Source organism: Schistocerca cancellata, chromosome 2, assembly GCF_023864275.1.
Source record: "Schistocerca cancellata isolate TAMUIC-IGC-003103 chromosome 2, iqSchCanc2.1, whole genome shotgun sequence".
In the NCBI taxonomy this organism is placed as follows: domain Eukaryota; kingdom Metazoa; phylum Arthropoda; class Insecta; order Orthoptera; family Acrididae; genus Schistocerca; species Schistocerca cancellata.
Window position 1 is genome coordinate 650101197 of NC_064627.1, and position 72089 is coordinate 650173285.

Below are 72089 nucleotides of genomic sequence, written 5' to 3' on the forward strand. Positions count from 1 at the left end.
AACGGATACGCTCGTCGTTCGTTCCACATTGATTCCTGCGGGTATTTCACGCAGTGTTACTTGTCTGTTAGCACTGACAATTCTACACAAATGCCGCTGCTCTAGGTGGTTAAGTGAAGGTCCTCGGCCTCTGCGTTGTCCGTGGTGAGAGGTTATACCTGAAATTTAGTAGTCTCAGCACACTCTTGAAACTGTGGTTCTCGGAATACTGAATTCTCCAACGATTTTAGATATAGAGTCCCATGCGTCTAGCTCCAACTACCATTCCCCCCTCCAAAGTCTGTTAATTCTCGTCGTGTGGCCATAATCGCGTCGGAAACCTTTTCACACATTAATACACATGACAGCTCCGCCAGAGTGCTGCCCTTCTATACCTTGTGTGCGCAATACTATCGGCATCTGTGCACCATCTGTGTATGTGCCTGTCACTATTGCACGACTTTTGTCACTCCAGTGTAGAATAACGGGTATTCACACCTCCTCTTCCTCACAGAGGAAAGGAATTATCTGTCATTCGTTGCACAACACTTATGTTTTTAAATTACCATTGAATTCCATTACAAAGAACACACTCCTTCTTACTTCTCTCTTTCGCTTCTTAGTTAAACAATTATATCGTTCAGTTTCAACTGTTTTACTATTACAAATTTTGCCAGAAAAGAACAAAACATCAATCCCACTTCTCTTTCCATTTTAAGACATGTGTCTTTTCCTCTCTCTTTGACTGCTCCTATTTAAGCTGGTTCTTTCTCGCTTCTGGACTCATCTGAATGTACAGTAATATATTTAGAAAATTAATTTCCTTTTGGCGAGACCGTTTAACATTTTTGCAAGGAAGTTTCATGTTTCATAGCGCCAATGACCTTGCCACAGTGGGTAACACTGATTGCCGTCGGATAACCGAAGTTAACTGTTGTCCGAAAGAACAGATGGCATCTTCATACATGAAGTTAACTGCTGTCGTGCTTGGCTAGCACTTGAATGAGTGACCATCCAGGTCTGCCGAGCGCTGGTGGCAAGCGGGGTGGGCTCAGCCCTTGTGAGGCCAACGACGAGCTACTTGCCTGAGAAGTAGCGGCTCTGGTCACGGAGAGAGAGGTGTGCTTACAACATGCCCCTCCGTATCCACATCCAGTGATGTCTATCGGCTGACGATGATACAGCTGTCGGTCGGTACCTTTGGACTTTCCGAGGCCTGCTCGGACTGTTTTACATTTCATACAATATAAAAACAATTCACAGAAACGAAAATTACATGAATTCTCTCATAATGTGTTACACAGAAAACTGTCATGAAAATTTCTGCCGTTTTCAGCGATCCTGTCCCTTAAGATAACTCCTGGCGACGAATTAATAATAATAATAATAATAAAACCTATTATTCTAACGCAAGACATCCAAATTGCTCAGAAACAAATAGAAATTCTTAAAGAAACAGCAGAAAGAGTAGGTCTCCAAATCTCATTTGAAAAAACACAGTATATGACTAGCAACAAACTGGCACCCAAACTTTTGGAAACTAAGTATGGAAAAATCAAAAGAGTTTCGCAATTCAAATATTTAGGTGAAACAATCTCAGAGACTGGTCTAGAAAAAATTGGAAATGAAATTCGTTGTCAAAAGATGGAGACAGCTTTTAGACTTACAAAAGACATCTACAACAAAAAATGTCTCTCGAGGTACTCTAAATTGAGACATTACAACACGGTCATAAAACCAGAGTGCCTTTATGGGGCTGAAACGCTAATTTTAAACAGAAAAAAGGACATTCAAGAAATCCAAAAAAGAGAAAGAAAAGTAATCAGAAAAATTCTAGGTCCAAAATATACTGAAGAAGGAACATACAGGCTAAGAGCAAATAGTGAAATTCAACAATACACCAGCATATATTCGGATACGAAAAAACGCAGATTAAAATTTTATGGGCATATTAAAAGAATGGATGCTACCAGACTAACTAAACAAGTAGTGGAATTCTACGAAAATCGAAGTAAAGCTAAATTTGAGACAATAAAATGGATTGCTGCTATAAAAGAGGACATGAAAGAGGCAGATATAAAACAAGATGAAATTCAAGACAGAAAATTATTTAGGCAAAAAATTCATGACTGGGTAGTTGGTCAAGCTGAAAAACCAAAGAAAACTGGAACCACATGGTCTGATGAAAGGAAAAGAGCTCATTCCGAGAGAATGAAAACAATTTGGGCAGAGAGAAAGTCTAAAAGAAAATAACTGAATGCCCCGTGATTGTACTTCGCGTGGTCCAGTAGGGCCCAAACGTGAATAATAATAATAAAAACCTAGGGACGGGCCAGCAGAGAAGAGAAATCGTCAAATCACACCATTTGAGAATTTCGTCAATGCGAATGTTGTTCTCGAAGGCAGCAGCTGAATCAGCATGAATGGCTGGATGCGACGGAGACCGTGTGCAATGAAACAACTCGGTACGTCAGGGTCATATCACAGATGCCACGTCACAGCAGCCAAAAGTGCAGGTTCGGACCACGTACTTGCGACATCTAAAACAGACTGCACATTGAGGTGACTTCGTTTGCACACTGTTACAGCGCTCAAGGACATGCAATTGATCAGTGCCTGGAGCAAAGAATCGTAGCTGAATCTTAACAGGGTGTTTCTAAATGAACCTCGGCGTTTTAACGCTGTATAATATTTATTACATTAAACTTACAGTTATAAATGATATGTCAAATGAAAGAGTAACTCAAACAGTTGTGTTTGGCACCAGTGCGCATGCGCAGCACACAATGTTTCCGCCACAATCCGCTAGACAGCAGTAGTGGCGAAGATGGCGACTAGTGAACAGAAAGCGTTTTTTTTTTTTTGCAATTTGCAAAGACCGAATCTGTAGTTACTGTGCAACATATGTTCCGGCTGAAGTTCGGTTGTGACCCTCCAAGTGATAATAACATTTGTAGATGGTATCATCAATTTGAAGATACTGGATACCTTTGTAAAGGGAAGAGCACAGGACGACCAAGAGTCAGTGAAGAGACTGTTGAACGAGTGAGAGAGTCATTCACTCATAGCCCAAAGAAATCAGTTCAGAAGGGTAGTCGAGAATTACAAGCTCCTGTGTCGACTGTTTGGAAAGTTTTAAGAAAACACGTACAACTAGTCCTTACCATTTACAGTCATTACAGGCTCTAAAGCCAGCAGACCATGAATTACGTGCCAAATCCGCAAACGAAATGTTGTTTCATGACGATGAAGATTTTCTGGATCATGTTGTCTTCAGTGATGAATCGACCTTTCACCTTAGTGACATGTTAACACTCAAAATGCGCGCATCTGGGGCTCAGAAAATTCTCATGAGGTGGTACAAATGCAATGAGATTCCCCTGAAGTGACTGTTTTTTGTGCCGCATCCCAGCGGAAAGTTTATGGGCCTTTCTTTTTTGGTGAACCTACTGTAACTGGAACTTCTTACCTTGATACACTAGAGCAATGGCTCTTCCCTCAGTTGGAAGAAGATGAACCAGAGAACTTCATTTTCCAGGAAGATGATGCTCCACCTCACAGGCATAGCAAAGTATGCAATTGGTCGAACTTCACTGTACCCTGGCGCTGGATAGGCCGCAAGGGACCCAATGACAGGACTTGCTTTGCAAGGCCTCCATGTTCACTCATCCTAACGCCATGCAATTTTTTCCTTTGGGGCTTCACCAAGGATCGTGTGTACGTGCCTCCGCTACCAGCAGACCTCCCTGAATTAAGAAACTGGATTGAAGCAGCTGTTGCTACAATCACTGAAGACACACTTATCAACATTTGGGAAGAACTCGGCTATAGATTTGATGTGTTCCATGTGACAAATGGTGCTCACATTGAACATTTATAAGGTTCTTGGTAAAACTGTTTGAGTTTCTATTTCATTTGACATATTTATAACTGTAAGTTTAACATAATAAATATTATAAAGCGTTAAAACCCCGATATTCATTTATAAATACCCTGTGCAATATCTGATTAAAGGTATCCAGACACCTGTTAGGGGATATTAGTATAAGAATGTGTCCACCCTTCGCCTTTATGACGGCTTGAACTCTGCTGGGGACACTTTCAGTGAGATGTCAGGACTCGCAACCCATTATTCCTCAAGAGTCGAAGCAGAGGAGGTAGTGATGTTGGACGCTGCGATCTGGAGCGAAGTCGATGTTCTAACTCATCCCAAAAGTGTACCACTGGGTTCCAGTAAGGACTCTGGGCACGCTTGTTCATTACAGGAATGTTATTAACCTCAAGCCACTGCCTCAGATGCTGCTTAATGACAGGCTGCATTCTCATGCTGATACAGTCATCGTCTCGAAACTGTCTCATTACTGTAGAGAGTACACAACGCTGTAAAATGTTTTCATGGCCTTCTGCATTTCGCGTTTTCATTGTCGGTAGTTTACGTGATGGGAGATAACGTTCTCCAGGCAATCGCCCAACCCAAACCGTACAATCGGACTGCTACAGGCTGTAGAGTGAATCATCACTCCAGCCATCCATTGTCCAGTGGTGCAGCTCTTTACGCCAACTCAAACATCGATTGGCTGTGAACAGATAAATGTGTGGCTTATGAGGAGCTGCTCGATTATTGTATCCTGTTGTTTTTAACTCCTTACGCACAGTCATTGTGCTAGCTGGACTGCTGGTATAACTCTGGTATTCAGAGGGATTCCTTCCGCTGACTGCATGCGATATTTTACGATCATCCACCTCAATACTCGACGGTATCTGACTGTCAGTAGAAAGGTCTGCCTGGGCTCGGTTTAGCTGTGGTTGTTCCTTCGCGTTTCCACTTCACAATCACATCACCAGCAATTCGTAGGGGCAACTTTAGAAGGGTTCAGAGTACACATAAATTTGTTATTCAGGTGGCAGCCAATGGTTAGACCTCGTTCGAAGTCAATGAGCTCTCCTGACGGACGCATTCTGCTGTTACTATTTCTCTACTGACGACACAGTACTGCCAGCCTCCTCCTGCACTGGCGGGTCTGCCCCTCGTGAGATCTAATAATCAAATCCGCATCACATAGGAGTGTCCCGATATTTTTGATCAGACAGTATAGATGTAGAACGTCCACTGCAGCGTCAAAGAGGATACAAGAAGCAGCTACAGACTGGAGAGCGGCGGAGAGCCTTTGCAAAGTGCAGCACGTGAAAAGTTGGCTACACTTGATTTTAAATAGCGGTACTCCGTTTTATAGTAATAGCAATGGGAAGTATAATTAGCTACGGTAGTGGAGCTAAGGCTACCTCTTCTTCTCACGGCAATACACGCACGTATAGGTCATAACGTTGCAACAAGATTTCGCCATTCTACCCTCTCCATTGCAGTTATATGCCAACCTCTATCTTCAAGAGATTTTGTATCCTCTACCACAGCGTACATCCACTACTTTCATAATCTTCCTCTCTCTCTTCTTATATTTGGTCTCCATTCGTAAGTCCATTTTATTGTTCTTACAGAACCAATTTCAAGAAAAGTCCCTGCCAGACTATTCTCCTACTTTTTGCTGCTCTCAGAACATCTTTCTGTATAAAGAGGTCCAACTCGGTGTTTTCTCTACATTTTAATCTGCGAGTGATATCCTCCACTGCCCCACAGATCTTGTGCAACACCGTACGTTCAGAGAGATACTACTGGAAATAACTAAGATGATGGTAAGTAGTAACTGAAGTAATAGCAAAGAGTACTTCACTGTAAGCAATACGTATCTAGTATCATGAAGGAATGATAATGAATATTTGTTTTTTAGTGTTCAGATTGATCAGTTAGTCGTCGTATATTCGTTGAAAGTCTGTAGACTTTGTGTGCATTGGCTACAAAGAAAATCCATTTCTCAACGATCTCGTTCGGATAACTGAAACAACAGGAAAAAGGTAGTCAAAAAATTCAATAAAAGATGGAGTATTTTACTGCCTTCTTGTTTTCTTGGCAGGCCAGTTCTCAGAAACAACGAAATAACAGCGGTGTATATAAATACCAGCGTACGAATACTACACGCATTCTTATTCTCTGTGTTTGTCAGAATTGTTACCTGGGGCAGGTGGACAGCAACAGCGCAGCACGCATACGCATCACTGAGCGAAAGAACGATCCGCTACCGTTTCCTTGCTGGCGGCGGAATTCGAGTTGCTGTAGCTGTTGTTTGAAGAGTTGGATTACAAGCTACGTGACGGCACAGTCTCAGGTATTGGCACGTTCTACATAGTCTCTATGTCGCTTGGAGCTATTTGTCTGCATTGAATGGAGTAGAATTGTCTACAGTTATGAGTCCTGCTTCTAATTGAGCCCCGATAACTAAAAGGTATCAGATAGATTATATAATGGTAAGACAGAGATTTAGGAACCAGGTTTTAAATTGTAAGACATTTCCAGGGGCAGATGTGGACTCTGACCACAATCTATTGGTTATGACCTGTAGATTAAAACTGAAGAAACTGCAAAAAGGTGGGAATTTAAGGAGATGGGACCTGGATAAACTGAAAGAACCAGAGGTTGTACAGAGTTTCAGGGACAGCATAAGGGAACAATTGACAGGAATGGGGGAAAGAAATACAGTAGAAGAAGAATGGGTAGCTTTGAGGGATGAAGTAGTGAAGGCAGCAGAGGATCAAGTAGGTAAAAAGACGAGGGCTAGTAGAAATCCTTGGGTAAGAGAAGAAATATTGAATTTAATTGATGAAAGGAGAAAATATAAAAATGCAGTAAATGAAGCAGGCAAAAAGGAATACAAACGTCTCAAAAATGAGATCGACAGGAAGTGCAGAATGGCTAAGCAGGGATGGCTAGAGGACAAAGGTAAGGATGTAGAGGCTTATCTCACTAGGGGTAAGATAGATACTGCCTACAGGAAAATTAAAGAGACCTTTGGAGATAAGAGAACCACTTGTATGAACATCAAGAGCTCAGATGGAAACCCAGTTCTAAGCAAAGAAGGGAAAGCAGAAAGGTGGAAGGAGTATATAGAGGGTCTATACAAGGGTGATGTACTTGAGGACAATATTATGGAAATGGAAGAGGATGTAGATGAAGACGAAATGGGAGATACGATACTGCGTGAAGAGTTTGACAGAGCACTGAAAGACCTGAGTCGAAACAAGGCCCCCGGAGTAGACAACATTCCATTGGAACTACTGACGGCCTCGGGAGAGCCAGTCCTGACAAAACTCTACCATCTGGTGAGCAAGATGTATGAAATAGGTGAAATACCCTCAGACTTCAAGAAGAATATAATAATTCCAATCCCAAAGAAAGCAGGTGTTGACAGATGTGAAAATTACCGAACAATCAGTTTAATAAGCCACAGCTGCAAAATGCTAACACGAATTCTTTACAGACGAATGGAAAAACTAGCAGAAGCCGACCTCGGGGAAGATCAGTTTGGATTCCGTAGAAATACTGGAACACGTGAGACAATACTGACCTTACGACTTATCTTAGAAGAAAGATTAAGGAAAGGCAAACCTACGTTTCTTGCATTTGTAGACTTAGAGAAAGCTTTTGACAATGTTGACTGGAATACTCTCTTTCAAATTCTAAAGGTGGCAGGGGTAAAATACAGGGAGCGAAAGGCTATTTACAATTTGTACAGAAACCAGATGGCAGTTATAAGAGTCGAGGGGCATGAGAGGGAAGCAGCGGTTGGGAAGGGAGTGAGACAGGGTTGCAACCTCTCCCCAATGTTATTCAATCTGTATACTGAGCAAGCAGTAAAGGAAACAAAAGAAAAATTCGGAGTAGGTATTAAAATCCATGGAGAAGAAATAAAAACTTTGAGGTTCGCCGATGACATTGTAATTCTGTCAGAGACAACAAAGGACTTGGAAGAGCAGTTGAATGGAATGGATGGTGTCTTGAAGGGAGGATATAAGATGAACATCAACAAAAGCAAAACGAGGATAATGGAATGTAGTCGAATTAAGTCGGGTGATGCTGAGGGTATTAGATTAGGAAATGAGACACTTGAAGTAGTAAAGGGGTTTTGCTATTTGGGGAGCAAAATCACTGATGATGGTCGAAGTAGAGAGGATATAAAATGTAGACTGGCAATGGCAAGGAAAGCGTTTCTGAAGAAGAGAAATTTGTTAACATCGAGTATAGATTTAAGTGTCAGGAAGTCATTTCTGAAAGTATTTGTATGGAGTGTAGCCATGTATGGAAGTGAAACATGGACGGTAAATAGTTTGGACAAGAAGAGAATAGAAGCTTTTGAAATGTGGTGATACAGAAGAATGCTGAAGATAAGGTGGGTAGATCACGTAACTAATGAGGAGGTATTGAATAGGATTGGGGAGAAGAGAAGTTTGTGGCACAACTTGACTAGAAGAAGGGATCGGTTGGTAGGACATGTTTTGAGGCATCAAGGGATCACAAATTTAGCATTGGAGGGCAGTGTGGAGGGTAAAAATCGTAGAGGGAGACCAAGAGATGAATACACTAAGCAGATTCAGAAGGATGTAGGTTGCAGTAGATACTGGGAGATGAAGAAGCTTGCACAGGATAGAGTAGCATGGAGAGCTGCATCAAACCAGTCTCAGGACTGAAGACCACAACAACAACAACAACCAGCGATGACGTGTCTCGAGAGGTACCGACAGCGGCGGGATGCGTACTTGGCTGTCACTCGCCAAATAGCCCGACAGCCAGGAGTCACGGTCTGATGCAAATGGCTCTGAGCACTATGGGGCTTAATATCTGAGGTCATCGTCCCATAGATTTGGAACTACTTAAACCTAACTAACCTAAGGACATCACACACAGCCATACCCGAGGCAGGATTCGAAACTGCGACCGTAGCAGTAGCGCGGTTCCGGACTGAAGCGCCTAGAACCGCTCGGCACTCATTGTCTGAGATGCCATTTCTTTCCATAGCAGGCCCCTTCGGTTGTCATCCGCGACGTCCTTACAGTACATCGGTACGTCGACAATATTCTATGCCCCGTTTTGTTGCCCTTCATGGCAAACCATCCTGAGCTTAAAGCCCGCCTGCACATGGCCGTGAGTTTCTACTACTTGTCTTTGTGCTAGCTAAACCCTACCTTGCCAGCTAGGTCGCCGGATCTTTCCCCAGTTGAGAACATTTGGGGCATTATGGGCAGGTTCCTCAACCCTTCTTGAGATTTTCACGATCCCACGTAGCAGCTGGACACAATTTGAAACCATATCGCTCAGATGGCATCCAACAACTATGTTAATAAATGCCTAGCCGAATAAGTGCTTGCATGAGGTCCAGAGATGGACCAACGCATTGTTGACTTTCTCAATTTGTGAATCTCTCTCCCTTGATTAAATCATCTAATTTTTCTGAAACTGTAATCATTTGTTTGTACATGTATAACACATCTACCGATTACCGTTCCATTCGGATAATTCCTTTTTTTTTGTCTTAGAGTGTATATCAATTTTTATTCTAATTGCTATTCCCTGTTAAAAACTGTCAAACCGCAAAAATATCATAACCCCACAATAAATTTAATTCCTGATTCTGAGGAACTACTAAGAGTGAATAATGGAAAAGTCGGAATGGATGTAGAGTCTTTCGATGAAAGCACTACCTACATTCTAGAACGTTAGTATGTGTTATTCCACTCTGAATCTAAATATCTCAACTCTAAATTTTGACCACAGCGAACGTGAAGTATTTTGCCCACATTCGAAGCAAAAAACCAACGTGTAGACGGGATTGCGTTATTACTGAACAACTGACCCTACTTTGTAGGTTGCTGTCTTCCGAAAAGCAGTTGTTCTTATGGTTTCTTCTAGAACATTCCCCGCTCGCTTCCAGTTCAACACTAGCTCTCCATCTAGGTGTGCCACACCCCAGCTTTGAGACAGCTGATCGCAATGTCGATACTATCTACTTTACATCTACTCCCTGCTTTCCTTCTCTATGTTCTCCCTCTCGTGTCGATACCTATCAAAGCGTTTCAGTATCACTGTTGCAGGCATCGTATGTAGCTGCGCTTTTCATATTACTTTATTAGTCAAATACTCAATAACATGATTAGGAAACGATCTTCAATCACTACATAATTTCTTCTCGTCACTTTTAATGACTACTGTTGTGCAGTATTTCTTTCAGTTAAGCTTCTACTTTCACAAAGTGTTTGGAATGCCTCTTCTTGAGGTAAGTGAGAAAAAGGTGTTAATACTGTACATAAGGCTCCGCAAACTAGTCAATATAAATGAGAGTAAAAAAGGAGCCACTCCCACTGCGTAATACACGACAGAACGTAGAACTACGAAAATTTGTTAGGAGGATGACGCTGATATATTTTTAAGTACTTGATATGTGGATGGACACTTCTTACGTAGTTTATGAGCTCTCTGGCGGTTATGATTTTCCGGACTTTCAATTTGTTAAAATAAAGCAGGACGATTTCGAGGTTGAAATCACAGACCCTTGCGCTTTATATTAGCCGACACCAAATACAGTACAAAAATTGCAGCTTTATAACACAAAAGTATCACATATACAGGGTGTTACAAAAAAGGTACGGCCAAACTTTCAGGAAACATTCCTCACACACAAATAAAGAAAAGATGTTATGTGGACATGTGTCCGGAAACGCTTAATTTCCATGTTAGAGCTCATTTTAGTTTCGTCAGTATGTACTGTACTTCCTCGATTCACCGCCATGATTTCATACGGGATACTCTACCTGTGCTGCTAGAACATGTGCCTTTACAAGTATGACACAACATGTGGTTCATGCACGATGGAGCTCCTGCACATTTCAGTCGAAGTGTTCGTACGTTTCTCAACAACAGATTCGGTGACCGATGGATTGGTAGAGGCGGACCATTTCCATGGCCTCCACGCTCACCTGACCTCAACCCTCTTGACTTTCATTTATGGTGGCATTTGAAAGCTCTTGTCTACGCAACCCCGGTACCAAATGTAGAGACTCTTCGTGCTCGTATTGTGGACGGCTGTGATACAATACACCATTCTCCAGGGCTGCATTAGCGCATCAGGGATTCCATGCGTCGAAGGGTGAATGCACGTATCCTCGATAACGGAGGACATTTTGAACATTTCCTGTAACAAAGAGTTTGAAGTCACGCTGGTACGTTCTGTTGCTGTGTGTTTCCATTCCATGATTAATGTGATTTGAAGAGAAGTAATAAAATGAGTTCTAACATGGAAATTAAGCGTTTCCGGACACATGTCCACATAACATATTTTCTTTCTTTGTGTGTGAGGAATGTTTCCTGAAAGTTTGGTCGTACCTTTTTGTAACACCCTGTATATGATGTTACAATGTATACGATAACTGTCTGTAAAATGTATAGGCCAAACTGTTGTGCGTTAACGAGGTGTGCTTACAGTGAGAAGTTCAAATGCAGAGCTCTGTAGGAACCTAAACAATAAAGACAGAGAGGACTGTAGGTATTGGGACATCGTGCAACTGACCTAAACTAAGGAACAGTCAGCTGATGATAAAGCAAAACATCCGAAACGGGACGTAAGTACAAAAAGAAACTTTAAATTTAGTGATTGATCACTTTGTTTCTATTTATATTTCAAACCGATAGTATGAAAGAAGGGAATGAGAAAGCACTACGGACCTTAGGGGAAGGAAAGTTCCGCCAACTGATCGAATACAGGGAGAACTATTTAGAAAGTTAGGTAATAAAGCGAAGATGACACTATATGACTTGGTATGTGACATTTACAAGTCTGGGGAGTTACCAGAAGACTTTGTTAGATGCATAATAGTGCCATTAGCAAAAAGACCAGATGCGTGTGAACAACATCGAACATTGAGTCTGGTGTGCCACGCATCGAAAATAGTTACCAAAATTATTCTCAAAAGAATGGAAAAACAAATAGAGCGACAATTATCTGAGGGCCAGTACGATTTTAGAAAAGGTGTGGGAACAAGAAAAGCAATATTGGCACTGAAGCAAGTGACGGAGAAACAGCGAAAGAAGGGCAAGAGTACATTCATAACATTTTTAAATCTGGAGAGAGCATTCGACAATGTCAACTGGGATGTGTATTGAGCATCCTTCATCAATGAGGACTCAGCTGTAGAGAGAGACAACGTATATAATGTCTACACACGTGAAATCTGAGTAGTTCGGTATGATAATAAAGAAGAATCAAAAAGACGAATTCAAAAAGGGATACAGCAAAGTTACTCCCTATCCACATACTTATTTAATCAGTTCATACAGAGGGCAATCGACCAGATGAGAGAAGAGGTAAAAATAGATGTAATAATTCATGCAGATGGGTAGCCATGCTGAGATTTGGCAGTGATATGCCACTAACTGCAGGAAGTGACGGAGGTGTTCAAAAAATCCTGAACACGATGGATAGAGTAATGATGGAGGAACTCCATATGACAATAAAAACACGTAAAACCAAAATTCTAGTCTAAAGTAGAGACGAAGAAAGCAAGAATGTGGTTAAATTGAAAAATAAAACAACTGAGGAAGTGAAGGATTTTAATTACCTGGAAAATTAAATCACGAGTGATGGAAAAAGGCCGGCCGGGGTGGCCGAGCAGTTCTAGGCGCTACAGTCTGGAACCGCGCGACCGCTACGGTCGCAGGTTCGAATCCTGCCTCGGGCATGGATGTGTGTGATGTCCTTAGGTTAGTTAGGTTTAAGTAGTTCTAAGTTCTAGGGGACTGACGACCTCGGAAGGTAAGTCCCATAGTGCTCAGAGCCATTTGAACTATTTTTGATGGAGGAAGCTACAAGAAGTTAGTACGGAGAACTGCACAGGCCAAGAATGCTTTTAATAACAGGAAAAACATGTTCAGAAATGGTTCAAATGGCTCTGAGCACTATGGGACTTAACATCTATGGTCATCAGTCCCCTAGAACTTAGAACTACTTAAACATAACTAACCTAAGGACAGCACACAACACCCAGTCATCACGAGGCAGAGAAAATCCCTGACCCCGCCGGGAATCGAACCCGGGAACCCGAGCGTGGGGAGCGAGAACACTACCGCACGACCACGAGCTGCGGAGAAAACACGTTCACTACAATGAATATAAGCCTTGACCTAAGGAAATAAATGTTGAAAACGTGTGTGCGGAGCATTGCAACACACGGCAGCGAAGCTGTTGGAGTGAGAGAGAAAAGGAAACTCGCTGCATTCGAAACATAGTGCTACAGAAGAATCATGAAAAGTAGCTGGAGGGAAATGATCACGAACGAAGAAGTTTTCACAAGTGCAAGAGAAAAAAGATATTTCCTGAAATAACTAAGAGTAAGGACGCAGCTGACAGGTCATATACTCCGAGATGATCGTCTAATGAAAAAAAAAAATGAGGGAAGAATAGCAGGCAGATATTACACAGAAAGACCCAGGCTGGAGTACATTAAATATAATGGAGGACATGAATTGTTCTTCATACTAAAAGCTGACACGCAAGGTGGCTGCTCACGAGAGAGAGAGAGAGAGAGAAAGAGAGAGAGAGAGAGAGAGAGAGAGAGAGAGAGAGAGAGAGAGAGGGAGAGAGAGAGAGAGAGAGAGAGAGAGATAGTCATTGAAAAGAAGTGCAAAACATGCGTACATGTAAATTTGTGTATATGTTGAAACAACAGTCATTGCTGTGCATCCGATGATGATAGACGTCCAGCAGTTAAGAGTAGAACATATTGTGATCACTCGTGTGTCTTAGGCTCTGTGTGGTTATAATACTCGTATAATTTATCTGCAGAGTTGGAGGTACTGACGAGATCGTTGACCACAACGCAGCACCCTCACGACGGAGGGAGGCCTCCGGTCACGTGACTAGGCAGCAAGGCCACGCGTCCTTCAGGCGAGGTCGCCGGCCGAATTTATCGCCGCCCCCATGCACCCGCGAGTAGAAAACACACGCGCGCGCGCTTTTATTCCCCTTTTATTACGCCAAAGTCGTTTCCGATGTGAGCCAAGAGGGGAAACGATGCTAGCTGGAAAGGAAGGAAGAAAAAAGGGCGCGTAGCTGGCTACAGAGACGGCAGCCTACAAGAGGGAGGACAAACTCGGCGTCCGCCGCGCCGCGAGGGCGCTTTGTGTACATTACGCAGCGCCCGCTAACGGCGGTGAGCTACGGCGCTATTGTCACGGCTGGGATTCGCCTCGCCCGCTTGCGGCAGGTCGCGCTCGCCTGCAGCATCCATTCTCACCGGCGCACACAAAGGTTACGCCTGCGTGGGTTCAACGCGGGCGCACTCGCCCCAGGCTCCCACTGAGACTGCGCCTTCGCGCGCTTGTATTCTCCGGGCTTTACCTCAGTACTCGGTAAATCGCCAGGCCTGTTCTACTGCGGCCTGTTGATGGGCGTTGTTAAATGTCTATCGTTACTTCTACACTGCTGGCCATTAAAGTTCAAGCACCTGGCAGGATAGCAGACAATGTAATTCTACTTATTGTGCTAATAAGTATGGTGGAAGAATAGGTGGAGAAATTTGTAGGCGATGTGGTGGTATCCAGGTTGCGAAATGATGTACATCCCCATTGCAGCAGTGCCTCTTACCCGACTGGACTCCGAGTAGAACTGATGTTGGGTGACCGATAGAGGTGTCTATAAGATGCGTCTTCGACTCAATACCGGGGTTCAGTATCGTGTGGCTGACGAGCGGTAGGGTACTAGTGTCGCAGCAAACCATATCCAGATTGTTTCCTGGATAACGTGCTTGCCAGGGCAACAGTTGAACCGCTTCTGCATCCAAGTAGGTCAGGACAGCAAGGGCAAAATATTCTCTCGACTTATCTTGCTAACAGATAACGCTTAGGAGATACTGAGCGTGGGACATATATCTTGTAGTGGCAACTTCTGACACCGAATGTAGCAGCAACACCAAATGTAGCGGGAAGAGGTACAAGGCACCGTATTAAGACTCGTAGGATTGCTATCCAAATTGCCAACTACATTATGTGATCAAAAGTATCCAGACACCCCCAAAAACATAGTTTCTCATATTAAGTGCATTGTGCTGCCACCTAATCCCAGGTGCTCCGAATCAGCGACCTCAGTAGTCATTAGATAGCGTGAGAGAGCAGAACGGGGCTCTCTGCTGAACACACGGACTTCGAACGTGGTCAGGTGATTGTGTGTCACTTGTGTCATACGCCTGTACGCGAGATTTCCACACTCCTAAACATCCCTATGTCCATTGTTTCCGATGTGATAGTGAATCGGAAACGTGAAGGGACAGGTAAAGCACAAAAGCGTACAGGCCGACCTCGTCTGTTGACTGACAGAGACGGCCGATAGACAGTTGAAGAGGGTCGTAATGTGTAATAGGCAGACATCTATCCAGACAATCAAACAGGAATTCCAAACTGCATCAGGATCCACTGCAACTACTATGACAGTTCGGCGGGACGTTAGAAAACTTGGATTTCATGGTCGAGCGTCTGCTCATAAGCCACAAATCTCGCCGGTAAATGCCAAACGACGCCTCTCTAGGTGTAAGGAGCGTAAACATTAGACGATTGAACAGTGGAAAACCGTTTCATGGAGTGACGAATCACGGTACACATAATGGCGATCCGATGGCAGGGTGTGGGTATGGCGAATGCCTGGTGAATGTCATATGCCAGTGTGTACCAACAGTAAAATTCGGAAGCGGTGGTGTTATGGTGTGGTCGTGTTTTTCATGAAGGGGGCTTGCACCCCTTGTTGTCTTGCGTGGCACTATCATATCACAGGCCCACATTGATGTTTTAAGCACATTCTTACTTCCCACTGCTGAAGAGCAATTCGGGGATGGCGATTGCATGTTTCAATACAATCGAGCACCTGTCCATAATGCACGGTCTGTGGCGGACTGGTTGTTTACAGTAACATCTCTGTAATGGACAGCCCTGCACAGAGTCCTGACCTGAATCCTATAGAACACCTCTGGGGTGTTTTGGAACGCCAGCTTCGTGCAAGGGCTTACCTACCGACATCGATACCTCTCCTCAGTGCAGCACTCCGTAAAGAATGGGCTGTCATTCCCCAAGAAACCTTCCAGCACCTGACTGAACGTATGCCTCTGAGGGTGGAAGCTGTCATCAAGGCTAAGGGTGGGCCAACACCATATTGAATTCCAGCGCCACAAACTTGAAAGTCATTTTCAGCCAGATGTCCGGAGAGTTTTGATCACGTAGTGTATCTGGCCCAGGCAGTCGAGCTGTGTACCTGTTGTACCATCATGCCTTGTGCCAGGTCCTAATGGTAACAGTGAATACAATCTGGCAATGCTCTTTCCCCACAGATCCTCCCATGTACGGATGCGACCATCGTGATGTTGCACACACGAAAAAAAAAAAAAAAAAAAAAAAAAAAAAAAAAAAAATTAAATTTCATCAACTAAGTTAAGTAAAAATATTTTCCGTCAGCGTGCTCTCTTGATGTACACTACGTAATATATACGAGCTACAGGAAATTACGTAGTGCCAAACTGTAGCGCTCAAAAAGATCTAAATAAAAGTTCGAGAGAACGTATGTTTATCTTTTACGTTAGGTCAACAATGATGAGTTTTCTGTTTTGGAGTCGCATGTTTTAGCACATGCAAAGCAGAAAAATAGTGATAGCGACTGCAGTGTAAAAGATAAACATATGTTTTTGCAGACATTTTTGTAGTTTATTTTCAGTTCTACAATTCAGTACTAAACCAAACGTTTTTGCCCAAATAGTTTTGGTAGCCTATGCAAAAGAGCGTAATGGCAACTCATTTATCTTCCAACTTGATGTAGAATTATCGCCACTGCTTACTGCTTATGTTACCTTACTTGGCTAAATACATACCAAAACATAGTCAATGAACATGTGTGTGAATTAAAAAAAGAAACCAGGAAAAGCAAAAAGTCGGACTAATAATTTCAAGTTGAAACTGAAAACCACATTCGTGCCAAAGATATAATCTTGTGAGATTGGCTGAATTTTTTTAAAACACATATTTTGACCAGTCTTTTTCTTGTAGAGGTGTAGTGTGTGTGTGTGTGTGTGTGTGTGTGTGTGTGTGTATTGTTTATTGAACCGGGGACCTAGAAACGACGGACTGGCTTCGTCAAGCCGTAGTCAGTGGTTCACAACCCCACAACAGACCACAGCAGTGCATTCAACCCATAGCCGCCCCACCCCGAACACAGGGTTACTGTGCTTTTCGGCCGCCAGTGGACCCCCACCCCCTCTACCCCTCCGGGAACGTCTCATACCAGACGAGTGTAACCCCAAGTGTTTGCGTGGTAGAATAATTATGGTGTACGCATACGTGGAGACGTTTTTGCGCCGCAATCGCCGACATAGTGTAACTGAGGCGGAATAAAGGGAACCAGCACGCATTCGCCGAGGCAGATGGAAAACTGCCTTAAAATCAATCCACAGGCTGGCCGGCACACCAGACCAGCGATTCCCGCTCGGAAAACAGCGCGTTAGATCGCGCGGCTAGCCGGGCGGGCCTGTAGAGGTGTTAGTTTTCAGGTGATTCATGCTGTATGTGCACATCTCATTTTTCACGTCATTCGCTGTTGGCGTTCTCTAGTGCACATAGGAATCGATTTATTAAATCAATTTGTTGTTCAGAGAATAGTAATGCGACTGTGACTGAGTGCATTAAATTCCGGACAGCCTTAATGGGGCTAGCGAACTGTACTGAATCGAGCCGCAAAATGCTACCCTCGTATAACATGGAGATTTGCTGGATGTGGCCTAATGGGCGAGGTAGTGAAATGTGATACTCGGAGTTGCTATAGCGGTCAGCATCGGTTTTGAGAGTGACACTGAGCAGCAGCTGGAATCCTCTTTTTCGCTGCCAGAATATTGGGCTGCGGCGTTGGCAGGACTGGAGCGTAGCTCCAGGATGGCCGCAGTATCGTAACTCCGTGGTGTGGCCCGCCAGCGGGGTCGTGAGCACGCATAAAGAAGCGGCGAGGGCACGCTGGCAGCCTGCCGCGGCTTCGAGAGCGCTCCACGGCGATTTGCGATACCCCCGTTCCCCTTCCCCGAGAGTCGAAGTCCAACTGGCAGTCGCTCCCAGTCACCAAATTCCTCAAACTGGCGTTCATTCCCAGAGGTGACTCTTCAAGTTATCCCGAGACGTCAACACCTCAACAGAAGGCAATTGATATCAGAGGCCAGCTTGATTCCGTATTCCTTGACTTGTAGTAGGCGTTCGGTACAGTTCCGGTCTGTCCTCTAGTGATCAAAATACGAGCGTACGAAATATCAGACTAGTTAAGTCGTTAGAGAGAAGAGTTGTACCATCCACTGACGGAAACAATTTATAAAAATGTTTTAATGCAATGGTAATAATTTATTGTTTATTAGTTTTAAAATCATAGGCAGCTGTGGCTTGTTAAACGTGGCGGTGACAGCGAGGTATATTTGGCGTGCTGGGGGGGGGGAGGGTCGGGGGGGGGGAGGGAGGGAGAGAGAGAGAAAGAGAGAGAGAGAGAGAGAGAGAGAGAGAGAGAGAGAGAGAGAAACAAACCGCGGCACCTTCCCGTTGTAGTGGTTCTTTATTTACGTGACCATTACGGCACTCCAACCCCAGTTCTCGATACCAGTAATATCGTACTACTTTTCTGCGTAGTAACAGACATATTTTTGTGACAATATTCACATTTGGTTTTATTAATGTATAGGTACTTCGATGTATCGATATATTACAGTGATATGGTTCTTGTGTGTATTCATTTCTGTGAGACTGTCATAATCTTTGACTTACTTGTAACCGTTTTGGCGCGAATGCGCACAGAGCAGTCTTTGTTTCACTTTGCTGAAGTTAAGTTGTTATTACGCTTTGTAAAAGAACAGTCAAGTCTTGTGTTTGGTTAAAGTGGAAATTAAATATATGAAGATTGATACAAAACTGTTTTCTTGATGATGTAACAATTAAGAAGAAACATATGTGAATTTACAGGAAGTTTAATAAAAATGTGGATCTTGATAACCAAGTAAAAAATTATTTCTACCTTACCATTGTTCTGATCTGGGATTGTTTGAGCATTAAGAATTTCCTGAAAAACGCATTTGTTAGGTCTTCAAATATTGCTAAAATACAGACCTGGACCTTCTAGCAGTCAAAGTGGAATCACCCTAGAATCAACAAGATGAGCCATAACAACTTCGACGAAATCTACGTGGGAATCCATTCAAGATAAGTACCGAAATTAATGACTTTTTTACAGTGATTTCATTATTTCCATTCTGACGATACCATCCACAGTCAATAACTTTGTTGTTGCTCGATAAAGCGAACATATGCTGCGTGCGCAACATTATTAATCTGATTTCTAACCTACTTTGCAAGTGGTGGTATTGTTAGAAATGCAAACCCTTATCAGCGCCTGATACCAACCGTCGTCCTCCAGAAAGTGAGTCCATTGACTTACCACTCACTCATTTCACTTGGTTAACTTTTCTTTTCCTTTTTTTTAAAGGCATCAGTCCTTTGACGCGTTTCATGCGGCCCGACACGAATCCTCTCACGTGCCAATCTCTTCATCTCAGAGTAGCGTTTGCAATCCACGTCCTCAATTTTCTTTTACAATTTTTAGCCTTTGCAGCTCCCTCTAGTGCTACGGAAGTTACTCCATGATGCCTTAACCGATGTCCTATCATCCTCTACCTTCCGTTTGTCAGCGTTTATCATCTACTCCTTTCCTCGCCGGTTGTGCGCGGAACATCCTTATTCCTTACCTTATCAGTCTACCTAATTTTCGACAGGCTTCTGTAGCACTGCTTTTCAAATTCTTCGATTCTCTTCTGATCCTGTTTTCCGGCTGTCCATGTTTCACTAACATGGAATGCTATGCTCCAAATGTACATTCTCAGAATTTTTTTTCTCAAATTACGGCCTATGTTCGATACTAAAAGACTTCTTTTGGTCCGGAATACCCTTTTCGCTAAAGCTAGTCTTCACTTTATGTCCTCCTTGCTCCTCCAGTCATGGGTTATCTTGCTGCTAGGTAGCAGAATTTGCTTGACTTGATCTATTTTGTGATCACGAATATTGATGTTAAGGTTCTCTCTGATCGCATTTCCGCTGCTTTTCATTACTTTCGTCTTTCTTCGATTTACTCTCAATCAATATTTCGTACTTATTAGATTGTTCATTCGATTCAACATCTCCTGTAGCTCTTCTTTACTTTCACTGATGATTGCAGTGTTATCAGTGAATCTTGTCATTGATATCCTTACACATTGAATTTTAATTCCACTCTTGAACCATTAATTTATCAGGCGTAAAACTGATTACTGCAATTGCAAGAGGGGAAGGCTGACGTCTGGGAACGACAGCTCTTAATAAGTTTAATAGACCTCTGCGAGCATCCATTGGGGAGTGAATGTTTCTCTGAGCGCCTTCTGTAACCACTATCATATGCTATATGGCAAGACAACACCACAGTTCACAGAAGACCTACAGGAAACAACTGGCAATTTACTCAAGCGTACTCGACTAACGGATAGAATCGGCAACGTCAAGGATACTGAGTATCTTAATGGATTAAAATGTTAAAAAGAAACAAAAAACGAGATCCGTAAAGGCCTACTATTAATATGTTCATGAAATTTATAACTTATTCTGAACCACGCAATGATTTAAAATATAAACGTAACAAAACAGGGTGAAGTTCGACCATTGAGAATATGTTTCTTGGTGGAAGAGACGCGAGAATGACAAATGGTTCAAATGCTTCTGAGGACTATGGGATTTCACTTCTGAGGTCATCAGTCCCCTAGAACGTAGAACTTCTTAAACCTAACTAACCTAAGGACTTCACAAACATCCATGCCCGAGGCAGGATTCGAACCTGCGACCGTAGCGGTCGCGCGGTTCCAAACTGTAGCGAGAACGACACTTTGTGATAGAAGCAGTCAGATGGTTGCCAGAGGCGGTAGCTTGCCACTGTGTGAGGGTGAGATACGGTGTTGCAATAGCAGTCACCAAGCAGTTATAGGCGCGGGCCGGAGAAGGAGGAACGAAGCACCCAAGTCCCACCTGGTGCTGCCACTACAGACGACGTATTCACTGCCGTCTTGGAGAGTGCACCCATAGTTATGGTCTAACTCAGCTAGTAACGTCTAGGCTGCAAGTAGTAGATGGGGCTACTCTCAAAAATAAAGATAGCTGTCGTTTTCTGCGTCACTTAAAGGAAGAGATCGACACCATCTTGTAAAAAGATCTTCGTAATTTCAAAGATTGCTTGCATGGGGGCTTAGTTAAAATAAAGATATAAGAATGCAATGCAAATACTTTTTAATTTTCTGTCGCTGTATGTCCGATTACGCTGTTTCGTAAACGGCTGGCCCTGACTAGTATTAGTACGCAATCTGACTGCATAGAACAACAACAAAGAACGAAATGAAAATTTCAGTTAATACAATTAATTAATTAAGTCCCCAGCAACTATAAAACCTACTAAACCAACGAAGCACAAGTGTAGCTGTTCTGTATGTGGTAGTATGACTCAACGCACATCTGGCACGGTTCTTCTTCAACAAGACAAGAATTTTTAAATACCAATTATACTGACGTGATAAAAGAAAATCAGAAATACTATAATTGTGCAAGAAAACCAAAATTACACTCTAATACAAGAACACAAGCCAGATGCTTTGTTGACTGAACCTGTAATGAGGGAGAAAAATAAAAGTAGTTTGTTACCTTAATTTATATTGACGAAATGCACTCTGATCATTACAATGTATCCATTAGAATAACATCTGCTATCTCTCCCATCAAATAGCTGCATAAAACATGGAACAAACACTCACTACTACCCCATCTCACTCCAACTTCAGCGACAAGCAGTGTCCACCACAACTTCTCGGTAAGAAATGCTTGCCGCTACGTCTCAATAATCACTGCCAGTGGAGGCGGCGGAACAATACTCTCTGGCGCGATTTCTGGCGCTGTGGCTCAGTGTAGCCACCTTTCATGCTGAAAAAATGTTCTATTAATTGATCTCGTCGCTGCAGTGATGGTTCAGAATTTCATTTACATAAGCCTTCATGTTTGCCAATAATACATCATTCATAAAAGTTATTTGAAGCTCTGAGTTATTTTCTCCTTGAATCATTGTAAATTACTGATCCTGCTTCCGTTGTAAATGTTTCTTCCGGAAACTTTAGCGATGAACGATATCAGAATAGGAAGACAGCTGCCCATCATCATCCCGCTGATCTAGTGCTACGAAGACGTCTCAGGTACGTGAACTTTCCGACTACACAGAACTGTAGCATAATTTGAAGTATCAGACGTAACTGCCTCAATTATCTTTTGTTTGATTAACTGTGTCTGTGTTGTAATTTATTGTTGGACTGCAGAGTCTCAATAATTTTTCTCATTAATGTCTCAGCAGCAAAATTAGTAAGAAACTTTTATTTTTCATCTTATTGATGTACATATTGAGCTCGGTCTCTTCAATGAAGCTGCGAATCGCCCTTCAGCGTTGTTGGCCAAAGCATTGTGTTCAGAGCCCAGTTTAAGAGAGACTCCACCCAAAAATTTAACTTCCCCTCTACTTTATATGTTTCAAACAAATCTTAAAATCATGTCTAACATATAAAGATGCAGCAATTGCCGTTTTGAAGTCCAGAAGTTCATTGCTTTTCGAGTTTTGAATTTTTAATATGATTTTAATGGTATTCCTGCAAATCAGCTTCAACATTGACATTCTAAATTTTTTAAGTACATCCACAAGACAGAATTCAAAAGTTATATGCATTTATCTTATAAGAAATGTTATTAAATTACGTTCCGTATTTTTTCAAGTTTCATACTTAAATTTTCTGTGATTCTCAGTACATAAATATGATAATAAAACAGACAACAACGATTTTGATAGTATTAATGCATAGAAGTATGCAAATGCATCAAGACTTCTTCCAGCAAAAATTTCGTTGAGACAGGTTAATATTTAGGATAAAAATTTGACGCCGAACTTAGGAAAACAAACGTATGGGATAAAAGCTTTTAAAATTTTATTGAAAAATGAATGCTAGTACAAGACACATATTCATTTAAAATTCGCTGCAGACCAGGATAAACTTTTTCACGAATTTTTCCTTCTCTAGGCAGCATATTGTGATCCGTTGTTGATCTCTAGAAAAGCTAATTTTCTTGTGGGAGGATGATTAAGGAGTACTGGGACTCCTGCTCTCCTTAGTCTTCATACATCTCATTCTAAACTGAGAAACAGCTTCTACAAGACCGAAAAATATCTTCTTTTTGTTCACAAAAAATTTTTAGAAACACTTGGACCAAATGACACTCTGCAAAGTTTCATTTGCATTTCGTGCCTTGCCGTCAGATCATCTTGCCAGCTGTGCATCAGGTGCAAGTCTCTGACGGAGAAGTACCATCTTGTCCACAACATGTGTACTAAGATGATTGTATTACCTCTGTGAGGTTCTGGCACTTCACCTAGTCCCTGTAATTCGTTTTGGCACCTAAGAGTAAACACTCTAGAGGTGTGAAATAGCCTTTGAAAATTTTTAAAAAGAATTGAAGTTTTTAAGGCGATGCCTCCCCTTAAAGTGGTACGGTGGTATGAACGTAGCAAGTTTTTCTTTGCGACGAGCCAGTTTAATCCGCTACGGCCAAAAGTTGGCTAGAAAAGGAGGGCCGAGAGAGTGAACGTAATGATTTTAACAGCCCGGCCCGTTGCAAGGAGCACAGAGAGTTTCGTACGGGCGTTTACAGTCCCCAGCCTACCGGGAAAAGGGAGTGGAGCTTGAAAGGTCTCTGTTGGATTCCTTTCATGTTTAATTTCTTAAATCCATTGTCATTTACGGCATAAATTCCTCTTCTAAATTTACTGTGGCGTTTCTGACTACCTGGGAGGAGACTGAGTAGTGGAACGTGTTACTTTTACACATAAACAAGAACGATCTGTCACACTACTACACTTTAAAACACAGTTTATATGTAATTCATGTCACACAGTCTCATACGGAACCTACATCCGCTTTCTTTTATACACTGTGTATGATAAGATACTGTCATCCCCCTTCCCTTCTGTGTGAGAGGATGAATGAGCAAATGTATTTGTAGTTGCATGCTTGATGGTAGCAGACAAGCCTGTCTGCTAGAGAACAGTAGGACCAACGTCGGAACAGGTAGCTACGCTTTCTAAAAGCAGAGAGGTTTCTATCTTAGTATGGTCCCGTCCGTCCCTTGTCATGTTGGTATAGGAAGCTGCCACTCTGGTCACTTCCGTTTGTATCTGTTAAGCACGCTCGGTAGTGGCCCAGGTCAGTCTGTACGCAGCGAGCGTCTGAAGTGGTAAGATCTCCGGCTAAGCGCGTGTCTGCTAAGTCCGTAGGACAATGGATTTCTTAAGTTCAGCCTAACTGAAAATTTAATCACCTTTATTTCAGGTTTAGCTCTAAAATATCTAATGTTATCTTAAATTGCAGCGCAGTGTAATTCTCGTGTGAAGTTCAGATTATTTTCTGGTAGTTGCTTTGTCACTACTTTGTGAGTAAAGTGGAACCACGTGTTGATCAGTAACTCTAACTAAGATCAATCTTAAATGCGAATGCTTGTGTGATTATAACGTCTCGTCTTGACAATATTTTTCAAATAGCAACTTTTCTTTATGTTCAACCCACGTGGGGTGTACTTTGCGAGACCAGTACCACGTGCTTATATAACTGTTTGACCCGTCAGGTTAACAGTAAGACGTTAGTAACCAGTTCGAGGTTTTTCTTTTGTAAATTGCTTTTCGATCTAATTTATTTTAATTATCAAAATTATTGTGGAGTTACACTCTTTGTGTAAACCAAGTTGACCACGTGAAGCAAGTGGTGTAATCATCAAAGTAGCCCTCAGCTATTCTTTTCGCGAAGATTTCACAGAGTTAATATGAATTTAGTATACCAGTCTGTGGTAATTACATGACGGACAGGATTGTGCTACGAACGTATCTTCTTTGGGTGAAAATTTGAATATGTTGGTAGTGGTTAACTTTCTCTTGCATACGTTTCAACGTTCTTTGTGTGTTGTTTTATGAATGCAGTGTTGTATGCAGTCTCCCGATCTTGCCTCCATATTTGATGTGTTCTGTAAGATTGCAAACTCACATTTTCACAGTCCTAAATAAGGCACCAGCTCAGTTATAACTCACGTTCAATATGCTGAAATTTCAATGATCAATGTTAAAATAAATTTCCAAATATAAACTGATTTATTTCTTTTTATTTAAATTCACTTTTTTATATATATATCACCGGTTGTCGTATGACTATTAAAAGATTATAATTAATGTTAGTCTGGTTGGGAATTTGGTAAGCTAGACTGGATACCTGGTGAAACAGTTGGGCAGTAATGCAAGGTTAACTTCCCCAGGCAGCTCACAGCTTTTAACCCGCTTTTATTGTCGAGCAGTACCGCTTTCATCATAGCAAATTAAAGTATCAATCTTACAAGCTGTCTGTGTAGAATGTGCATTTTTAACATTAATAACTTCTGGTTTTGATCATGCACATGTTTCATTGTTGAGTCTGACTCAATACTATAACCAAAACGAAGTCCGATGGCAGAAAAATTGTTGCGTTGGTGAACTGAAACGCAACAAACTTGGGAACGGAGTAGAATTTTAGTACCTTTCCCTTCGCAAAGCAAGAGGCGAGCAAAGCAAGTCTATACGCAACCTCCGGCTGGAACGCCAACAAGCAGAGACTGTTGATGTTACTTGTAATACGGCCACAGGACGGAGGTAGTTGCTGAACACATTAAGAGCTGGTAGTTCGGAACGCCCATGCAGCAGAGAGCAGGATTCCGTCATTGTGTTGATCAGGTGGAATGAAGTAACAAGCCATGGTGGTAAGTTCCTATGGGACCAAACTACTGAGGTCATCGGTCTCTAGGTTTACATACTACTTAATCGAACTTCGAACCTCCGACGGGGGAAGCCGCTCGAACCGTGGCAAGGCGCCTCAGCCCGCGCGGCCACCCCGCGTGGAACAAGCCACGAGTCGGACGTAACAACGTGACGTCTGATCTGATCCTGACCTCAAAATGCCAATACCTTCACCTAACATACCGTCATGTTGTCGGGCAGTTACAATATGTTAGGTGATTAGCTTAAATAAGACCGGAAATAATGAACGGAATCGAGGAAGGAGAAACGTCTTAGTAACATCTTATAATATACAGTAAGAAGCGGACCCAATCATAATAAAAGTACAAAAGGAAGAATAAGAGACTATGAAGGCATTATAAAATAAGTGCGTAGCTACTTTCAAAATCGTCATGAACAGGTACATGATGTTACTAATGATGAAGAAGCTCGCTCAATCTTGAGAAACATAAAAAATAAATCCAACGCAGAAGGTAATCGGTTGCTGTGCAGACTGTTTGGGGAATATCGAATGGACAAAACAAGTATAAAAGATGGTGTTGCTGAAACTTAGAGTTTTACACGAAGTTTTGGTGGACGATAAAAAAAAAGCAAAATGTTTCCCAGTTTGTGAAGAAGGATTTTGGGGATTTATGGAATTCTATACTGATCCCGAGCGTCTGTGACAACGAAGACTGTCCAAAGTCTCAACTCTCGCTGTTCGTACAAAATGTTAGGGAAGCCATCTGACAAATAGAAATAATTTGTCTGTTAATCATTTACTCAGTGTAACACGCTCAGTAGTGAAAGAGAAACGCTACCGAGTTTACTTATCGAGAAACAGTTCGTTATCTTTCTCTCCTGAAACTATCGTCACACGAGCTCCTGTAGCTGAATCGCCCATCACACCGACAAACTCACGAAAAACGAGGGCTATTGGCCGTGCATCCTGTCTGGTACGAACCTAAGAGGATGCCTTACGTAATTTTAGTTACAAACGTATTACGGGCTAAATGTTATTTCAGAAAACTTTCTCTCATGTTTCCTGTTATAACTTGCCGAAGTTACCACGGATACCAGGCGGGGAATTTCGTTGGCGAGGTTAGCGTGTACGAGTGACAAGCGTGTCTTCATCATATGGGTACCAAGTGTCTTGACCTGCTACTAAAGAAGCATGGCAGTGTCAGTCAAAATTCTTCTGGGTTTGTGACCGCATTGTCAGCTATAAAAGTTCGACGTTTCGGCGACTATTCCAAGATGCCTTCCTCAGGGTGTATTGCTAACTGCTGAATGGGCGCTAGTTTATTACTTAAATACTATGGAGGAGTGTCGTCATTGTATATGAGGATGAGGAGGAAGGGTATTAGGTGTTCTATTATTGCTCTTTGCATTGCGTGTTGTTATTGACGGAAACAGGCGTTTTCCATTAGAATTTCCTTTACTGCTTACCATTGGTGGAAATCGGCGAATAGGAGACTGAGCGGCGACTGCAGCGTAGCGTTGTTTACTAACTGCTTAGTACCGACTAGGGGGCGCCAGCACTCTGTGTACCCTCCGCCGCTGTGGCCTGCCGCGCGCCTGTTGCTTTGCGAGAGCTGTCCTTCTGCAAAGCTGTCACTGCTGGCAGCCAAGACGCTGGGAGTCGGTACCCGTCTTCTCTATTCACTTTACGGGTCGCTTGGCTATTTTCGTAGCAACAACAAAATAAAAGACGTTCTGGGCTCGACGAAAGATACAATTGGCAAGTTCCATGTTGCCGGAGTTCATGAAATCGGGTGCGAATGTGGACTGGTGTATGTAGGCGAGACTGGGCGTCTAATAAGTACAAGGTTATCTGAACACGTTGAGATATATCCGTCCCAAACAATACAAGAAAATCAGCGGTTGCAGAACACCAGGAACAGTGCAGGATCTTGATTGAATATCGAGAGGCTCGTGTACTGGCGAAACAGTCGTTTAGCTTGAGAAGGAAGATCAGAGTGACCCGACAACATGAATAGAGAAGACGGGTACCGACTTCCAGCGTCTTGGCTGCCAGCAGTGACCGCTTTGCGGAAGGACAGCTCTCGCAAAGCAACAGGCGCGCGGTAGGCCACAGCGGCGGAGGATACACAAAGTGTTGACGGCCCCTGGTCGATACTAGGCAGTTAGTAAACAGCGCTACGCTGCAGTCGCCGCTCAATTTCCTATTCGCCGATTTTCACCAATGGCAAGCAGTAAAGGAAATTCCAATGGAAAACACCTATTTCCGCCAATGACAACGCACAGTGTAAAGAGCAATAAAAGAGCACCCATTACCCTTCGTCCTCACCTTCATATCCAATGACAGCACTTCTCCATAGTATTTAATTAATCAAACTAGCACCCATTCAGCAGTTAGCAATACACCCTGAGGAAGACGTCTTGCAATAGTCACCGAAGCTTCGGAATTTTATAGTTGACAATAGGGTCACAAACCCAGAAGAATTTTATTGACTGTGACAACGGCCGCGCAAGCCTACGTTTACGACCATGGCAGTGCTTTTGACCTCATTTGAAGGTTCGCTTTATCATTAAAACAGTGATTCTATAACTCGTGTGAAAACTGTCAATTTATCCCTCATGAACGCGGGAAAGCTTCATATCACATATCACGTATTTCTCCTCATCACCTCCTCATCAGGAACCCAATTTTTTTTTTTGCGTCATCAGTCACCTCACTGGTTTGATGCCGCCCGCCACGAATTCCTCTCTTGTGTTAACCTCTTCATTTTAGTGTAGCACTTGAAGCCTCAATTCTTTGCTGGATGTATTCCAATCTCTGTTTTTCTCTACAGTTTTTGCCCTCTACAGCCCTATCTAGTACCACGGAAGACCCTGATGTCTTAATAGATGTCGTATCATCTTGTCCCTTCCAGCTGTCAGCGTTTTCCATACATTCCTTTCCTCTCTCATTCTGCGCAGACTCTCCTCATTCCTTATCAGTCCACCGAATTTTTCAACACTAGTCTGTAGCACCATATCTCAAATGCACCGATTCTCTTCTATTCCAGTTTCTCCATTGTTCATATTCCACTACCATACAATTCCGTGCTCCAAACCTACATTCTCAGAAATTTCTTCCTCAATTAAGGCCTATGTTTGACACTAGCAGAGTTAACTTGGCCAGGAATGCTCTATTTGCCAGTGCTAGTCTGATTTTGATATCCTACTTGCTCCGTCCGTCATTGGCTATTGTGCTGTCTAGGTAGCAGATTTTCTTAACTTCGTCTATTTGGTGACACTCAGATTGATGTTAAATTTCTCGCTCTTCTTGCTTTCGTCTTTCTCTGATCTGCTCTCAGTCGATGGTCTGTTCTCATTAAACTGTTCGTTCCTTTCCACATATCCCGTAATTCTCGTTCACTCTCACTGAGGATGTAGACTTCATCAGCGAATATTATTGTGTTCAACTGGATCTGCTATAGTGTAGAAACAGGGCATGCAGTTGGCTATAGTATCATCTATACGTGGAACGTCATCTTATCAGGGGCCCTAAGCATATCCTCACATGTTCTTTGTTGCACTATCGACTGTGAAGTTCATTGCAGTACACCAATCCAAATCAGTGATGTCTTTCCAACTCTTTCATCCCCTGGAGCGCTGTTGATTATCACAGAGTCCTCGACGCTTGTGCTTTATAAAACTTGAGAGAGTCTTTCTAGGATGCAGATCCTTCTGACTGAAAATACTGCAGTCTGTTTTAGGATCTGATTGGCTGGAAGACCTAAATATTAACTAATTTGCTAGAACTGAGGAGAATAGAGACACCTAGGTGTGTGTATGTGGACAGGCCATAATTTTTTTGATACTATACTATATAAATGATAATCGCACTGCTCATCTGAAATGTGTATGTGCTGAGGAGTAAAGTTACTGTGGTCGGTGTTCCTATATGTGCAAAGAAAATGATGTGGGTGGGACCATGCCTGGTCATAAGGGGGGTATAGATTTGATCTTGAAAACTACGATTTCAGTGCATGGATAGGCATAAGGGGTAAGAAAGATTTTGCCTGGAAAATTATGTTCAGTCATAAGGAGGATAGACATTTACGTAGGAAATTGATTATTCCAAAGCCAGAGACATCAGGAGGAGCTGTTTCCCATACTTCACTCATTGTCGACTGTCACCATCCTGGTGCTGCAATCGTAATATTTAACTGCATTAAGGTGATAAATATGTGGCTGGTTTCCCAGGGCGACACCACTTGGTGTCCAGGTGCATGGTGGAGGTAGCTGGTGGCCGGAATGAATGGACATTTCCAGCTTAAGATGCAAGCTGCCACTCAGTCTCCCAAACGACTCAAGCATTTGACCCTGCCATGTCGCCTGTTGGGCGGCTGAATAGCGAACTAATACTCAGTATGTTTTGGGGAGCCTTTGTGGTCATGTGTGTTGCGAGTATTCTGTGATGTTTGTATGGAAATTTAAGAAGATGCAATATGGCAAGTGTTTGTGCTGGATAGCAATCCATCCCTCTTCAATATAAGTTGATCAGTAGACGGCTGGGCAGCCACTGAGGCAGTCTCTTGACCTCTGAGCATCTGGTATGGCCAGCATATGGATGCTGGGAGATGAGTGTGTAGCTCTGGCGTGGCCAACAGGTGGCAGTGACTCTTGGGGGTTTACAAAAATTTCTGTAGTTTCCGATATCTAGCTGTAACAGCTACTATATTATGTATCATGGTTTAAGTGTATGTGTTTACAAAGTGCCATGTCCATGTGGTGACAGCTGCTGTGTGTGTCGTTGAGTGCTTCTCAGTACATCCCAATGGACTCTGCCTTGCAGTGGAAAGATGAATAGTGCTCTGAGAAGTACACTTAGTAGTTCTATATGTGGTCAGGAATTACTCAGCTCTGATGGTATTAATTTCTGTCGAAATATGGAGTTATACTTATCATTTTATATAGCACAGCTTCCAATCGAAAAATGCCAAATTCCCGATTGATCCGTTTACTGTTTCCAATAGTGGTGTTGTGAGCACACTTCAGTCAAAGCTCCGCCCTATCTCCTGCAAATAGTTTGAAGACACAGCGCCACTGCGGCTGAAATTTGAAATTCTTACTACCGTTTTCATCTACCTCCAACATACTCGATTTCCCGCCTGATGACCTAACTGTGCCTGTATCCACGAATGGGAGATAAGGAATATGCAGAAAGGGGAAGAGCAGGATTTGAAAACTGTGCGGCTGTGGGAGCAAATCTTGGATAGCCCTAGAGTTTCCAACCAAATATACTGCTCCTAGTATTCATCAATACGAAGCAAGGAAGTACTGTTCCACAGAGAGGACATCAATTTAATTAATTATCAATCAATTTGATTGAGTGGGGGTTAGTGTGGTTTCTGGTGGCATGCAGCAGACGCTCGCTGGTATTGAGAGAGAGAGAGGTAGACTGAGAGGGAGAGAGAGAGAGAGAGAGAGAGAGAGAGAGAGAGAGAGAGAGGTAGACTGAGAGGGAGAGAGAGAGAGAGAGAGAGAGAGAGAGAGAGAGAGCATGTATTTCGATAGGAATTTCCTAGGCATCAGTACCAAACAGCTGCCATCACCTAATGCCTTGTCCAAGGTGAATGGGTGATGGGAGGAGGGAATTGAAGGGAGGGGGTGGGTAGGTTGCTTCTCCCAGGGTCCTCTGCTGGTGGCATTGAGAACTGACTTAGTCAGTATCTGCGTAGCAGTGGTAGCGCATAGAGCTGCTGATCCAACTGACCTGGTGAGGAAGGTGTGTGTTTGGGAGCAAAAGAGGAAGTGAGTGTGGTATCAAATTTCAAAGAAAGCTGAAATCCAGTATCAAGTATTCCACTGCAGACGGCTTGGCCTCCCAGTCCGGTGTTCGGACTTAAAGGATTGCTGGTAGTCTGGCATGTGTGGTGCTGTTTGGCTCACCCAGAGTCGCGATTGGGAGGAATTTTGTGAGATGTGTTTAGCGCGATTTGTAACAGTGTCATTACATGTGGTGAGTGTTTTGTACTGAGGTCGATTTTGCGATGGTATTCCTTGTGCGATAGGAAAAAACCGATCTATTGGCGTATTTAGTTACTCCTTTCTGATGTATTTTTCAAGAACTGTATTTTTTAAGACCTAAGGATTTCCTAGAGTAGTGGGGGATTTCTCAGAAGGATGGTTGATCCCCAGTGGGTCATAAATCAGTTAACATAATTGTAGGTACCCCCAGGAGTCATAAACCACTTAGCAGAACTACTGGATAAGGGGAGAGAGAGGGGTTATGTAATTGATCAATTTAATTAATTAGTGTATCAATTTGATATCAGACGTGCACCAGAACGGCATTGCAGAACCAGTAGCCAACGGGCAAAGCCAATTATTGTGGTACAAACACCTAAATACCCGTTAGGGTAGAATTAATGTCTAAATCAGCTGACAGCAGATATTTTGCAAAACTGGATTTGATACAGGCCTACTTACAACGACCTGTGGATGAGGAAACAGCGATTCGTAAGTTCTCTGGACTATATCAACACAACATATTACCATTTGGGCTTGCCAATGCACCAAGTTTGTTCCAGCAGTACTCAGAATGATCACGAAGGAGAACTCCTAATGCTACGAACGACCTGGATGATGTCATAGTCTCAAGGGAAACTCTGGAGAACTACTGAGTGATTTGGAAAGTATATTTAAGATTATACGTGGAGCTAATTTGGGTAAAGTGCATATTCTTCCACCGAAAAATTCATTATTTAGGAAACATTTTTTCACAAGAAGGCATCAGACCAACCCTACAACACATTGCAGCAATTAAGAACCTTCCGGCACCCAAAAATCTTAAGCAGTTATGTGCTATTCTTGGCCAAATCAATTACTACCTGAAATTGATTCCATAGCATCCATAAGCTAACCTATTAACGAAAAAGTATAAAATGGATCTAGAAAAATGAATGTAAGGATCATTCTATAAATGAAAACAAAATTTGGTGGACTTCAAAAGTCTCGTCACAAACGATCCAGTTAAACTATTAAGTATTGCAGCAGTGCTTCGGAATACGTAATTGGTGCAGTCTGCTAAAATACGTAACAATATGATTTAGAAAAGCCAACTGCATTCATATCGAAAACACTGAAAGTTGTTCAGATGAATTATAGTTAAATTGAAAGAAAGGAAGGTTTCACTATCGTCTTTGCTCCCAAAAAGTTCCATGAGTACATTTACGGCATACTGATCAGAATCCATTGGCGACTATATTTGACACAATAATACTGTTCAACCTCGAACGGCACAAAACTTACAGCAATGGCCACTGCTTTTATCAAACTATGATTATGGAATAGTTCACAGATCCACAACTCACCGGGCGAATCACAACTGCCAACAGTGAAGGATAAACATTTAGATTCTCCTGCTGACGTACGTTTCGCTTTAACTGTTGAACATTTTCCACTAAATGTCAGCTCCATAGCAAAACTCGTGCCAAATAATCCAGTGTTGTGCAAAATTAAACAATGTAACCATAAAGTAAATCATTTGGGCTCATGATATATGCTCTCACTCTGCTGCATCCAGGATCAAGTCAAGAAGTGTTACAAATGGAAGTGCTCCAAATGCTACGTCAATGCCACTGGGGCGTTGTACGTACCAAAGGCATCGGTAGAGAACATTTCTATTGGAAAAATATGGATAAATACAAAGAAATGATGCTGGCAAAATGCCACTTACGCCGAAAATACCAGACAGCTCCACAACGGCCACATTGTCCTTGGCCACATGCATCAGATCGTTGGTGACTTTTGCACAGGGACAATGCTGGACCATTTCTGGGAAGCTACTGGCTGATTGTCATAGATACATTTTAAAAATTTCCATTTGCGGTGAAAATGTCGTCTTCAACTTTTATAAAAACAAACCAAGCTTTGTCGAGAATTTTCTCCATCGAAGGGCCTCTGAGATCAGTAGATACAGACAGCGACACTCAGTTGTCTTCGCAGGAGTTCAAGCTTTTCTGTAATGGGACAACAAATTTCAAGACTGCACCATTTCACCATGAAGCAAACGGACTGGCTGAAAGATCTGTAACCACAGTGAAATCTCATATGAAAAAGTTGCCACAGCAGTACAACAAGGGTAATGCTTCATTAACTTTTCTTTCACTCCAAAAGATAAAATATCTGCAGCAGAAATAGCGCATATAGAGTGCACCATATACTAATGTCAATCGTAAAGCCTCCTGTACATCCACAGATAGAGCAGACACGAAAGTCGAGAAAAAGTTTTTCGAATTCAGTGATCAAGCACGCATTACCATATTCAAAAATGGGAGGTAACCATGGGTACCTGCCAAAGTGATAAAACAGCTGCAGAGTCCCCGGGTTTTGGGTACTGCGGTAAATGCCAGGGAGAGCAACAAAAGTGCACTTATCATAATCAGAGAAATGGCAGAAGCTAATGAAGGAAGTTTCCTCCAACGCCCACCCCAATCCCAAGGGGGAATACAGCCATACGTAGAACATCGCAGAGATGCCTATGATGCAGGCACAACTGGGAGAAGGCTAGCCTCCCCAGAGGCTGTACTCGAGAGAGGAATACACTACTCTTCCTCCTTCAACATACAAATAGTTCCCAAATGGACAGTCATCCACCAAATGCGGATGTAAGCAAGTGCATGGCTACACTCCATACAGTATCAGCATAGTACCTCAAGTTAGCATCAGGACAGCGTTCTAGCAAGTAACATATGACTTATCTACAGTTGCCACCAAGAAGAGTCAACTGGACATTCTACAACTGATCGTAATAATCGTTACTGGATTCAGGACTACACCACTGTTCAAAGATGGACTAGTACAAGTGAATGTTGAACTGTTGTCACACACCATCTTCATACTGAAGTTAAGTAGTGTAAAATTTCAATTAATAAGTTATTGTGAGCTGTTGCTAATCTGTACCGCTATAATTTTTTCTGTAGGTGCCCAACCTTATTTGGTGCTGTGACGAATGCAAGACCTCTCGTAACAGCAACTCCTTTCAGTGGTAAGGGGTTCACTTCCTGCTATATTTATGTCTGACACCAGGTGTACTTGAGAAACACAACAGTCCGTCATGTGTCATTTTGCTTCCATAACAGCAGAATTCTTTCGCTTCATCTAGTTTCTGGTAACCAGTTTTGAAATTATGGATACTGCTAATCTCGTTTCTGCTATTCCTCATTACTTTAGTCTTCCTTCAGTTTACTCTCAATCCATATTACGTGTTCATTAGACTGTTCAGTCCGTTCGTTCAACAGGTCCTTGTGGTCCAGTGCATGACATAGTTTGGGACAGTTGCGCATTTAATGATTTGTCAGTATGTGCCTTACTTACTGCCGATTTTAGATTGAATTATGCTACTCGCGCCTAACTGGTATCCGTGATTCAGATATACAGTGTGTAACAAGGACAGATATTTTTATATGTAGTAGCTTAGTATGTACACACATCAGTGTGAAGGTGGTTTTTTCTCTGCGTCGAACTGTCTTCCCAGAATCACTTCACAAACTTAACGACGATGATGTTTTCTTCACGGCTGTACGGAACCACTAAGTGGACTACGCCTGTCAGTATAAACTAACCAGTTTGCGTCCACGCGTCCACACTTCAACACCTGACCTGTTGCCCAGCGGAAGATAAACATTAATGGCTCGTTCTTACCACATGTACCTGCAGGTCCTAACCAACCAACAAATGGACATAATTATTAGTCTACTAATGGCGTAAATAATGCTGTAATATTATTTAGTCTACCGTTCTCAGTCACCGATATAAATATCGTCACACCTTGTACAGGAGGGCATCCCGAAAAGTAATGCCTTCGAACATTTTGTGTGAATAATCTTAAAACTTTTAAAATAAAACAAACGTTATTTACATTCTAGATCTTTATTCTTAATGTCTACATATTTGAAGCCCTCTGCCATTGGAGGGCTCCGAATTGTAGTGTGTAACAGGGCGGTGTGTAACCTGAATATGTCTTTCTATGAGAAACAGTGTGCTGTAACCGAGTTACGTTTCAAGGAGTTCGTTCACACATGAGACACCCTCTCCTTCAGCATGACACTGCCGGACCACACACGAGCGCTGCGACATCTGCAACAGTCCATCACACTGGATTCACTATCATACATCATCCTCCACACATTCCCGACCTGGCCCCATCCAATTTCTTTCCAAAACTCAAATAACACCTTCAAGGACATCACTTTGGCAGTGACGAAGTGATGCAAGCACGATGTGGTTGTGTCTCGGTCAACGAAGTCAAACATTCCACAGTGAAGATATAAAAAAACTGGTCTCTCATTGGGAGAAACGAGTTCGTCGCCAGGGTGACTACGTTGAGAAATAAACATGAAGATACGGAGAATAAAGATGCAGAACACTAGTAACGTTTGTCTTATTTAAAAAAGCATTAACAGTTTGCACACAAAAAATTCAGAGGCACTATTTTTCAGCTCGTCCTCGTCTATTAACGTAGGATCATTGTTCTCTAGGTAATTCGTATCTGTACTAGCGAAATGTATTCAGTTGTAATCATGTAACATGCAACGTTTATTGAGCTCAGTTGATTCTGTCACCATAGGAACCAGAGATCATACAACACTGCCGCACGGCGTATAGTGTTAGCCTCTGGATGCAAGTCAGTAATAAGTATTATATTTCAGAACATTAGATCACTTATAAACTCGTCCCTGTTAGGAAATATCAAATACTCTGTCGTAAATTTACTTCCCGTGTTGGCTTTCACAGCCGGCGTCTCCATTAGTTAAATCTTCCGGGCTGAGAGCCCGTGGTCGATATGTAAAACTTCTTCCTGACGTTTCGTTGCCAACTGTGGGTAACATCTTCCGAGTTGCATAACCTCAGAAAATGTTGCCTGTAGGTGGCAACGAAACGTCAGGAAGAAGAAGTGCTACAGATCGACCAAGGCCTCTCAGACTGGAAATTTTAACTAATAAATTTACTTCGTAGTAAAAGTACAACCAGAGATATTAGTACTTGTGCACTTCCGTAAAACTGACTTTTTTGAACCACTTATAGTTTCAAAATGATCGATCTTCATTTAAATAATCACAATAGCACAAATGAAAATAATGGTTCTGAATGTTATCTACTTTCAAAAATTCGAAAGACCAATAATATAGGGTGATTATTACTAAAGTTAAACTTTCAAAACGCTGTAGAAATAACACCACTGGTCAGAATGACATCAAACTGTAACGGAATATTATTGGAGAAGGGGGGAAACGTATGGCAGAAGAAAAAAAAATAGTGTGAAAATTGAAAATTGTATGTGTCAAAATAGGTAAATGAAAACTCCGGTCATGCGTACGACTCATTGAAGTTGTTATATACACGCCGAGCACACGGCTTTTCCTCCTTTCGCGTCTGCGACGTTCGCCATGACTGTCTCAATGCAGGATCGCGCTCTCCTTGTAAAGCTGTATTACAAGAATGATGACTGTTCACACGTCGCTCTGCAGAAGTCCCGGACACTGAAGGGTTTGAAAAAAGGCGTTGGTCCGATGACTGCCGTGGGTCTGGAGAAAATGATTTGGAAATTCGAAAAGAGTGTGCGACCTGGTAGGGGGAGGAAACAGATTGATTCGACGTCAGTGGAAGCAGTGGCCACAGCAATGCAGGAGGAGACGAGTGGTAGTGTGCAAACATGTAGTGCATGGAGAATTGCCTGAACATTGCACATACCGGTGTGCACAGTGCGTAAAATCCTACGAAACATCCTTCTTTGCTATCCATCCAAAGTTACCCATGTGTACGAGTTGCTTCCTGTTGACCTACCAGCAAGAGAGACCTCTGCTTCAGAATTTCTTGCTCGCATGGAAGTGGACAATGATTGGTTGTGGAAGATTTTGTGGACAGACTAAGTCTACTTCTATCTGGCACGATATGTCGATATACGGAATTGTCAAATATGGGCAACGGAAAATCCACATTCAAATCAAGCAGTAAGACTTCATCCTGAAAAGGTCACTGTGTGGTGCAGGTTTACGGCATCATTTACCATAAGGCCATATTTTTTCGAAGAGACAGGTGCTTCCGGTCCTGTTACCTGTACCGTCACTGGTAAGTGCTATGAGTATCTTTTGCACAACCATGTCATTCCAACTCTCCAATAGTGTGAATGTGTGGATGGGATCATATTTATGCAAGGTGGCGCACCTCCGCACATTGCAAATCCAGATAAGCAGCTGCTGAAGCGCCATTTCGGAAATGCTAGAATTGTCAGCCGCCATTTCCCTACAGCCTGGCCGTCCCGATCACCTGATCTTCATCCGTGTGACTTTTGGCTGTGGGGGTACCTGAAAGGTGTGGTGTTCAGTGTTCCGATTGCAAACTTAGCTGCACTGAAGGCACACATTGCGCAACACATTCTGACCGTGACCCCAGAAACACTCAGTTGTGGAACATGTTTCTCGATTTCAACTTGTTGCAGAAAACGGTGGACAGCATATTGAATATGTTTTGTTCCAGTCACACGGAAATTAATAATCCGATATGATTTTGATTCATGCATTTTATGCGGTTTTTGGTATCATGACAATTAAAAACCGATATGATTGATGCTTTTTATGCTGTTTTTGGCCTCAGGACAGTTAAAAACCAATGTGAGTGATGCTTTTTATGCGGTATTTGGCCTTAGGAAAATTAAAAACCGATTTTTTCCCGTCCGTTGTGTATGACCTTGCCGTAGTGGATGGCTTACGTAACTAACACTATCACACCTGTACACCCATGCACACTGAGTAGTACAGTTTAACGTCAAACGTACACCTTAGCCATTGTTGTATGATTCATTTGTCATTTTTAGTCGACCACTGGTGTTATTTCTACAGCAGTTTGAAAGTTTAATTATAATCACCCTGTATCTTTCGTCATCAGAACAACTTCAATCTGATATATTTCCGCCACAGAATACCTAACATGCCACAAAAAAGCAACATACATTATACGTCCTCCCCCCATGAACCATGGACCTTGCCGTTGGTGGGGAGGCTTGCGTGCCTCAGCGATACAGATGGCCGTACCGTAGGTGCAACCACAACGGAGGGGTATCTGTTGAGAGGCCAGACAAACGTATGGTTCCTGAAGAGGGGCAGCAGCCTTTTCAGTAGTTGCAGGGGCAACAGTCTGGATGATTGACTGATCTGGCCTTGTAACATTAACCAAAACGGCCTTGCTGTGCTGGTACTGCGAACGGCTGAAAGCAAGGGGAAACTACAGCCGTAATTTTTCCCGAGGACATGCAGCTCTACTGTACGATTAAATGATGATGGCGTCCTCTTGGGTAAAATATTCCGGAGGTAAAATAGTCCCCCATTCGGATCTCCGGGCGGGGACTACTCAGGAGGACGTCGTTATCAGGAGAAAGAAAACTGGCGTTCTACGGATCGGAGAGTGGAATGTCAGATCCCTTAATCAGGCAGGTAGGTTAGAAAATTTAAAAAGGGAAATGGATAGGTTAAAGTTAGATATTGTGGGCATTAGTGAAGTTCGGTGGCAGGAGGAACAAGACTTTTGGTCAGGTGATTACAGGGTTATAAATACAAAATCAAATAGGGGTAATGCAGGAGTAGGTTTAATAATGAATAAAAAAAATAGGAGTGCGGGTTAGCTACTACAAACAGCATAGTGAACGCATTATTGTGGCCAAGATAGACACAAAGCCCATGCCTACTACAGTAGTACAAGTTTATATGCCAACTACCTCTGCAGATGATAAAGAAATAGATGAAATGTATGACGAGATAAAAGAAATTATTCAGGTAGTGAAGGGAGACGAAAATTTAATAGTCATGGCTGACTGGAATTCGTCAGTAGGAAAAGGGAGAGAAGGAAACATAGTAGGTGAATATGGATTGGGGGGAAGGAATGAAAGACGAAGCCGCCTTGTAGAATTTTGCACAGAGCATAACTTAATCATAGCCAACACTTGGTTCAAGAATCATAAAAGAAGGTTGTATACCTGGAAGAATCCTGGAGATACTAAAAGGTATCAGATAGATTATGTAATGGTAAGACAGAGATTTAGGAACCAGGTTTTAAATTGTAAGACATTTCCTGGGGCAGATGTGGATTCTGACCACAATCTATTGGTTATGAACTTCAGATTGAAACTGAAGAAACTGCAAAAAGGTGGGAATTTAAGGAGATGGGACCTGGATAAACTGAAAGAACCAGAGGTTGTAGAGAGTTTCAGGGAGAGCATAAGGGAACAATTGACAGGGATGGGGGAAAGAAATACAGTAGAAGAAGAATGGGTAGCTCTGAGGGATGAAGTAGTGAAGGCAGCAGAGGATCAAGTAGGTAAAAAGACGAGGGCTAATAGAAATCCTTGGGTAACAGAAGAAATATTGAATTTAATTGATGAAAGGAGAAAATATAAAAATGCAGTAAATGAAGCAGGCAAAAAGGAATACAAACGTCTCAAAAATGGTATCGACAGGAAGTGCAAAATGGCTAAGCAGGGATGGCTAGAGGACAAATGTAAGGATGTAGAGGCTTGTCTCACTAGGGGTAAGATAGATACTGCCTACAGGAAAATTAAAGAGACCTTTGGAGAGAAGAGAACCGCTTGTATGAATATCAAGAGCTCAGATGGCAACCCAGTTCTAAGCAAAGAAGGGAAGGCAGAAAGGTGGAAGGAGTATATAGAGGGTTTATACAAGGGCGATGTACTTGAGGACAATATTATGGAAATGGAAGAGGATGTAGATGAAGACGAAATGGGAGATAAGATACTGCGTGAAGAGTTTGACAGAGCACTGAAAGACCTGAGTCAAAACAAGGCCCCGGGAGTAGACAACATTCCATTTGAACTACTGATGGCCTCGGGAGAGCCAGTCATGACAAAACTCTACCATCTGGTGAGCACGATGTATGAGACAGGCGAAATACCCTCAGACTTCAAGAAGAATATAATAATTCCAATCCCAAAGAAAGCAGGTGTTGACAGATGTGAAAATTACCGAACTATCAGTTTAATAAGTCACAGCTGCAAAATACTAACGCGAATTCTTTACAGACGAATGGAAAAACTGGTAGAAGCCGACCTCGGGGAAGATCAGTTTGGATTCCGTAGAAATGTTGGAACACGTGAGGCAATACTGACCTTACGACTTATCTTAGAAGAAAGATTAAGAAAAGGCAAACCTACGTTTCTAGCATTTGTAGACTTAGAGAAAGCTTTTGACAATGCTAACTGGAATACTCTCTTTCAAATTCTGAAGGTGGCAGGGGTAAAATACAGGGAGCGAAAGGCTATTTACAGTTTGTACAGAAACCAGATGGCAATTATAAGAGTCGAGGGGCATGAAAGGGAAGCAGTGGTTGGGAAAGGAGTAAGACAGGGTTGTAGCCTCTCCCCGATGTTATTCAATCTGTATATTGAGCAAGCAGTAAAGGAAACAAAAGAAAAATTCGGAGTAGGTATTAAAATTCATGGAGAAGAAGTAAAAACTTTGAGGTTCGCCGATGACATTGTAATTCTGCCAGAGACAGCAAAGGACTTGGAAGAGCAGTTGAACGGAATGGACAGTGTCTTGAAAGGAGGATATAAGATGAAAATCAACAAAAGCAAAACGAGGATAATGGAATGTAGTCAAATTAAGTCGGGTGATGCTGAGGGAATTAGATTAGGAAATGAGACACTTAAAGTAGTAAAGGAGTTTTGCTATTTAGGGAGTAAAATAACCGATGATGGTCGAAGTAGAGAGGATATAAAATGTAGACTGGCAATGGCAAGGAAAGCGTTTCTCAAGAAGAGGAATTTGTTAACATCGAGTATAGATTTAAGTGTCAGGAAGTCGTTTCTGAAAGTATTTGTATGGAGTGTAGCCATGTATGGAAGTGAAACATGGACGATAACTAGTTTGGACAAGAAGAGAATAGAAGCTTTCGAAATGTGGTGCTACAGAAGAATGCTGAAGATAAGGTGGGTAGATCACGTAACTAGTGATGAGGTATTGAATAGGATTGGGGAGAAGAGAAGTTTGTGGCACAACTTGACTAGAAGAAGGGATCGGTTGGTAGGACATGTTTTGAGGCATCAAGGGATCACAAATTTAGCATTGGAGGGCAGTGTGGAGGGTAAAAATCGTAGAGGGAGAGCAAGAGATGAATACACTAAGCAGATTCAGAAGGATGTAGGTTGCAGTAGATACTGGGAGATGAAGAAGTTTGGACAGGATAGAGTAGCATGGAGAGCTGCATCAAACCAGTCTCAGGACTGAAGACCACAACAACAACACATTATACGTACACGTAATGTAACACTCAGTACAGACAGAATAATTTCCATTACATATTACATTTTTCCATAAGTTTACATTGTTCAAAAAGAGAGTGGACATAGCAAATAAGTGTAGTATCCGACATTTCTTCCTTCCTGCAACCATCAGCTCGATGAAGAGTAAGTCTCGTTTATGGATGAAGATCACCTTCGGTTGCCGCTTAGTTCGGCTGAATCGTGGTGTCATCGCTGTTTACCCTTCGCTATTTGTTCGTGGTATGAAGAATGTTCACAGTTCCAGTGGCTGTTTGAACAAAAAGCGTCAATCTAGTGACCTAACGTCACAATCTTTTAAGATTAATGGGAATGACAGAAGAGGAGGATGAGATTTCTCAGTTCGCATAAGGGACAGATACTGCATATATGCTATGAAATGAGATTACAGTACCACACAGAAGCCAATGCAACCCATAAACACACAGACACTGCAACAATCATCTACCAAGATGTCGTGGCCAATATATATACCACACAGAAAGAATTTGAAGATTTAGTTGACATTAAAAGAGCAAAAATTACAGCGATCAACAGGTGGGATTCATTATCTGCGGATCAAGAAGCACTTTGTGCTAAATTTGCAGCCAAGGAGCACGTGAAGAAATTGGTGATACGAATAGTAAAATTTCTGAAGTCGCGCGGATTATTTCATTGTCATGTGCAACAGTTTTCGGTGGAACTGAACGAGGAGTATGGAGACTTCATTCATTATATTGGTTAAATCAAGAACGATGCGTGGAACGATTTTTCGATTTAAAACTCACTATTGTTGAATTTATGAAGGAAAAAGGACTGCAGGAACGAAAATTAGAACATCCAGAATAGATTCCAGACTTCGCCTTTTAAGTGGACTTTACTGCAAACTGCCCACAGTAAGGCACGACAAAGTAACTTCCGATTTGTAACTTCCGATTTGATGGGTTCGAATTTAAAAAAAAGATTCCCTAAGCTGACTGGCTTTAAAGAAACGGCGAGGCTTCAAGAATTCATTGTGGCCTTGAAAGAATTACAATTATAATTTTATAAAGATTTTGAGGACACTGTCTATCTTGCATCTATTTTCAACCTGTTTTCGAGACCGTTTGCCCTTTCAATTGAAAGCTCCCCTGTGCATATGCAAATGTAACTGACTGACAGGCAAGGCTATTCCAATTTTAATGACAAATCCTTTTGCGTTGAAACTGTCCAGGACGTCTACATTTCTTTCCTCAGGTAGAGTGACCATAATGAACTTGCAAAAGAGCTACAATATTTCGATCTACATATATGTATGAAAGACCTTTTTTAAATTATGAAACCAAAGAAGTCACAATTATGTGGCAACTTGAGTGCATAATTCAACGAAAGTTTCTATGGCTGTCCGTATGCCGACGGTTTGTATCAAATAAAAATTATATGATGTCTTCAGCGCGTTAAAAATAATTAAACACTTTTGAAAATTTGTTTTGTTTGTGATCTACGTTGTTGAGAAACTTGAAATGTAAAACAGTCGTGTGCAGTGCGACCGCATTGCCATTTAAATGCGGCGCATTCACAGATTTCCCTCCTCCCCCTTCTCGAAGTGAGATGGCGTGGCGTGGAAGAGGGGAAAAAGTGGCAGGCAGGCGGAGCATTTTGGCATTTGGCACCAGGCATGGTCCTTGAGCCGAAGTCTTAGCCACCGCTGGTGTGAACTCTTTCTGCTCGACTAGTGTTCACGCAAACAGTCAAAGTTCATACCGGTATTTGCCATACTTCCATAGGCCCTGACATACTGTTATTTCTTTTAGATTGGTGCATTACATATCAATAACGAAAATTAAAGAAAAAGTAAGTATAATTTCTACCATTTTTAACAATCACTAGCTACAAATGATTGATACTACTAAATTTAATTACAATTTCATTAACAATATAAGGTTTCTTTTTAAAGTAGTGTACCAACATACAATAGGTTCATTCAAGAAACATCATCAAAATAACAATCAACAAAAGTTAACATATGAACGCCCTACTATCGAAACAAAACGAAACAATGACTGCATGCCAACGAGAGATGAGCAGTTTCACGTTGATCCTCAAATCCCAGCAAGCGTGATTCAGGCATCTCTTCTCGAAGAATATTCCATAGTCCTATCTCATGGTTCAGGTTCTAGAAGAAACACAAAATAAGATTTCACCTTCTCATACCCGGTACACCCGAGCTGTGTGGAGGATCCACGAAAGCACTACCAAAAAAACTGGCATAATATTGATGATATCTCGAGTGACTCATTAAAGAAAAGTGGCGATCTTGGAGAAAAACCCAAAAATCAATGACGCTTTCGCTACCATCATGAGACAAATAATGAACTGGCAGGCTTTTGATCCAAGTCATTGCGTTTGTCTTTCTGCATGGGAGAAAGGAGTCATCAGGGAACAAAAACGAGTGCGGTACAACAGCGTGTGGAGCAGCTCGAAAGAAGAAAAACAATTATTTTCCATATCAGCAGCCACATCTCTGAACAAGTCGATGTTCATCCGTGTCAAGCATATGTCATTGTGGCAAAGGCGGAGAATCTGCCATATTAATACCATTTATCTGGAGCTGTGCCATGTCTTTTTCGTTGACAATCAGACACCAGATCACATGAGGTTCCGCGGCGAGAAGGACGTAGTGCATGGAACACCACACCATGGACCATGCGATCTCGGAATGCTGGCTCTCCACTATGTTCTGGGTGTGACTCCTCATCATTATATGATTTGTCACATGCCATAGGACTTCTAGTACGAGGCAAGTTTTCAAGGACATAACTGTATTCGATGAAAAGTTCTTGAGGTGCGAAATAGAAGTAGAAATACATGCTACTGCAGTACTCCACAAAGAGAAGCAAATTCACGAACCAGGGCTCCCACAAACCGGTCTGATGGAGGGTCCCCAATTTAACCATCGTTCAGGTATAGAGGGGAGCCATTCTAAAACGTACCTTGACAAGACCGAGGCCACCTTCCCTACGGGGAAAAGTAAGTGTGTCATACCGAACTTTATAGATAACGGCCGCATTCACGAAATAGCCAAATGCTGCCGGCAGCCTGTTCCCCATTGCCATTGGTAAGATGTGAGCCAAATGTGGTGTTTTGGACGCCAAATGAGAGTTAACAAAATCAACCCTTTGTGCTATGTCCAAAGTTCGCAGTAGATTACTGCCGACGCTCGGATCACTTGAATCAGGGTTTTAGTTAGCTTCTATCGTTGTCTATGTGTCGTGTGTGAAGATAATTTCCACAGGTTTGAGCGTGCCCATCGACCATATCGGAGGCAGACTCCCTTCCAGAAGGTCCTGACAATGTTCTAAGCACTAGACTCCGTCCAGTTCATAAGAGTGCCAGCAGCAGTTCTACATCAAGTGATCCGTTCCAGCATAACATGCGCATCATCTGTCGACTGAGCCAAAAAAGACCACGTCTTCCGCAGACTCGACAGATTAATAAATGTCTCCTCATTGTGAGTCCAGTTAATCGACTCCGCAATGCTCATGAGTAATGGCTAAACGATCATCGGCAATGGACATACCTGCCGGACCGTGCAAGGATGCACTTGAGATGCCCTGCGAGGAGCCGGGTGGAAATCCTGAAATCACAATTAAGTATGGTAAATGGCTGATAACGCTCAACTCCTCGTCTCCCAGACAGCTTACGGACCGGAGTAATCAGTTCTTCCACAAAGACAGGAGGGAGTGGAACGGCAGTTCTTGGTACACAGCAACTCAACAAGGAGCCATTATGTGGTGGAAAGCACGATAAAACTCCAGCGGGAAACCAACTGGACGCGGGGACTTTTTTAGTGCTCTCTTATGGAGAGTGTCCTTGAAGTCATCAGTCGTAACCACAGCTGTAACAACAGCCGTAACCACAGCCATAAGGATCCCTACAGCATTCCACCAAGAACATCAGGCAAAGACTGCAGAACATATCCCTTGTCGTAGCATCCTAGTCTAGTTCAACATAGAACAGCACCTTTATGTTTGAGTCTTCAGTCTTCTGACTGGTTGATGCGACTCATTACGAATTCCTCTTCTGTGTCAAAGTTTTCTTCTCAGAACTTCAGTTCCAACATACGCCCCTAATGATCTGCTGGATGTATCCCAATGTCTGTCTTCACTATAGTTTTTAGCCTCTACTGTTAAATAGTAGTACACGAAGGTGCTCGCAATATCTCTTTGCCGGCCGCTGTGGCCGAGTGGTTCTAGGCTCTTCAGTCCGGAACCGCGCTGCTGCTGCGGTCGCAGGTTCGAATCCTGCCTCAGGCATGGATGTGTATGATGTCACTAGGTTAGTTAGGTTTAAGTAGTTCTAAGTCTAGGGGACTGATGACCTCAGACGTTAAGTCCCATAGTGCGTTGAGCCATTTGAACCAATATCTCTTTGGGACGTCAACTGCCGACCATCTACCCTGTCAAGGGTACGCATCAGTACTGTCCGACACTGCTGTTTCTCTCTGGCAGTGTAGTGCATTGACGGGGTTCCCCACATCATTGTTCCCTCAAGGCGGCGATGTGTAAGCGAAATAAACTGCACCTCTACCCTCTGAATTTCAACCTATCGATCAAGAGATGGTGCTTGGCCAGAGAGCTCCAGTGGCAGTGTGAAATAAAAACCCATCGTATTTCGATGTCAATATACCTTTTCGCTACCATATTATATCATTGTGTGACTCAATGCAGGCTTAGCACATTCGAGCCATCACTAAAGCGTTGAAGGGTATGTTGGAAGGCGTGTTTCGCAGGTGGTCTATGTTGCCTCTATTAACTGCCTGCACTCCGGATTCCGGAGAAGTCTGACATTAAACTTCCACGTGCCTCGACTGCGCCGCACTCTCTGCCGTTGAATAGAGACAGTGCATATGTACACGATATGTCCAGAGAAGACTATAGGCACAGCTCATTGTCAACTGTCACAGCTGTGAGACCGTGGAAACATAGACACGATCAAGGCGACTCGCCGAATATTCGTAACATAGATATATCCACTTCGATCACCATGCTCATGTTCCCACTTTCAGCGAGATTCAAGTCCTGCACCAGTTGTTGTAGTTCATAACATGGGGTATAAAGGAGAAAATGGTTCTTTTAGGGCCGGCCGGTGTGGCCGAGCGGTTTTAGGCGCTACAGTCTGGAACCGCCCGACCGCTACGGTCGCAGGTTCGAATCCTGCCTCGGGCATGGATGTGTGTGATGTCCTTAGGTTAGTTAGGTTTAAGTAGTTCTAAGTTATAGGGGACTGATGACCTCAGAAGTCAAGTTCCATAGTGCTCAGAGCCATTTGAACCATTTCTGATTCTTCTAGGATATCATACAGCAGAAGTCTCCGCCAAGAATAGAATGATCGCAGTGGCCTGCAAACAAAGGCGCGACCTCTTCCAAATAAAACCGCGACCATTCTCGTCGTTTTTCCATTGATGGTTTTACCAAAGGCAGATAAACCACATCGTCGACGACGATCCCCTCCCATAGGAGTAATGCCGTACCAAATCCGCCTTCAGCGCATAGCGTAACATAGATATCGCATTCATACAGATCTGGAATATCTGAATATCACAGCGTCTCCCACAGTTTGTTTATATTCATAGAGCTGGATGTCCAGCGGACCTATATATACACTCTGACTTATAATGCTATAATTATTTACAATTTGGACATGGTAGCAAACAGTGCACAAGTAACACAAGATGTGTATGCTGTAGAGATCCACACCGAAGTGATACCTGTGGGAGGGTCAACCAACCAACATGTATTCATTGTACCGGTGGTCACAGTGCCCTATCTCGAACCTGCCCAATGTATCTAAAACACATGGAAATTGACAGAACTATGTCTCTCAATAATATTACCTTCCGAGAAGCAGCAGCTGTGTTTTAAAACAGGCCTTATGCAAATACAGTTTTTTCTCACCCAAACATTACGAGACAAGGTAAAAAATTCCTCCCGCTTCCGATTCAATAGAAGCTTAATTTCAACAGTATCATCTGCATTCAGCAGCAACCAACGCGTGCCACGACGACAATGTTGCAGCCGTCAGGAACGGTGTCTCCAGTGGATTCACCGCCGATGTCACAGGCCTCCTCCATGAACTTTTAGAATCGATCTTGTGCATGACAGCCTCGTCTGACGTAATGGACACGTAAGACGAGGCGGCATAAGAAGAGGACAACAGCGTGATTAGACAACCCGTTTCACTGGTAGAACTGCATACTTCGCACTCCCAAGGGATGGATACTTCACCTAGCCCAAATTATATCGACTTCCCAATGCTACCACACATCCCATGCAAAGAGATACCGATGCTGCTCAAAATTTACTATATCATATGGGCTCAAAAGATACAAATCGACTGGCTGAAAAAAGTCGTGTCGTCCCTATCAGCAAATCCTGAAAAACATGAGGTAAAGCTGAGTCGTATCGGCCTATCACCTTATCAAAAGGCGCTTGGACTGTTGTTCCGAAAAAAAGAAAATTTTACCAGAAAAACAGCTTAGTAACTGACTTACAGGTAAATTTCTGCCGAAATAATCATGTGATAGTTGCTTTCACAGACTTGACGAAAGCATACGACATTGTCATCTTGTCAGTCTTTATAAAAAAATTGGAGAAACTGCAGAGTCCAGAACCACTCGTCGCTAACATTGTAGACATCCTCAGCAATAAGAAGGCAATCATTTTGAAACACGGAAATACACTAGGACCCAGAGGAACTAGCAGAGGACTCCCACCGGGATAAGTCTTAGCTCTATTATTATTCAATCTTCATACTGCAGACTTTCATGACTTCTTTGCGAGTGATATACAAATATTGCAATACGGAGACGCCGTATGCATCTATTCCAAAGACAATACTCTTCAGTCCTATTGACCGAAAATGCACACCTTTCTCATACGTCTGCATGAGTGACGTACTGAACGTGGTCTCGAAATATCTGATAGCACGTCTACTCTAATGATCTTTACTCGCCACAGGATTCGACTTCCCCAAACAATGCGACTGGGACAACGCAATTTTCCGGTTGCGAAAACAACACAGTATCTTGGGAGGATTGTCGACGATAAACTAAGATGGGCGCATCATGTCCAGCATATCATTACTAGAGGTGAAGAGGTATGGATTCTCACCAGAGCCACGACTGGAGTATGGTGAGGCTCTGACTCGTTGACGAGATGACCTTATAGCATTCTTTCCTAAGGTCACACTTCGACTATGGACACATGTGCTACTGAAGCGTTCATATCAACCCCAACCAACGCATTACTGGTTGAAGCGAATGGACCACCTTTAAAGGTGGTACGAGAAATCGGCCGCAAGAAATTCTTTCTCAACAAATATGAGTCCCTCGATGACAAAATCAGGGAATTAATATCCTACTGTGCGAGCTGATTACAATGGATTAAGAAGCAACTTCCTTTCGTCACGTCTGAATATATGAAGATATAGACGAAACATCGACTCTGCAGAATATCGACTCTGCAGACTGATGCCAGGACCAGTTTAACATTTGCAAACCAGGAACCAAATAACGCAATGGGCGTGGAATTCCTGTCTCACTATCACAATGCATATACAGATGGGTCGACGTCCAGCGGCCGCGCTGTTAGTGCCTTTTGGGTGCCCTGAAGCAGACGACAAGACCTATACAAGCTGGATCCACATTCCACTGTTATGACAGTCGAACTGATAGTCATTCTTGAAGTCCTGCTATTCGCACAGACGACCACAGCAGACAAAACAGTAATAATCTCTGATACTGCGTCAGCCCTGCAGATGATCAGAAACCACCGTAATGGCTGTACCAATTCCATATTGAGCAATTGTCGACGTTGTATTTTGGGTGCAGCGGAAGTATCGCAACATCATGATGTTGTGGATGAAAGGCCAATCTGGGATACCTGGAAATGAGCAGACAGATGTTCTAGCAAAGCAAGAATCTCTACATGGAGCGGAGCTGTAAAATATTATTAACTCCCTCTGACCGAAATGATATCCATGCTCAGAAAGCGGTTGTCATCGGACTGCCAAGAAGATTGGTCAAGGACATCTAAAATCAAAGGCAGTAACTTCCCACTAATGCATCCCACTATTCCAAGAACACCATATTGTAATAAGACGCAAACACCGAGGAGCTTCGCGACATAGAGCACACTGAAATTTACTCACTAGGTGTTCAACAAACACCTGCATCGGCTCAACCTAAGCCCTACCCCTCTGTGTTTGCGGAGAGGAACAAGATCCAAAGCATATGTTCCTACAATGTTGTCGGAAAATGTATCGCATCAACATCCTTACAAGTAATCTTCAGACATTTTGTCATCAGTTCCGAAGCAGCTTTCGAACCTTTTTAGCATCGAACGATACAACAACGTATAAAATACTGTACGAGTTTGTTAACAGTGTCAATATCCAAAAATAGCTGCCTGCTCTGCTAATCTAATGCTCTTAATAATTAAAATGCCAGTAGAAGACCAAAGCACAAAAAATGACTTTTTTTCCACGTTCTACTCGGCAGGATGCGGAACACTCAGCTCATACATGAATGTCACTATATTCCACCAACATGCATGTGTCTGAATGTTGGAGTAACTTCACGTATGGCTCTAATATTCTAATCAGGTTATTGTATACAGTTCTCGTGTTCTGTGTAGATGGTACTTTTAGACCTTTCAATTATCTGTCAGCAACTTTTGAAACAATCCTTCAAGTACATAAAAAAACATTTTATTATTTAGATGCATAGTAATTAAAATAGATTCAACAGGAAATATCCAAAATGTGTACTAACGGCGTTTTATCAGTTTTTATTGTGTTACCAGCAGGACTTTTAAAGCATACCACCTCTGTGTATCCTGTGTTACATTTTCTTCTTGTTTACTCGCTTCAGTACACTGTGGATATAAAATTTGTTTTATGGAGGACTCTGTTCTTTATTAAGCCTATATAACTTCATACCAGTGAACGACTTAAACTAATGTATACTCTGCACTGACAAAACAAACTGTAGAATCATATTTCCTGTGTTGAGATGGCTGTCTGGGCACGTCCCAAAAGCCAACCGTTAAAAAAATACACACGTTTTATAGTTTCAGAAAAATGTCATTTGGTGCTTAATACATAATTTACTAGGCAAATACTAATACTTATCATACGTGGTTGGTACAATCAGACTCATAATGATACAGCAAAATAACGTGTATCATCACATCCTGCAATTTTTGTTTACTTTCACTAAGGGCAGCAATGTCATACGCGTATTTTATCATTGGTATCCTTTTCCTCCCTGAATTTTGATATCACTCCTGAAACTTTCTTTTCGTTCTATGTCTTCTCATTATAATTAAAAAATGTTATACAGCTTCCAGTCGGCACATTTCAGAATATATAGATCTTCCACTCGACGTAACTTAATATTAGTACCCGACCAGTGGAGGATCACGTTCACAATTTAATGGTGACAAGACACAATTTAATAACTTCCACACCGTTTCTCCTGTGGTATTAAATACAGCTGTAACTGATACCAGTCATAACACACACAGTGCAGAATACACAATGAATTAATTGCGTCTTTCATGCAGTGGTGGTTAACCCCGTGGCCTGCAGAAGCTGTCGCCGCAGCTGGATTACACAGCTCACCATACGGCACGCTTACAGTTTCAGCTCACGGTAATCACTCTACTCTGGTCAGAGGCCACCCCCTGAGCGGCAGGCAACCCGCGCAGCCTCGCCGTCTGCTCCATCACACGCTGTGGCCTGCCCGTGCTAGCACGTACCACATGTCAAACGCAGGCAGCTGCGCGCCGGGCTGGGCCGGCTCAGTTTAAATCACGCTGCAGGCGGCCCGCTAATGAAACACGCGGAGAGGGCCGCCTGTGTGTGTGCGTGTGCGTGGCCAAAGTGTGGAGAGTGGTCCTGCGTAGCCGAGCGGTGCAGTCTACTCCTCGCTACCCTAGCAACGCACTCTGTGCCATAACTAACAGCGCAAAAATTGAATTTATTCGCCCATTACAATAGTTTTCTTTGCACCAGCGATTTGCCATTTCGATCCTACTTTATATCCCTGTCATCTAGGGCACTCAGTATGTTTAACGTCAAAATTATCGATGGAAGGTCGTTACTGAACATAGCCTGTTTAAAAAAGATTCATCCCATTTCACAAGACTATTCATGGTTGATAAAAGGAGCTTGTTGTGCATCGAAACAAAAAGTTGTTAGCTGCTCGCTGTTGTGGTTACCGGTAGAGTTTTCCCATGGGCAGCTCCCTCACTCTTTCATTACTCAATAAGCATCGAGTCCAAATGGCGATAACAAACCAACAGAAAGATGTTTTGTGTTTTCAATTTCAACAAGTGCAATTGAGTTAGAACTGTGCGGCGTGATTTTCGTCGAGAGTACGGCACGTACCCCGTACAGCACAAAGTGTTCGAGCAGCAGTTTTATTAGACTCCACAGTCGTGTGATCTCATGGTATGCAAGTTTCATGTGAGAGTTTGTGAGACTCTCCGTCTACGTGTCATACCTATCAACAACTTTGTGTAAAATTCGCTGCTGCACAGCAAGAGAAGTGAATGCAGCAACTCTAGAAGTGCTCGCAAAAGTGTGATGCTAGTTTGACTATTGTCTGGATGAAGGGGATATTGAACATTTCTGAATGGTAAATGAACACGCTATCTTGTCGAAAGCAGGCGTTATGAGAACCATGGTTGTGGTACATACTAAGGTGACAAAAGTCATGAGATAGCAGTATGCCCATATACAGGGTTATTACAAATGATTGAAGCGATTTCACAGCTCTACAATAACTTTATTATTTGAGATATTTTCACAATGCTTTGCACACACATACAAAAACTCAAAAAGGTTTTTTAGGCATTCACAAATGTTCGATATGTGCCCCTTTAGTGGTTCGGCAGACATCAAGCCGATAATCAAGTTCCTCCCACACTCGGCGCAGCATGTCCCCATCAATGAGTTCGAAAGCATCGTTGATGCGAGCTCGCAGTTCTGGCACGTTTATTGGTAGAGGAGGTTTAAACACTGAATCTTTCACATAACCCCACAGAAGGAAATCGCATGGGGTTAAGTCGGGAGAGCGTGGAGGCCATGACATGAATTGCTGATCATGATCTCCACCACGACCGATCCATCGGTTTTCCAATCTCCTGTTTAAGAAATGCCGAACATCATGATGGAAGTGCGGTGGAGCACCATCCTCTTGACCGTCGGCTGTGGTACGTTTAGCTCCCTGCTTGCTTTATTCGTCGACTTCCGCGGGCTGCGCGTGAAACTTGCCCGCACGCGTTCAACCGTTTCTTCGCTCACTGCAGGCCGACCCGTTGATTTCCCCTTACAGAGGCATTCAGAAGCTTTAAACTGCGCATACCATCGCCGAATGGAGTTAGCAGTTGGTGGATCTTTGTTGAACTTGGTCCTGAAGTGTCGTTGCACTGTTATGACTGACTGATGTGAGTACATTTCAAGCACGACATACGCTTTCTCGGCTCCTGTCGCCATTTTGTCTCACTGCGCTCTCGAGCGCTCTGGCGGCAGAAACCTGAAGTGCGGCTTCAGCCGAACAAAAGTTTATGAGTTTTTCTACGTATCTGTAGTGTGTCGTGACCATATGTCAATGAATGGAGCTACAGTGAATTTATGAAATCGCTTCAATCATTTGTAATAGCCCTGTATATAGATGATGGTAGTATCGCGTACACAAGATACAAAGATAGAGGAGACGTGGAGCTGTCATCTGTATTCAGGTGATTGATAGGAAAAGGTTTTCGATGTGATTGTGGCCGCAGGACGGGAGTTAACAGACTTTGAATGCAAAATGATAATTGGAGCTATACACACGGGACATCCAGTTATCCCTGGGTTTCGGAAATCTTTAGGGAATTCGCTATTGCGAGATCCACAGTGTCAAGAGTGTGCCAGAATACTACATTTCAAGCATTGCCTCTAACCACGGACATCGCAGTGGACGACGGCCTTCACTTAACGGCTGAGAGCAGCGGCGTTTGTGCAGAGTTTTCAGTGCTAACAGACAAGCAACACTGCGGGAAATAACCGCCGAAATCAATGTTGACGTACGACGGACGTATCCTTTACGAGGGTGTGGCGAAATTTGGCGTTAATTGGTCATGTCGGCAGACGATCGACAGGAGTGCCTTTGCTGACAGCACGACATCGCCCATAGCTGTTGACCATATCGGTTGGACTCTAGATAACTGGAAAACAGTGGCTGGACAGAAGAGTCCCGATTTGAGTTGGTAAGAGCTGATGGTAGGGTTCGAGTGTGGCACAGTCTCCAGGTTGTCAACAAGGCACTGTGCGAGCTGGTGGTGGCTCCATAATAGTGTGGGCTGTGTTTACATGGAATGTACTGGCTCCCCTGATTATGTTAGGCTTTCTGGGGACCATTTCCAGCCATCCACGGAGTTCATATTCCCAATGAGCCATTTCATTCGGCCACAACTGTTCGCGATTAGTTTGAAGAACATTCTGGACAATTCAAGTGCTTGATATGAATCCCAGCGAACATTTGTGGAACATAACTGTGATATCAATTCGTGCACAAAATACTACAGCACCGGCAACAATTGCGCAATTATGGACTGCTATAGAGGCAGTAAGGCTCAATATTTCTGCAAGGGGACTTCAAACGGTTTTTTGAATCCATCCCACGTCGAGTCGTTGCATTGCGCCATGTAAAAGGAGCTCCGACACAATGTTAGGAGGTATCCTTGGGTTTTATCACCCCAGTGTAATCATCATAATCAGATTGCGAGTATTCTACAGCTTTCGCCGCTTCTCGCTTCCCATTTTCCACTTTCTGCTATCATTAATCTGCTTTTTGTAGTCCTTCTTTGCCATGTCTATTTCTGATTTATCGACGCGCATACCTTTGATTAGCTTAATATTTGATATATGGTCCATGTTGAAGATGCCACAGCGTCGCCTCCAAACGTCCATATTTATTTCAAGCAACTTGTTCATCTGACGCTTGTTTACTTCTCATGCTTCTGCTCAGTACGGAGCAATGTTTTCAGCAACTGAGCGATATATCATTTGTTTGGTCCTTTTTGTCCAGATATTTACAAGACTTACGTCCCTCGTTATTATAGGTTTCAACCTCGAGTCAACTATGGTGCTGTCACTAACACTCAGATACGCCGGTTTTGCCAACCTAATTACACTGAAGAGCCAAAGAAACTGGTACACCTGCCAGATATCGTGTGCCCCCCCCCCCCCCCCCGAGCCCGCACTTAATTCTTGATAACCTGCCACTGTAGCAGCAGTAACCAATCTAACAACTGCGCCAGACACTTGTTGTCTTATATAGGCGTTGCTGATCGCAGTGCCGTATTCTGCCTGCTTACATATCTCTGTATTTGAATACGCATGCCTATATCAGTTTCTTTGGCGCTTCAGTGCATGAAGGACTTTCTTCAGGCAATTGTCAGCAGCGGATATGTGTTTCAGGAAACTCATAACACTTCACTGCATTTGAATTATTTATTAATTTGCTATCAGTTCCGGTCAGCGGCCGTCATCTAGCACCTGAACCCACAATAAAAAATTGAAATGACAACAAAACCTCAATGTACATAACGTCATAAAGACACGAAAATACAAAACGTAACTCACGAAAAAATGGATCATGCAAGACACATGAAGGGCTTATTTCAATAGTGGTACAAGTCCGTTTTTGTTCTTTCTGAGATACAGAGTCCTAGAGTCATTTCTGGTATCTCAAATGCAGATTTTTCAGTGCTCATTTAACTTTAAGACTCTGTATCTCAGAATGAACAAGAAAAGACTTGTACCACAACTGAAATAAGCCCTTCGCATGTCAATCATGTTGAACCATAATATCGCATTAGCTGTCAAACTGGGCTGATGTTTACAATGTTCATGGCATGAATGAAAAATATAACACTTTAGCTAATAAAGTCCTTACCTTATTTGAACAGTTTTCCACCAAAAACATACCAAGGTAAGATCAAAGTCTACAAAGAAGCCATGGATTACTGAAGGAATAGGGGTATCTTGTAAAACAAAAAGAAAACTGTATCTGTCAATCCGAAACAGTTCTGATGTTGATGCTATAGCACATTACAAGAAATACTGTAAAAAAATTAAAGACTGTAATACGAACATCAAAGCAAATATATTACAAGGAAAAGATAGTCATACCAGATAACAAAATTAAGACAGTATGGGATATACTGAAGGAGGAGACCAGTAGAACCAGACATGAAGAGGAACAAATAGCATTAAGAGTAAATGATACATTAGTGACAGATGTGTATAGTGTTGCAAAACTTTTTAAAAAACATTTTATAACTGTTACTGAAAAGATGAGGTTGTTAGGTTCGGTAGATGCTGCTATGGAATACCTCAGAGCAGACATTTCAAGTAACTTCCATAATATGAATTTGACCCTCACTGCCCCAGCAGAAATAATGTCCATCACAAAATCTTTAAAATCAAAAACATCTAGTGGATATGATGAAATATCAACAAAGTTAATTAAAGAATGCGATTCTGAGCTAAGTAACATATTAAGCTACCTGTGTAACCAGTCGTTTATCGGTGGAATATTTCCTGAATGGTTGAAATATGCTGAAGTTAAGCCACTGTTTAAGAAGGGAGATAAAGAAATAGCATCAAATTTCTGTCCAATTTCACTGTTGCCAGCATTCTCCAAAATTTTAGAAAAAGTAATGTACAATCGGCTTTATAACCATCTTATCTCAAATAACATACTGTCCAAGTCACAGTTTGGATTTCTAAAGGGTTCTGATATTGAGAAGGCTATCTACACTTACAGTGAAAATGTGCTTAATTCATTAGACAAAAAATTGCAGGCAACTGGTATATTTTGTGATCTGTCAAAAGCATTTGACTGTGTAAATCGCAATATCCTTTTACGTAAATTAGAATATTATAGTGTAACAGGAAATGCTGCGAAATGGTTCAAATCTTATATCGGTGGCAGGAAACAAAGGGTGTTATTAGGAAAGAGACATGTATCAAGCTATCAGGCATCATCCAACTGGGAACTAATTACATGTGGGGTCCCACAAGCCTCCATTTTGGGGCCCTTACTTTTTCTTTGAACTTTTCTTTGAACTACTGACAGCTTTGGGAGAGCCAGTCCTGACATAACTCTACCATCTGGTGAACAAGATATATGAGACAGGCGAAATTCCCTCAGACTTCAAGAAGAATATAGTAATTCCAATCCCAAAGAAAGCAGGTGTTGACAGATGTGAAAATTACCGAACTATGAGTTTAATAATTCACAGCTGCAAAATACTAACGCGAATTCTTTACAGACGAATGGGAAAACTGGTAGTAGCCGACCTCGGGGAAGATCAGTTTGGATTCCATAGAAATGTTGGAACGTGAGGCAATACTGACCCTATGACCTCTTAGAAGAAGGATTAAGGAAAGGCAAACCTACGTTTCTAGCATTTGTAGACTTAGAGAAAGCTTTTGACAATGTTCACTGGAATACTCTCTTTTAAATTCTGAAGGTGGCAGGGGTAAAATATAGGGTGCGAAAGGCTATTTACAATTTGTCCAGAAACCAGATGGCAGTTATAAGAGCCGAGGGACATGAGAGGGAAGCAGTGGTTGGGAAGGGAGTGAGACAGGGTTGTAGCCTCTCCCCGATGCTATTCAATCTGTATACTGAGCAAGTAGTAAAGGAAACAAAAGAAAAGTTCGGAGTAGGTATTAAAATCCGTGGAGAAGAAATAAAAACTTTGAGGTTCGCCGATGACATTGTAATTCTGTCAGAGACAGCAAAGAATTTGGAAGAGCAGTTGAACGGAATGGACAGTGTATTGAAAGGAGGGTATAAGATGAAGATCAACAAAAGCAAAATGAGGATAACGGAATGTAGTCGAATTAAGTCGGGTGATGCTGAGGGAATTAGATTCGGAAATGAGACACTTAAAGTAGTAAAGGAGTTTTGCTATTTGGGGAGCAAAATAACTGATGATGGTTGAAGTAGAGAGGATATAAAACGTAGACTGGCAATGGCAAGGAAAGAGTTTCTGAAGAAGAGAAATTTGTTAACATCGAGTATCGATTTAAGTGTCAGGAAGTCGTTTCTGAAAGTATTTGTATGGAGTGTAGCCATGTGTGGAACTGAAACGTTGACGATAAATAGTTTAGACAAGAAGAATGCTGAAGATTAGATGGGTAGATCACATAACTAATGAGGAGGTATTGAACAGAATTGGGGAGAAGAGGAGTTTGTGGCACAACTTTGAAGGGATCGGTTGGTAGGACATGTTCTGAGGCATCAAGGGATCACCAATTTAGTACTAGAGGGCAGCGTGGAGGGTAAAAATCGTAGAGGGAGACCAAGAGATGAATACACTAAGCAGATTCAGAAGGATGTAGGCTGCAGTAGGTTCTGGGAGATGAAGAAGCTTGCACAGGATAGAGTTGCATGGAGAGCTGCATCAAACCAGTCTCAGGACTGCAGACCACAACAACAACAACAACACTTTTTCTTGTGTGTATCTATGGCCTTTCATCAGTAACATTACCAGATGCCAAGTTCGTTTTGTTTGCCGATGATACAAACATTGCAATAAATAGAAAATCAAGTGTAGTCTTAGAAAAGATCAGCTAATAAAATATTTGTGGACATTAATCACTGGTTCCTAGCCAATTCTTTGTCACTAAACTTTGAAAAAACACACTACATGCAGTTCAGAACTTGTAAGGGGTGTTCCACGAGTATATGCCTAAGATATGATGACAAGCAGATAGAAGAAGTGGACAGTGTAAAATTCTTGGGATTACAGCTTGATAATAAATTCAACTGGAAGGAGCACACCACAGAACTGCTGAAGCGTCTTAACAAATCTCTATTTGCAATCCGAATTGTGTCAGACATAGGGGATATAAAAATGAAAAAGTTGGCTTACTATGCTTACTTTCATTCCATAACGTCATATGGGATTATTTTTTGGGGCAATTCATCAAGACAAGCTAAAGATTTCCAGGCACAAAAACGTGCAGTAAGAGTTATATGTGGTGTGAACTCAAGAACATCCTGCAGAAACCTGTTTAGGGAACTAGGGAAATTAACTACTGCTCCCCAATATATTAATTCCTTAATGAAATTTGACATAAAAAATATACGACTTTTTCGAACCAACAGCTCAATTCATGGGATCAATACGAGAAATAAGAATGATCTTAACAAGGATTTAAAGTCACTTAGTCTTGTACAAAAAGGTGTGCATTATTCAGGAAAACACATTTTCAATAGCTTGCCAGCAGCCATAAAAAGCTTAACAAGCAATGAAATTCAGTTTAAGAGAAGCCTAAAGGATTTATTGGTGGCCAACTCCTTCTACTCCATTGATGAATTTCTCAGTAAAACCAACTTATTTGTATATAAGTACAATATAACTTCTGTAAAATTTCAGTGCAGTAAGTGTTCATTATATACATATATATATATAAGTGTGTGTGTGTGTGTGTAAGTACAATCTAACTTCTGCACCATTCAGTGCAGTAATGTGTTCATTGTAAATAAGTATTATAGCAGTTGTATTACATGTTTATTACTTTATAAATAAATAGAAAACTTTTTTATTTTAAATTCAGTGCATTAGTATTTGTAAAATGACTCTTTCATATAGTGTTCATTAAAAAATGATGATCATTCCACTCGGGACATGTAGAATGGTACATTAGCTTATTTGTTTTAGTTGTAAATATTTGTCATGTATTGTTGTTTTTCTGACATGTCCTACATCCTGGAGGAGCTCCTCACTGCGGATCAATTGGAATGAAATTAAATCTAATCTAATGTAATTCATAAATAGTATTACAGAATGACACTAATTTTCCCTGTCATGCTCACATAATAGGGAATTGGACATATGTAGCCTGGACCTAGCAAGAGTAGACAAAGTATCTGTACCCTCAAAGGTAACGTCACAAAAAATTTCTAATAGATGTAAATCAAGACACATAATGATTATTTTAAGATGAAAAAGAACCGTAATTACAACAATTGCTGTACAGTCATAAGTAATACTTTACAAAAATCACAAGCAACAATTATCACAAATATTTTCATTTTTTAAATACAATTAATGTATTTGCACATCACAGTGTACTATCGGTTTATAGGCGTTACATGATAATAACGTAAATAGCGTAACTTGTGACAAAAATCTTTGAAACATAACTAAAACGAAAGTGCCGAATTGTGACTACAATTTACAATTGAGTGTATCACATATTGCAACAGACAGGGGCCCAGGAACAGATGGTTGAATCGGGGTCAACTGCATCAGGTAACTGAACATTGTGTTGAATGGGATGAGACATTTGACCAAAAGATGAATAACTTAAGCAGTAGATTTTTTGGAAAGTGCCTGTGCATTTAAAAAAAAATGTAATTAATTTTAAACCATTACTACTCATTAGCATTCTTAAATAACTAAGACATATTGCTGCGCTATGATGACGGGAAACCATCACAACAAAGACAAAAGTACCTCAACTCCAGTATGCCATCTAGCCATCACAAAGCAATTCTGTTAAGTAGAATAAATATAAAATCTCATATTCTACAGGAGGGCACGAAGAGGTATTATAACTTTTCAATATAAGCCACATATAATGGTATCAAAATAAAATGTAGCAATAAAATTATCAAGAAATACAAATGCATAATAACAGATAACATTGAATGATCACAAAGCGATCATATTAAAAAGTACAACACAAATCTCCAATTTTTCCAGGGGGGAACAGAAGGAGTACTATAACTTACGAATATGAACCATATATAACAATATCAGAGTAAAATGAATCATTCTTTGACAATTTTACTGATATATTGTACTCTGATATTGTTATATATTGTTAATATTCGTAAGTTGTGGTACTTCTTCTGTCCCTCCCTGCAAAAATTGGAGATTTTGTGTTACACTGTTTAATAAAATCATTTGCGATTATTCATCCTTGTCTGTTCTCATGTATGTATACTAGCCTTTTATATTTCTTGAGATTTTAATAATAATTATCATGAGTTAAATGAAATAAAGATGAAGCCCCGTCTATCACGTTCCACTTTTACCTTCTCAAGCATGTACTCGGCATCATCCTGTACTGCTGCTACGATGACCTGGTCATCAGCGAAGTGTATACAAGATTTTGTCTCCCACATAGACTCTCATGTCTATGCATTTGCTCTTCCAGGATTTAAGTGCTTTCTCCACATGGCTTTTAAACGGCGTCGATGCTGTACCACACCCTTGAAGTTGTCCTTTTGTAGCAGGGAACTCCGATAAAACTGAATTTTCTACTTTTGACGCTACTCACACAGTCCGTACAGAACTGTTTTACTGTTTAGATCTAAGTAGTTGAGACGCCACTATTCTTCATATTCATCCACAGATTGTTTTGTGGTACCATATCATGCAAATCCACGGTGAGTAAGTAGGTCTCTATCCCTCTGGCAATTTGTTCCTCTATTACATACCGTAATGTGAATATTCCATGAATACATGAGTGGCCTGGTCTTAAACAGTTTTGTTCAAAATTCCATCTCTTTTCCATCTTTTAAGATTCTCTCATATAATTGTACTAGTGGTGTGACACTAATATTCCGTTGTTTTCCACGGTCCTGCTTATCCCCCTTCTTATAGATTGAAGTAGTAATAGACTTTTTCTACTTCTTGGTACCCAGTCCCCTTCTCCACATTACCATAGGAGGTGCTTTTATTAATTCTATGTTTATTCCACATGGACCCAGTGATTTCATATTTTTCGTATACTTCACGACTTTACAAATTTCTCGGCACCTACCTCCGCAATTGCGTCGGAGCTCCGTACTTTACCCCTCTCCCGCTCCCCGCTCCAATCTCCGTCCACGACGCCAAGCGGATGTTTGGGGGTGAGAGGCATGAAGTGTCGTCGAGTATCGAGAGCGGGGCAAAACGTATCGACAAACTTAGAGATACTACACAGCAAAGCGCAATCACGAGGCGCCAATGAGATGCTAGGAAGAAGACGTTGCTCCTGTAGTTCTGAGGCACCATCGGTGAGCCTCTGCTCTGAAACAGCGTCGCCAGTTCTGTTCGAGGTCGGATCCTACCCACTACCAGGACGTTCCTGTGAAAGTAACGTCGTTGTGCTGCCTACTCGCCGTGACACAGCCCGTGTCAACTGTCGGGGAGTGCCGACTGCTACGGTCGCAGGTTCGAATCCTGCCTCGGGCATGGATATGTGTGATGTCCTTAGGTTAGTTAGGTTTAAGTAGTTCCAAGTTCTAGGGGACTGATCACCACAGCTGTTAAGTCCCATAGTGCTCAGAGCCATTTGAACCATTTTTTTTGTCGGGGAGTGAAGAGACTTCCGTCTCCTGTGAACTGTGCCTACATTCCAACGCTTTCAGAACTGTGTAAACACGTGTCTAAAAACTTGTGTTTTCTAGCGACTGTAGTGTAGCCACAATACGGCCATTTTGAACTTGTACCAATACGCCACTCCTGGTTCATGGCTCAGTAAGTGTGTTCTGAACTGCAAGTGCACGTGTGCAGTTTCATAGCTACAACCGAGCCTGGCGAGCAAAGATATGTTTTGTTGTAATTAATAATGCGTTATTTAGAGTGTTCTAATTAACTTTATTATTACTAACCACCTCAGTGTGCAAGAAGTTGGACAGAACAGAGAGTGCTTTTTCATCTTCAGCAATTTCTCTGCTTCCTCATTCCACAGTTCTCTCTACCCAGTGTTGATTTTTACCCCAGAGCCTTAACTAATTGTTATTCAAGCCCTTGATATGCGATCCCTTCGCCGTCAGTCTAAGTTGATAGAGGAAGTGTGTCGTATCCTACTGAAAACTTAACAGTTTATGTCGAACCTCCGAAGACTTCACACTTGCCAACTCTTCACCTAATACTTCTTTTCGTCGAAAGGGGAAGTAGAATTTTGAAACCATTACGTAATGGTCTGATCCACATTGGGAGCCCCATAAAATCCTCATATACTTAATAAACAGCCTTGTTTTCTGACGTGTTATCATGTAGTATCATTGATCTTAACTTATTATGGAAGGAAGATCGAGTTTAACGTCCCATCAACATCGAGATCATTATAGACGGAGCACAAGCTCGGATCATGTCAGGGAGGGGGAAGGAAATCGGCCTTGCCGTTTCAAAGGAACCATCATGACTTTTGCCTGGAGCAATTATGGGAAATCACGGAAAACTTACATCTAAATGGTCAGACGCAGGTTTAAACCGTCGTCCTCCTTAACTTACAAGACCGTTGTTCTCACGTGTATTGATGCGTTGACTTATGCCTAAACCATGCACTCATCGTCTTCAAAACGTTTTGTTGACGTAAGTCTACCAGCCTATCCACATTGTCATTTAACACGTTTTACCCATACTAACCAACAATGGGTTCATTAGTTCTCCATCCAGCACGTGCATTCAAGTCCTCACCAACAACTAACATTTCTTTTCGATTATCTTCTACAGTGATCCCGTCAGTTTGGCACAAAATGTTTCTTTTTCCAATGACTTGACGTCGTCATTTGGGGCATACAATGTCATGTTCACTACTGAGTGGTTCAAAATTTTATTTTCACTAATCTGATCCCAGGATTTTATATCTTATTTTTGTTTCTTCCTAATAGCCACTTGTGGATCTCCTCTTTAGGCACCCCCTGTAGAAATGGATATAACCATTGCGCTCTTCCTTACCTTTGCCCTTTTTCTACGTTTAAGCTAAAGCTTCCACGTCCATCACGTCCACGTTATATTTCTTTATTTCATGAAATATTTCCTCAATTTTAGTGCAATTCCTTGGATATTCTGCGTATCGATATTCATTGTCCTTGTCCATGCCAAGTTTCGTTTATCAAAAAGACCAACCTGTTTATCCGAAGCTATTTTAACGAGAAATTTTGCCTTGTATTTATTTTATAGGTGACGGGGTGTAGGCCAGATGCCCCAAGCTCCATCCTGGAGGACCGCGTAATTTTTACTTATGGTTTTTTTTCAGTAGACGGACAGCCTTTCTGCGGTATGGGGCTCGGTCTACCCTGCCCCTTAACTCTTCTGCACTCTCAATAAATGGGACGTTGTTGATCCTCCCCTGCTCTGGAGACCGTTTTATCTCAATGCCGGCACACAGTTGTAACCTGCCAGGAAGTTTCAACACGTAAACTGCCAGTGCCAGTACATGAGAAACTTATAACTGTCTCAAAGGGCCGGCCGCGGTGGCCGAGCGGTTATAGGCGCTTCAGTCCGGAACCGCTTGACTGCTACGGTCGCAGGTTCGAATCCTGCCTCGGGCATGTATATGTGTGATGTCCTTAGGTTAGTTAGGTTTAAGGGACTCATGATCTCAGATGTTAAGTCCCATAGTGCTCAGAGCCATTTGAACATTTTTTGTCTCAAAGGACAACTAGAATCTATTAAGGCATCATTATAACAGCTGGGTACGTTGAAAGGAAGACGGAAAGACGCAGAATCCGAAAAAAACATAGACGACAATAAAGGGACAATGTCAGGAACATGGAAGAGATACCGAACGAAAGTAGAAAGAACAGTAACCCAAAGATGTAATGGCAATAACAGAGGAGCACGTGGTGATGGTTTCTGAGGAAGAAACAGCGGCTGAAGAGATAGAGATGGCGGATTCGTTCACTAAAACGCTGGGCGCGACGAACCGCAAGTGAGTGAACTGACTTGAAGAGGAGACAGACGTTGAGCAGCAGAAGTGGCACGAGGAAAACTGAAAATGAGGTCGGACTGGAAATTATGGAAACAGGACCACTAATGTTGGTAACATGTGAAGAGGATAGAAAGTGGATGATCTTAGTGGATGATTTACTGTGCGAAAATGGAAGAGAGCCTGAAGGAATTTCCAGTCCTTTACAGAGAGCGATGTTTTTTATATGAAGGTTGACATTTTACTAGACTTAAGAGAGTCCTGTTAAGGAGATACCACGGGAGTCATATACGAAGTAGTTGGAGCTACCAGAGGAAATAGCAGTGTGACCTCCCTTTCTCTCTTTGCTCCGTTTCTTTCGCTGATCTTTCCTCTTCTTTCTTCCTTCTTCGTACCGCGGCTATATCTCACGATTTTCAATGCAGAAATGTAGTGAGAAGGGGGCACATGTGTGTGGTGGTTCACGATATCGTAGTGCTGTGAGGGAGCGTCACCCGTGCGTCTGGTTTGAGAATACTGATGACTGAAGTACGAACATGTCTCAAAAGAAAAACAGGTATCTGCTCTCTTTTCTTTTAAAATTATAAATAGTAGCGTAGCTAGTACTATCTATCATTCTACTAAACTGAATGAGCGCAACACCATTGATGAAATTTCAACCTCGAAAGAAGTTTATTAATACCAATTAGCTGAAATAGAAAAAAAAAACTCATCCAATCCAGAAGTCACAGTTAGAGTAATTAGTTTCTGATGTGTGTGTAGTAGTCATTGATACTTAAAAGATAGTTTCAGTAATTCTATCACTGTCCGTTTATGAGTTGCTAAGCAACGTATTAACAAGCTGACTATGCAATGATTAATATTTGTCGTATCCAGACAGTAAATCGCTTCTCGCTTGCTTTAAGCATGAAGACGATTACTATGCAGCTCATGTAAGTCTTTGATAGTTATTATCAAGCTAATGTCCGTAAAATGCGGTTAATGTTATTGAATCCTACACGCGACGATAAGCCCGATATGCAGCCGCGTATCTTAAAACTCCGAGCCGATATTTGAGAATTCACGCGCGATTTTTTTGCACCAAAGTCGGGCCGTGGTTCCCTAGAATAATTTTTAAATCAACTACAGGTTGTAAATTAGCAATTCTGTTCCCATTCGTGAAAGTTACAGAAGATCCGCACTCGACGACTAATTGATCGCTCTCTCGAGCAACACGGAAGTTTTTCTTCTTACAAAGAAAAAACTTATCATGCATAACGCAACAAGGTTATTTGCTACGTCAAAACGAATCTATCTCATTAAAACTCATAACCTGTTAAATGTTGTACATAATTAAATTTTTTACTCTGCAAATAATCAACAAAATTTAGAATTGAAATACATGTACAAAAAAATCTAAAGTTGATATGACGTCATGGGTCACTACTTGTTTCGACTCCCCTACACTTACGTGACGCAAAGTAGATGCGACTATATTGGACATACTCATGTAATGTTACACCAGCTCTTCCAGTGAAAGGAGTCTACATTACTGGTGCCGCAGGAACGAAGAGTAAAGCTGTGAAAGATAAAATTTTAGTCGTTATGAGGATTCAGGGGGGGTTTATAATACTGCGGCACTGGTAGTGCCTTGTCCGTGATTGCCCATAGTTTAAAATATGGACTAGTTAGCGAATCAGCACAGATACATACATTTTTGTAGTGGGAGTTAAAATGTTGTAAATAAATAAGAAGATGTTATCGCATCTGTGGGTGTAGTGACCACACGGAAATCAATGGAAGCGAAAAGGTTATGCTATAATATGGAATAATACTCTGAAGAGTCAAAGAAACTGGTACACCTGCCGGATATCGTGTGCCCGCCCCCCCACCTGAGCCCGCAAAAGTGCCCCTACACGACGTGGCGCGGACACGACTAATTTCTGAAGTAGTGCCGGAGGGAACTGACACCATGAATCCTGCAGAGCTGTCGATAAATCCATGAGAGTACGAGGGGATGGAGATGAACAGTGCATTGCAAGGCATCCCAGATACACTCAATAATAGTCATGTCTGAGGAATTTGGTGGCCAGAGTAAATGTGTAAACTCAGAAGAGTGTTCCTGGAGCGACTCTGTAGCAATTCTGGCCGTGAGGTGTGTTGAATTGTCCTGTTGGAATTGCCCAAGTCCGTCGGAATGCACAACGAACATGAATGGATGCAGGTGATTAGATAGGATGCTTACGTGTCATCTGCCAGAGTCGTATCTAGACGTATCACAGGCCCAATATCACTCCAGCTGCACATGGCCTACACCATTACAGATACTCCACCAGCTAGAACAGTTCCCTCTGAGATGCATGGTTCATAGATCCATGAGGTTGTCTCCATGCCCATACACATCCATCCGCTCGATACAATTTGAAAGGAGACTCACCCTAACAGGCAACATGTTTCCAGTCATCAACAGTCCATTGTCGGTACTGACAGGCCCAGGCGAGGCGTAAAACTTTGTGTCGTGCAGTCATCAAGGGTACACGAGCGGGCCTTCGGCTGCGAAAGCCCATATCGATGATGTTTCGTTGAATGGTTCGCACGTTGACACTTGTTGATGGCCCAGCATTGAAATCTGAAATTTGCGGATGGGATGCACTTCCGTCACGCTGAACGATTCTCTCAGTCGTCGTTGGTCCCATTCTCGCAGGACATTTTTCCGGCCGCAGCGGCGTCGGACATTTGATGCTTTATAGAATTCCTGATATTCACGGTAGGCTCGTTAAACGGCCATCCGGGAAAATCCCCACTTCATCGCTACCTCTGAGATGCTGTGTCCTATTGCTATTGCGCCAACTATAACACCAAGTTCAAATTCACCTAAATCTAGACAACCTGCCATTGTAGCAGCACTAACCGATCTAAGAACTGCACCAGGAACTTGTTTTCTTATACAGGCGTTGCCGACCGTAGCGCCGTATTCTGCCTGTTTACATATCTTTGTATTTGAATACACATGCCTATACCAGTTTCTTTGGCGCTTCAATGTAGATTCTACAGCAATAATTACACAGAGCATATACTACAGCACTGAACAAGAAGGAGTGGAGATGGGAAAACCAAATTAAAACCGAAAACCATGAACTGCCATGGAGAAAATGGTATCAACAGAGCAAGCTAATCATGAAGAAAATAAAGTCTCATCCATATGCTGAAGAAGCACAGTCGAGTGTTTTCAAGTGAAGGAGGCATAATTAAATCAACAGAACGTAAACTAGAAGTAACGAAGGACGAACCATTTTTTGTACGACCTTAATCAGTTTCCATGGCAAGACGAGAAGATGTAGATATAGAAATAAAGAAAATGGTAAAGATAGGAATTATAGAAACATCAAAATGACAGTACAACATTACAGAGAAGAAGAATGGTGATGTCACAGTGGCATTAGATGCTTGCCTGACCAGTACACAGAATAATACTGCCACAACGAGACAGACCACAGACCACAAAGACTAGAACAATCGCCTAAAAAATTTTATGAATGAATTATGTTGTTCAGATCGCGAATCGCATTGACTTGAATTTTGGTTATGTCACCAAAACGTTGACCCTTCATGTGAATTTGTGCACTTTGTCTTTTATACGATAGGTTTTTTCTGATAAAACCAAGTTTCATCACTCATGATGATTTGTTCCAGAAAAGAATTGTCTACATCATATCTTTCAATCAAGTCATATCAGGTGCCCACGCACAGACTGAAGGCTTTTACGACTGGATGACATAGCTACTGGTAAGCCTTTTGGGGTATAAGGTCGTTTTCTGGGTATAGCATTCAAAGAAATGTGACTGACGCCCGAACAGCAGGGACTTACAAGCATCGAGAAGAGAAAATAGTGCATTGAGAATGACTAGCCACTAGCCGAAATCTGGATTTGCCTAATCAAATCTATAAAAGGACGACTGATTGCTGCACTCTATAATTTATAATACCGTAAACGTGATAACAGTGTTGCCAGATTGCCAGTCTTTAACGTCAAATTATTTCCCGAAAAATGAGCAGGACGACATTTTGTGACAGACATTTTTGAATTGCTAATATGTGAGGAATCGTGCTGCGAAGTCCGAGTGAGCGAATTTTTCTCCATCCTGTATATGTACTGCAGGAAAAGTGGCTGGCAGGAGTTGTACGTGGGAGGGGCCTGCTGCCATCTTAAATAGCTCAAAACATTAGCAGACTACTGTTTACAATTCCTTGATGTTCATTATTTCTGTCATGTGCACGAAAGAGCTGTTTTAAATACTAAAATTACAGTGTTTAGATGAATAACATAGTTTCAGAAAGGCAATTTCGAACGTTTTTCCTTTCCTGAATGCGTTTTTGCTGTAATAATACGACGCATTTGGTCTCGGTAAAGTAACTTGTTTTTTGTTGATATACTTCGAACAACCAAGAAGAGAAGGATATGAGGTGGCTGGAACTCCAAAACCAGTGCCTATTTATTATTGGTACTGCTTCTTGTTCCTCAAATTTACAGCTTTCAACTTGTAAGAGGTACATTTTCAACGTTCACGTTTGCAAAAAAATTAACTACGTGTTCTTTGTTAGTCCATAAATGTGTGCAATGACGAAAGAAGCAAGGTATGCTACTGTATCTTGTGCGTGTCAACAAAGTGAACGTTTATTGAAATGTCAAAGAAACAGAACTGCATAGGGGTATATCGCCATGCAGAATAGAGTTCTTGTTTTATTAGACTGTCACTGCATTACTCTAACTAAAGTTTACCCATTTTCAGACTTTGAAATTTTAGCTATGATGCGTCATTCAGTGAGTGGCCAACAACAGCTATTTATATACCAGTTATATAAATGTGATTAAGGGAATTATCTCAAAAGCTGAAGACCCTCTAAAATGGATATTTTGCTTCAATATATATGTAAGTCATTATTTTTAGTAACGATAGGCTGAACTGCGTAACAAGTAGGCCGACCTTTCCAACAGTAACCCATTTGCTTCTTTTACCGGAATATTTCTCGCCAGTAAGGCTGTCAGTTTTTTAGGAATAACAAACATACCACAATTGGTATGTGTACTCTGATCATCTGTTTGATTTTACTTTTGAATTTCATTTTGAAGTTTTCAGAGAATATAAGCCAATGCCAATATACCAATAGCTAATTTCATGCTCCATATATAATTTGCACGAAAAATTGTTATGATGTGGAACGGATCATTTTGTATTAACATATATTTTTTTAAATATGCCTCCATGCTGATCATTTATAAAATTTGTATTTGTTTTTTGACTAAAGACAGACAGAAGTTAGTAATTCCTACCCATTACCGTTTATCCATTACAGTAATATAAGCCAGGAATAAAATCAATCTCAGAATTTATTGAACATGCAATGTATAATGAGAGAATTCAAAACACCATCCTAAACACTTTCTTAAGGATGCCACCAGGTAGTGAAACTATTAACGTGAGTGAATCAAAAGGAAATGAGTTGAGAATTAACGTAATAAAGTGTGCCTCAGGAAGCTTATGTGAGAAGCGTATTAAAGAACTTATGACGTGAACAAAATCTGTATCCAGCACTGAAACTTGCTAGAACCAAATATTGACGTACAGGCGAGGAGAACCTTCTCAAAAACTATTTCATGCTTCACATTTTGTACTGGAACTTGGATGAGTAAAAAAAGAAGAGTTGGAAGTGTATATTACTGAGCGTGAGATAGAAAATTTAATCTGGCACACCCAGTTAATGAACGTAAATTTTAGCACCGATAAGCACAATGAAAAACTGAAAGAAATTTTTTGACAAGACTTGGTAGGTATGAAAGGTATATCATACTTGTGACAGCGACAGTCAGACATCAAGGAAAATGCAGTCGATTTTAGCGAAGGGAATTAAATATATGGTTCCTGTTGACTTACTGAGACTTTTGCTAAAAGCACGGAAAATTTTACCCAAGCTCTGGTAGTGTTGCAGGCAGGTTCTGAATATGATAAATTCTATCCATTACGAAGAACTGCTAGTAAAATAACGGTTGCAAAGATGGTACATCGTTGTTTCGCAGCTGTTTGCAAACAAACAAAAGAATTACTTTAATTTCATCTATATTTTGCAATTTCAAACGTGACTGTACTCAGTACACTCGAGGTATGAATTAAAAAACGCCTTCAGTCACAATTTTTCGTGTTTTATTCAGTACACGATGCATTTCGGACCCTGTGGGTCCATCTCAGGTGTAATTTGTCTTAATACATGCTTTATTTGTTCTCTTGAACGAGATGAAATGCATATTCCTGTCACAAAAAGGCTTGATGTTAAGTTAAGAATTTCTTAAGTCAGGCGCGGAAAATATGTGCGAAATAGTCGAAAAGATGAATAGTGTAAACTTACCAAATAATCCAAGAGAAGCGTTTTTAACGCTTCAAACATATCACTTCATTCAAGAGGCACATTCGCAAACGCATATTTGTAAACACTTCACAGATGTTTTTGTACATGGTGTGGTCAAAGATGAATTTTTCATAGTGCTAAAGATATGATTATTAACAATTGACATATGCAGGAAACAACTGACATACGCAGGAAATAATTTTGGAACAGATTTATGAAACTACTGAAATAGCTGTGACTTGCGAAATCTGTTTGTTCATTTAACATCAATTCTGGTTTTTTGATTTTGTGTAGGTATATCTCCAGTTGTTCTAACAGATTTAGGGTCTTACCATTGGCTTCTTTATGTAATACTACCAAATTGTTGTATAGATTGTTGATGACATGTTTCGTTTCCAACATACACTGCTGGCCATTAAAATTGTTACACCACGAAGATGATGTGCTACAGACGCGAAATTTAACCGACAGGAAGAAGATGATATGATATGCAAATGATTAGCGTTTAATAGCATTCACACAAGGTTGGCGCCGGTGGCGACATCTACAACGTCCTGACATGAGCAAAGTTACCAACCGATAACTCATACACAAACAGCAGTTGACCGGCGTTGCCTGGTGAAACGTTGTTGTGATGCCTCGTGTAAGGAGCAGAAATGTGTACCATCACGTTTTCGACTTTGACAAAGGTCGGATTGTAGCCTATCGCGATTGCGGTTCATCGTATCGCGACATTGCTGCTCGCGTTGGTCGAGATCCAATGACTGTTAGCAGAATATGGAATCGGTGGGTTCAGGAGGGTACCACGGAACGCAATGCCGGATCCCAACGGCCTCGTATCACTAGCAGTCGAC